The sequence below is a fragment of the Lactuca virosa genome, chromosome 6 (assembly GCF_052849685.1).
Source record: "Lactuca virosa cultivar CGN04683 chromosome 6, Lactuca_virosa_CGN04683_v6, whole genome shotgun sequence".
NCBI classification, from domain to species: Eukaryota; Viridiplantae; Streptophyta; class Magnoliopsida; order Asterales; family Asteraceae; genus Lactuca; species Lactuca virosa.
Window position 1 is genome coordinate 194,269,131 of NC_136431.1, and position 63,731 is coordinate 194,332,861.

The 63,731-nt window shown below is 34.9% G+C and overlaps 4 protein-coding genes and 1 pseudogene across 17 annotated transcripts; 2 read left to right on the forward strand and 3 right to left on the reverse strand.

Annotated features, from left to right (window-relative positions):
* Nucleotides 1–885: 885 nt before the first annotated feature.
* LOC145122196 (uncharacterized) lies at nucleotides 886–1,209 on the reverse strand. The gene has a single exon (XM_079057839.1). It carries the CDS (start codon nucleotides 1,207–1,209, stop codon nucleotides 886–888), a length of 324 nt encoding a protein of 107 aa, XP_078913965.1.
* Nucleotides 1,210–14,555: 13,346 nt separating this feature from the next.
* LOC145120827 (uncharacterized) lies at nucleotides 14,556–23,145 on the forward strand (annotated as a pseudogene). The gene is made up of 18 exons (XR_013714380.1): nucleotides 14,556–14,717; nucleotides 14,791–14,805; nucleotides 15,064–15,144; nucleotides 15,227–15,289; nucleotides 15,395–15,458; nucleotides 15,569–15,616; nucleotides 15,709–15,785; nucleotides 15,867–15,947; nucleotides 16,140–16,295; nucleotides 16,398–16,519; nucleotides 16,732–16,804; nucleotides 16,881–17,191; nucleotides 17,266–17,471; nucleotides 17,568–17,674; nucleotides 17,744–17,888; nucleotides 17,974–18,106; nucleotides 22,127–22,533; nucleotides 22,845–23,145. The product of XR_013714380.1 is annotated as an uncharacterized LOC145120827 (transcript).
* Nucleotides 19,003–21,453, reverse strand: LOC145120829 (uncharacterized). 12 transcript variants are annotated; one of them, XR_013714385.1, is made up of 5 exons: nucleotides 20,982–21,451; nucleotides 20,288–20,900; nucleotides 20,130–20,203; nucleotides 19,980–20,017; nucleotides 19,003–19,527 (listed from the first exon to the last, which is right to left on the reverse strand). XR_013714385.1 is itself a non-coding variant. In XM_079056622.1 (4 exons), the coding sequence occupies exons 1-4, from the start codon at nucleotides 21,015–21,017 to the stop codon at nucleotides 19,512–19,514; spliced, it is 351 nt and encodes a 116-aa protein (XP_078912748.1). In that variant the 5' UTR covers nucleotides 21,018–21,449; the 3' UTR covers nucleotides 19,003–19,511. The 12 variants fall into 12 exon arrangements, 3 of the variants coding, with proteins under 3 accessions (XP_078912748.1, XP_078912746.1, XP_078912747.1); XR_013714386.1 differs by having other exon boundaries at nucleotides 19,003–20,017; nucleotides 20,130–20,900; nucleotides 20,982–21,017; nucleotides 21,113–21,453; XR_013714388.1 differs by having other exon boundaries at nucleotides 19,003–20,017; nucleotides 20,130–20,881; nucleotides 20,954–21,017; nucleotides 21,113–21,453.
* A 950-nt stretch (nucleotides 23,146–24,095) lies between the features above and the next one.
* On the reverse strand, nucleotides 24,096–26,774 carry LOC145120840 (PHD finger protein-like protein). 2 transcript variants are annotated; one of them, XM_079056633.1, is made up of 6 exons: nucleotides 26,555–26,774; nucleotides 26,319–26,472; nucleotides 25,491–25,649; nucleotides 25,134–25,388; nucleotides 24,449–25,027; nucleotides 24,096–24,369 (listed from the first exon to the last, which is right to left on the reverse strand). In XM_079056633.1, the coding sequence occupies exons 2-6, from the start codon at nucleotides 26,397–26,399 to the stop codon at nucleotides 24,283–24,285; spliced, it is 1,161 nt and encodes a 386-aa protein (XP_078912759.1). In that variant the 5' UTR covers nucleotides 26,400–26,472; nucleotides 26,555–26,774; the 3' UTR covers nucleotides 24,096–24,282. The 2 variants fall into 2 exon arrangements, with proteins under 2 accessions (XP_078912759.1, XP_078912758.1); XM_079056632.1 differs by having other exon boundaries at nucleotides 26,319–26,436; nucleotides 26,555–26,773.
* Nucleotides 26,775–43,337: 16,563 nt separating this feature from the next.
* Nucleotides 43,338–45,239, forward strand: LOC145121122 (putative RING-H2 finger protein ATL21A). Its single transcript, XM_079056903.1, has 3 exons — nucleotides 43,338–43,701; nucleotides 43,822–44,233; nucleotides 44,608–45,239. The coding sequence occupies exons 1-3, from the start codon at nucleotides 43,423–43,425 to the stop codon at nucleotides 45,072–45,074; spliced, it is 1,158 nt and encodes a 385-aa protein (XP_078913029.1). The 5' UTR covers nucleotides 43,338–43,422; the 3' UTR covers nucleotides 45,075–45,239.
* The last annotated feature ends 18,492 nt before the right edge of the window (nucleotides 45,240–63,731 follow it).

Consider the following 63,731-nt stretch of genomic DNA (forward strand, 5'->3'; position numbering starts at 1 on the left):
CCAAAGCGCTTATACATAAGGGCGTTGAGGGGGACAAAGTGGACAGTTGCACATGGTCTAATTTTTTTATTATATATTTTTATTTAAAAATAAAAAAATATAATAACGATAAGAGCCCTTTTTTTTCTTGTTCGTCCTGGGCCTTTGAGAAAATTTAACTTCTCAGGACCGGCCCTGCGCTTATAGCCCGACAGTATCAATATGGTGCATCTCAGTGCAAGTGGTTGAGGATTCATGTATTGTCTGTGACAGTGATGTAATTTAAAAGTAATTTAGAGAATGCTTGTGTTGCTATTATAAAAAAAATGTAATGAAAACCGTGTACTATCTGCTTCCATGCGTGTTTTGAAAATAATTATTATGGATTAAAGTATCAAAATCACTTAATCAAGTGTAAAGTTAAAATAGTTAGATAATGTTACAAACTTACAATTATATTAATAATCGGTTTTCTTACATCAATTTTTACCAACTTCTTCAAATCTAATTACTTGAACCTAAATAATCATAAAATCATAATTATAATCACATTTATCACTTTTATCCAAACAATGAAGTTCTAAGAAAGGTAAAAATATAATGATTGTCCAACTAGACCAGTTGAAACTAGAAAACTCACATCAAATAGATAATTAGAATATCCACAAAAAGTATGAAACAAAGAGCAAATATAAGCTACAACACAAAAAATACTATAGATCTAGTTTAGGAAAAGTATGCTAAAAGATCAAGAAAGAAAAACACATTTTCCTTTGAGAGACATACCATTCCAAATGAAAACACATAATTACAAATCTGGGCATGACCCCATCTCAAAGAGAAACCCATGATCTTGAAGAAGATAGAGAAGAAGAGGGTAAAATTGTAACTTTTCCAAGAATCACATCATGATCTATTCATCTCATGATGAACTTCAGGAGTTTCCATGATACTCTCTAAAGAAGGTTTCCATCCTGCAACACTTTTCCCTTCGAGTCTACTCTTCCCAATTGCCCCCAAAACATCTTCCAATCTTTGCCCTTCTTTGTTCTTGAGTTGTAATAACAGCCACTCTAGCTCATCTTTTGTTAATACCAACTTTACCCTCACTCTACCACTTTCCATTCCAGAACTACCCCTTGCATTCCCAGATTCTTGTTTTTCTTGTTCCTGTGGCTTTTCGTCTTCTCTTTGCTCCTTCTGTAAACATGTCTCCATGTAATTCCCCATTACTACAATCAAGAAACTTGTTTTCTGAAACTGCAACACAAATATCTTTCCTTTTTTCTTTCCAAGAAAGTGTGTGTTTATTAATTGAAAAACTCTTTTTTTATTTATGATGATCGAAGAGATTTGGAGAGAAAATTGAGGAGTTGTTAGAGAGTGTCAACTAATGCATGTGAGGTGTGGGGAACATATATTGGTATATGTAGGTGACAAATTTATTGTTGTTTTGAATTAGACCAATGGCCCACTAAAGCAACTTCATTTTAATACCCCACTGATCATGAAGAATTGTGGTTATTATTATAAAAGTTTAAACACATGGCGTGTTTTGATTTGTTACAAAATTGATTAAATTGTGATTTTGATTTTTTTTTTTTTTACTATTTTAATGTTTAACTTTAAAGTAAACGATAATTTTTAGAGTAAGACTTTGGTAAAAATAAGTTAGTTTGTAAAACTAGTTTATTATAATCTGTTGGAACTTATAAACTAACTTTTGATAATAGCTTATTATGATTTTTCAAAAATATTCTAAATATGCTATTAATTATATCTGTTGCTAGTTTTTTGTTATATACATCTAAATGTCATTTATGTCATGTTATATTTGCAATCTAGTTTATCGGTTATTTTTTTATAAAATACTATTATTTCATAAGCTAGTTTATCACCTACCAGTTAGTTTTTTAACTAAAAGCTAGGTTTTCAGCTAATCAACTAAACATGACTTAAACCTAATTTTTTTTATAGTATGATTTTTTTAAGCCATAGTAATCACTTTGTAAGGCGCATCCAAACATCCAGATTTAATTATGTGGCTTTGTGAAATCTTTAGGTTAAAATAATCAGATTTGGAAAAGGCATCAAGGAAACAAAAGAAACAAAATTTCAAATACTTTAATTTTAGTCCAGTTTAGGTATTCTACTTTTATAAATTTACATAGCAATATACTTTAAACTATCGTCATTGATAATGATTCATGTAATTTAATTCATTGTATTAGAATTTGGTTGTTATAACTTAAAGCAACAGCAGTGACTTTGCTTTAGCAAACATGGAAAAAAGTGATTAATTATGTTTCTTATCTTATCTTATATAAATAATAAATTGCTTTAAAGTTAAAATAAACATTAATCCAAATAGGAAGTTATCGTATACATGCATGTAATCTTCGTTTTCTTTGGGCCTAATCTTTTATGTGTATCTTGTGATCTTAGAATCAAAGTGTGCGATTAACTGGCATCATGTAGAACTTGTTTCCCGTGATCTTGACTTTTCTCTTAATTTTGTACTAAAGAAGGTTAATTAAATCCAAAATTGGAAATAAATGCATTCTATTTTACTAGTTAATGGGTGACAAAAAATCAACCAAGTCTCCAATAATGGAGGCAACTCGATCTTAGACTTATAGGACGATTTTAAAGTAATGTAGTTTAATTACAATATTTTGAATTAGTAATCCAAATCCATATATGACAATTTTAATTAGTTTATTTGTAAACATAATTGTTTATCTTATGTTTTATATTAATTTAAGGGATTAAATAAGTAACTTTAAAAAACTTATACGACTTTAAAGTTGCATTAATTAAAAGTTAATATAGTTAGATTATTATCATATTATATCGTTTTTTTTTTTATAATTGTATCTAGCTTATGATTATTATGTAAAAATGATGTGACCCACATATTGTCGCATCTACCAACGGTACAAATAAGTTTGATGCTCTCTTAATCACAACTACCAACTATCTGCTCTACTACGAGTTGTATCAAATCCTCTTTCCTAATCCATGTTTTAATGTTTCTCGTCTTATATAGACAAACTTATTAAATTTTCATGTATACTTAGACAGATATATCACCTTCATAATGTCTAGCCCCAAATCTCTCTAAGTAACAATGTACATAACCTTATTACATGACTTATGAAGTTCATTTGTAATTTGAGTTATTTGTTCTATGAATTTCAATTTAACGGGTTTGAACTTTGAAGTGTTGGTTGATACACAGGCAATCCGATTATGAATAATCTAAACCATTATTTTATAGTAATTTGGTAATCCAAATAACTACCTTGATAACCTAAATAAGAATTCGGATAACCGAGGTCGGGTGGCTTGAAATCCAGTTTGAGTTATATATGGTTCTATTGCAGAAGGAGACAGGGTTAGCAGTGATGATTCCCAATTCAAGCGGAATATCAAAATCGGACAAATTTCAGAAATATTGTAGGGATACAATGTTATTTTCCCTAAAAATAACAATAAGAGCATTGTCGCAGCAATATTTTATTTGTTAAAAAGTATGCCTTTAAAATATCAAATAAAAATTGGGTTGGTTCTAAACAAAAGTATCATACATTTTGATTTATTATAATTTAAAGAAATACACTTAAAACATTATTGTTTAAAATTTTAAATAAAAGAGATGTACAATTCTAGTTTCAATCAAAACCGATTATAAACCAATTTGAAAATATTTGTTGTGGTTTGGTTTGGTTCGATTCTATTCCGCTCATTTGGTTTTGTCACTTATATCATTTTTTTGTACACCACTAATTTAATTTCTAATAATATTTGACCATTTCATATGACTTTCAGTATTCTTTATTGACGTGACATCACGAATATAAATTAACAAGTTTTCGTTTTTCAACGACTATAATATAGTGAAGTAGTAGAGACCTTAATGGTCATCACACCATTTTATATTTTTCCATCATTGTTATGTCAGTGAAGAAAATGGATTTGTATATGATTGTATGAGTGCTAGACTGCTAGAACTATTAAATTGGTGGTATATTGTTGGGCTTCATGGCATGTTAATGTTTAATGGAAAAGTAAGTAGTAAACATGCCAGTTAGCTTATGTGTGTTAAAATGTAGTTTTTTTAAAAAATAGATTCTCCAGTACGAAAACATAATAACTTAATAAGTTATTTTTTAAAGTTTGCATAGTCGATAACTCGGTATATACATGTAATGAGGAAGTAATCTATTAGAAACTATTTATTGAAGTCAATAAGTAAAGAATAATTAAATTATCAAAATTTCATTATTTAAGTGATTTTTTTTTGGAGAGCAGATTTTTATTAAAAAAACTATCAAGGAGCTAGAAAAGAATCGTTACAATAAAATAAAAACTAAAGCAAGGTTACGTTACCAAAAATTTCAACCAAATTTAGCTTTGCTACACCAACTAAAAAAAAGTCTTATCTATCACATCATCAAAAAGAAAATATTTCATAAGGAAGACCGTTCCAAAAAGAATGGAATTACGAAAATTCCACAAACACCAAAAAGTAGTCGAAAACCACAACATCAAAAGCCTTCCGTTGACATCCCTCAACATAACAGTATCAGACCAAGAAACTAAAGATTGCACAAAAATCTGGTCAAGAAGGCGAACATCCCACAAAACAGCAAGACGACTTCATAAGTCAGTCAACTCACTACAACCTGCGAAAAGATGATCTATAGACTGATTTTCCATGCATTAGTAAATGAAACAAAAGATTGTATTCGTTGGAACTCGGGTTAGGTTGAACTAAAAGATTTTTGTTTCAAGTATTGAATGAAAACAACATAAAAGATTGTATTCACTGAAAGATGATTTTCATTTTTGTGATGTCGGGCCAACAGTAGCCTTTTATAGGATTAGTCTTGTCATTTCAACGAATTAATCTGACTTTTTACATGACCGGTCTAGTTATTACCATTGAAATCACCGCTTCAACAACTTGGGCTCATTGCTCAATAACATTGAGCGGATCCATCCAGGTTCTTGGATGACCAATCCGATCACCAACATGACCATTTCGGTTTAACCTTTTCGATCACCCTAACTATTGGGGAATTAGGTTCAAATTTGGTTTCCTCCCATCCTTGCCAAGGTTTTTTATTTAGTAGGAGAAGAATCTTATTAAACTAGCAAAGTGTAAGATATATATATGGAGTCCAATATTCTCTTTCCAAAAATCTCATATGAGGGATAGTGGATATCAACATATAAACACGTAGGGGTGCAAACGAGCCAAGCTACTCGGGATCGGCTCGTTAAAAGCTCGACTCGAAACCGATTTTAAACGAGCCCGAGCCGAGCTCGAGCTTAATATTAAGCTCGTTTATTAAACGAGCTCGAGCTCGAGCCTATGTCACTAAGCTCGATTAGGCTCGCGAGCCTAAACGAGTCTTTATATAATATAATTTATTATTATTTTCAAATATTAAAATAAAAACATATTTGGGAAATTAGGGATTTAGGGTATTAGTAAACGAGCTTCTTAACGAGCTCGAGCCGAGCTTAAGCTTATTTAGGCACGTCAAATGAAAAACGAGCCGAGCCCGAGCCCGAACCGAGCTTGTATAATTATTTACGAGCTCGAGCCGAGCTCAATACAAGAAAGCTCGAATCGAGCCGAGCTCGAGCTCGAGCCTCATATAACTTAAACGAGCCCGAGCCGAGCCTGACCAGGCTCGGGCTCGGCTCGGCTCGTTTTCACCCCTATAAACACGTATAGGACCTTGTGAGATAATATAGTCTTCTTTGATTAGACCCTCAAAAAATCCCCGTGTTTCCAAAATTCCGCATAAAAACTGCTTCAAATCATTTTTTCTGTGCCACGTTGAGAGAAGTCACATTAGGCCAATATATTTTATCTAAAACTGAGTAAGAATAAGAGAAATCTAATTCCCGCCACCGAGCAATAAAGAGCCCAAATTGAAGAAGCTAGGTGATAAACATATGATCGATTGTCTTTAAATGGGAATTAATGAATTATAGATGGGGCATAAGAGACATGGACGAAACTTCATCTTTTATGAAATATTCCATAAAGGCCTATCGTTCAATTTGTTACTTTTTAAGTATGTGTAATATTTAGAAAGTAAGTTTTACATTAAATAAAAACAATAACAATAATATCTTATTTAAAACAGATAAAATGTTATAAGAAAATAAAGGTAGAGAAAATCGGTTCTTTTTGTTTTTTAATAAACTAGTTACGTTTATAGTTATTAAAATAAAGAGTAATTACACGAATCGTCCCTCGTGTCAAAAGACGTATTCAATCTTTATTTTCAAAAATTAATTTGGACCGTCTTTTGTTTGTTTAAAACTTGCATACTTCATCCTTACGGACATAAAAAGACTATTTTGCCCATAATTATATATATATATATATATATATATATATATATATATATATATATATATATATATATGGATGGACAATTATTGTGCGGACGTGTGGACAATACTATTCTATAAGAATTAGTAAGAGAATAAGTTGTTTAGTAATGCGAATACGTTCAACCTTATGAAAATATCGTTATTTTCATTAATTCTCACTAATTCTTATTCATTTTTGTTCTCACACATCGTTTTTCACTTATTTTCATTATGACGGAATACGACTTAATAAACATTCTGATAGAATGAGAATAATAATAATAAAGTCTATAATAACCTTATAGACAATTTAATTAGTGAGAATGTGTGATAATGACAATAGTTATGTAAGGTTCAACGTATTTACATTATCAAAAAACATATTTTCTTTGTCATTCGCACATAATAGCACTATCCACACGTCCACCACCCACACATCCCCCTTCACTTTCCCCAGATTCATTTCCTTATTTCTTACCCACTACCGACAACCACCTAAACAGTTCCTCCTCCTCATTTTTCCGGCGAGACCGACCATAACTCTTATTCTCCTACTTTCTTCTCCGATCGTCGGAGAAAATAATTAGTGGGGACATCGAAATATGACCCAGATCAAGCACCATTGGTTCTATAACCCAATCTCGATCTTCACCATCGGATCTGTTACTGAGTTTGTGAAGAACATCCGAATCTGATTACTTAATCGCTCAGCAAGTTTGATTTATTGGTGAAGCATTGGGCAGAGACGGAATAAGGAGGGTGTGGAGGAGATCGGGACTGGAGACGAATGATGTTGAGGAGATCTACGGTTTTGTACATCCATTTTGAAACATCCCAAAAATACGATCCAAAAATTTCATTTTAAATCATTAAATAAAACCGTAGTTATCAAATCATTTCATCAAAGCATGGTCAAAATATCTCAAAACATTATTATCAGAGTATCAAAACATCAGAGTAAACATCCCATGCTAAAACATCTTGGTGTGTGCAATGCAGTCATCCCAAGCTCTTCTCTCTGCAACTGGAAATACCTGAAACCAAAACTAAAAATCGTAAGCAACGAAGCTTAGTGAGTTCCCCATACTACCACATACTGTACACATAACCACATATACTGGGCACCCGCCCCTACATCGGGCCCCGCCCGGCATCGGACTCGATTCGGCATCGGGCCCCGCCTGGCATCGAGCCTCGCTCGGTATACATATATGTTTCTCTTAGGCCCCACCTGTCTCTGGGCCCCGCTCGCTATACGCATACAACAATATCACATAATCATACTAGTACATAAAGAAACATACTCTAGATGTATTCTTGTCCTAAGGCCTCGCCTATCTTGGGCCCCGCCCCTGTCCTGCTACTGATGAGTCATGGAACTCCGTCCACACTCCTGTTGATAGTGAGATACGGGCCCCCGCCCACACTCACTTCTCTCCTATCACGGGCCCCGCCCCTACTCTGCTATGGATGAGATATGGAACCCCGTCCATACTCAGCTAGTGATGAGATACGGGACCTCGCCCGCACTCACCTCCCTACTAGTCACATACAAGTATCACATAGACAACAAGTATAATCTAACATGCAAACATTCCTCGGGCACCGTCTGGCATCGGACCTTTGTCTGGAATAACATAACATCATACGATGCCTAGGGCTAACCCCCGGGTCTTCCTACCATACATAAACTAAATGGGTCGGCATTGTGGTCGTAGACCCATGCAAACAGTGATGAGACTCACCTTGCACTGCTGAAGTCCTGCAGATAATCCTCTGGCTGCTAACTGGCAATTCCTCGAACTGCTAATCCTTCGGCTCCCCGAGCTATCAATACCAAAATAACACTTAGTCCAAAATGCCTTCAAAAGTCAAACTAGGTCAACCTTGGTCAAAGTCAAAGTTAACCCTGTGTTGACTCAACTCAGCAAGTTTGATTTATTGGTGAAGCATTGGGCAGAGACGGAATAAGGAGGGTGTGGAGGAGATCGGGACTGGAGACGAATGATGTTGAGGAGATCTACGGTTTTGTACATCCATTTTGAAACATCCCAAAAATACGATCCAAAAATTTCATTTTAAATCATTAAATAAAACCGTAGTTATCAAATCATTTCATCAAAGCATGGTCAAAATATCTCAAAACATTATTATCAGAGTATCAAAACATCAGAGTAAACATCCCATGCTAAAACATCTTGGTGTGTGCAATGCAGTCATCCCAAGCTCTTCTCTCTGCAACTGGAAATACCTGAAACCAAAACTAAAAATCGTAAGCAACGAAGCTTAGTGAGTTCCCCATACTACCACATACTGTACACATAACCACATATACTGGGCACCCGCCCCTACATCGGGCCCCGCCCGGCATCGGACTCGATTCGGCATCGGGCCCCGCCTGGCATCGAGCCTCGCTCGGTATACATATATGTTTCTCTTAGGCCCCACCTGTCTCTGGGCCCCGCTCGCTATACGCATACAACAATATCACATAATCATACTAGTACATAAAGAAACATACTCTAGATGTATTCTTGTCCTAAGGCCTCGCCTATCTTGGGCCCCGCCCCTGTCCTGCTACTGATGAGTCATGGAACTCCGTCCACACTCCTGTTGATAGTGAGATACGGGCCCCCGCCCACACTCACTTCTCTCCTATCACGGGCCCCGCCCCTACTCTGCTATGGATGAGATATGGAACCCCGTCCATACTCAGCTAGTGATGAGATACGGGACCTCGCCCGCACTCACCTCCCTACTAGTCACATACAAGTATCACATAGACAACAAGTATAATCTAACATGCAAACATTCCTCGGGCACCGTCTGGCATCGGACCTTTGTCTGGAATAACATAACATCATACGATGCCTAGGGCTAACCCCCGGGTCTTCCTACCATACATAAACTAAATGGGTCGGCATTGTGGTCGTAGACCCATGCAAACAGTGATGAGACTCACCTTGCACTGCTGAAGTCCTGCAGATAATCCTCTGGCTGCTAACTGGCAATTCCTCGAACTGCTAATCCTTCGGCTCCCCGAGCTATCAATACCAAAATAACACTTAGTCCAAAATGCCTTCAAAAGTCAAACTAGGTCAACCTTGGTCAAAGTCAAAGTTAACCCTGTGTTGACTCAACTCGTCGAGTCATCCCCCTGACTCGTCAAGTTCCCATGCTACTCGTAGTCATGACAGAACGTGTCAACTATTCGAGTCCCTACGCAGACTCGTCGAGTTCTACCTTGTACAGAATCGGGACAAATCGCTTCAACTCGTCGAGTCCCTCTCTGTACTCGTCGAGTTCTTTAGTCTGTTTGGGCCTTCTTAATGGATTAAGCCCCTACTCTTCGGATCTAAGCTCCATACTTCTCATATACACTGAAAATGTCCTTTTAAGGTTAAAGCTTCCAGCTTTACCCGTTAATACTCTCACTTAATGGCTATAGCTCAAACCCTAGACTTTTAAGACTTAGATCTTGATCCAAACATCATCAACACTCTAAACCAAGGCATATAAACTAAGATTTGGACTCTAGATACTACGAAACACGTAAAGCTTCAAGCTTTATGTACATGCATGGCCTTTTGGAGCTAAAAAGGCCAAAAAAGAGGCTTAGAGGTTGCATGGGACTTCCATGGCCATAAAGTTGACACCTTTGTGCCATGAGAGTCCCTCTAGACACTAGATCTGAAGTGTTCCTCACTTGGGACGTCCAAATCCCAAGAGTCAAGCTTCTTGGACCAAAACCCACTAGAAAAGGTGATAAGAAGATCTAAGTACTCAATGAGCAAGGTGAAGACTTTCTTACCCAGAAATGATGAGAAAGGCAAGATGTTTCTGGATCTACTAGCTTCTTCTTTGATCCCCAAGCTTCTTCTTCTCCCTCAAGCTCCAAAGCACCCAAGATTCACTCAAAAATGGCTCACAAGCTCTCAAAATGGATTTGGGTTTTGAGATCTAGGGTTTGGACAATGGAGGCTGGAAATGAGGCTGAAAGGTGGGGAATAGGATGCTTAAATAGGGTGCAAGACCCGGATTTAGGGTTTCCCAAACCCAGTCCAACTCGTCGAGTTGGTGTCTAAAAACCCGCGTGTCAAACAGTTCCTACTCGTCGAGTTTTCTTCCCTGGACTCTACGAGTAGACCTTCAAAATGCAAATTATATTTTCCTCCATTAGTACTCCAGATTCCGGGTGTTACACATTTATGGGTTTTGTTCGCCGAAAATAAACATGTTAGCGGCAGTAGTGGCTCTAGGGTTTAATGTAAATGGTAGCGGCGACGGAGATCGATGGTGGCGTACAAGTGAAGACGAAGATTTGAGACCCTAGGTGGCGGCGGTGATGGTGTTCGACAAAGCTAGTGATGGTCGGTGCTCTCGGTGTTCTAGTCAGTTGATGGTGGTCAAAGGTCGACGGGGCAGGAGTTGTGTATGACTAAGGAAAATGATGTACATGTGGGTGTGGAGACTATTCCCGGCAAGGTCGAGGAGATTCAAAGATAGTGTATTAGATGGTGAAGATGGAAGGTGGTGATGATGGTGATTGGTGGATCACGGTTAACCGGTGAGTGGTCGACGGTTGTGGGCGGTGGTCCAATGGTAGTGATGAGTCAAAGAATTTAGGGGGAAAGATGGTTTAGAAGAGAAGGTGTTAGGTGAGTTTTTTTAATCTTTTGTATATTATAAATAATTGAAAGAAAATTAAATAAATCAAAAAAAGAATAAAATGGCAGAATAGTCATTTCATGTATTGCAAGGGATGACATGTGCAAGTTTAAATTAACGAGTGATGACATATACAACATTTAACCAAACAATAGACGGTTCGATTTAATTTTTAAAACAGAGACTGGCCGTGCCTTTTGGTACATATACGATGATTCGTGTAAATTACTTAAAAATTAAAATTGATAAAAGTATCATATAATTTAATATTAGATTAAATATTGGAGGTTAAAATGATACAAAAAATAGTTAAAAAATAATAAATCTTTTAAGATTAATGAAAATAAAATAGTAAAATGTAACATTAAAAAATAAAAGGGTTAATTGTGTAAAACATAAAACTCAAAAAATCATTTGCTAGAATATATGTAGCTTTTATTATTGTCCCCAAAATCAATTCTCTCGGGTAGCAAAATACATTATTTGGGTTGAGTATTTATATTTGACATCTCTAAAAAACTCTCATCAAAAATGCTCTTATAAATGTATTTGAGGCTCGAAACAACATATAGTAAATATCAAGAGTCCCCAACACCAATTTGAAAAAAATTGTTTTTCCTACGAGTGATAAAATTTTAACTTTTCATTTAGAAAGTCTAGCTTTAAATTTATCAATGATCTCTGTCAATACTTCCACCTCCGACATATTATAGCCAACGGGAAGGCTCAAAAACAAAAATTAAAAAAGAGTTGAGTATGAAAACAACCAACCACCCCTACATATGTTGAACCTCAAGCAAATTAACCCCAACACCTAATAATTTGCTATTTACAAGTTAATTTTAAAACAAAAAGTTAGGTCAAATAAATCTAAAATCTTGATGATACTTCTCACATTTTCTTGTTACCACTCCCAAGGATTGTTGCATCACTTCATGGAAGGGGAAAATCATCAACCTATTGTTGCAAAGTTACACAAGACATATTGTGATTAATTTCTTCATGCAAAGCAGCATGAAGGCCTTTGGCATCCATGATGAACAAGAATAAAAAGAAAATGGTCACCCTATTTTGATTGAAAACTCAGGCGTATGAGATCTATTAACTAGGATAGAAGTCATAGATGAGTTCAGGTAAGCCGAGATCTCACTTCTCCATTTAACCCATCTTCTGGAGCACCTTATTTTTTTTTGGAACGACAAATCTAATATACTCCTAAACTACTCATATTCTCACTTATGTCCCAGATGAGACTTGAACCCTTGACCTCAAGGAGTGAAGGCACTTGATACCTAGCTTGTTGGTGATTTTAGTGTCACCATGTCATTTTAAGTAACTGGACTAACATGTGAGTTAAGGGGCTTCATAATTTGTACTCTATTATATGTACGGGGTTGTGTGGAGTGCACGCATGTATAAGATCGAATTAGAAGCCGGTTCGACGACTAGTCGGGGGTCCGGGGGCAGCGCCCCGGGGTCCGAGGTTTCAAAAGGGGCAGCGCCCCTTTGGCGGGGTCTAGGGGCAGCGCCCCTAGCGGGGTCCAAGGGGCAGAGCCCCTGGCTGGGGTCAAACCTCACAGAATTTTACTTATAGGACCGTAGTGGAAAATTCAATTTCTTGAGGGTGTTTATGGTAAAACTAACAAAACTCGTTAGTTTTGGTAACCCTAAATCCTCATTAAATCCGGATTAATATTACTTGCTTCCAAAGCAACTAATTACGGCCCAACCTAATGAAACCCTAATATCGTTTATTATATAAATGGCTCTTCTTTTCAAAAGAGGGTGACGATCTTAAGCTCTCGTATTTCATCACACTTTCACAGAATCCTCTAGCATATTGGCTTACGATTTCTGTGCCTAGAATCGTAAGTGTCCACTTGGATTATCCTAGGCTGAATTTCTTGTAACCCAGACATAGGGTAGAAATATCAGTTCGGAAAGTGATATCACGATCCAAGTCGGTATCCAGATCTCCACTACAAACCCTAATTTTCCCTACATAGCTATGGACTTGAAGCCCTTTGGTGGAGCACCTCATCTAAGTATATTTCAAATCAACTTTAAACACAATTAGACTGAATCCAACCCCTCTATTTTTGGCAAAGTTTTTTAAGATTAACTCTCTTTTGTCTATAAATACGATTGTCGTGCTATTGTTTTTTAGGGTGGAGATTACGTTTAGAGTTATTAGAGAGATCATTGTGATCATTTGATATTTCTGAGTTTAGATTGTTGAATGTTTTATCAAACATCTTGCTTTAATTTTGGGTTTTAGGAAACACTTGCAATCTCTTTTATTTGTAATCGTTCGGGTTTTGATTCTCTATTGGAATAAAATATCTTATCTTCTCATGTGGACGTATATTGTCACCTTGACAGTGGAACCACGATATATTCCCTATTTATGTGTGGTTAGTTTCTTTGGTTAACTGTACACCGAAGTCTGTTGATTATTTATGTTTATCACCTCTATAACTATAATATTAATGACTTATGTGATTTTGACAATGATGGATTTTCAGCTTATTTAATCGACACCGTTCACTTTGTATCATGTGAATACATGTTGGTTTATTGACTTGCAAAGATTGTGTTAATTGGTTTATTTAATACTAAGTTTACAACTTGGAAACCATTCTTTCCTTTGAAATAAGTTTCAACGTGATATTTGGGTTTTCATTGCAAATAAACCATCATTTAAAATAAATATTTGACCAAGTAAAAGGCATTTTACTGTTTTTACTAAAAAAGTGTGCATTAGATATTCTAGTTCTTTTAAAATAGCTGAAAATCTTGTCGGCGAATTAAGTCTAATATTTATTGTTAGTTCTAGATATTAGTGTAATCTATTTTTGATTAATTTAAGAAATATGATATTTATAAAAACTATAAAATGCATAATTGGTGTAAACATGTTGGAGGCCCGTTATTTGGTTATTTACATGTTAATGTCTTAATGATCAAAATATCTTATTTTCAGATCAGTTATTTGGTTATTTACATGTAAATGTAAATGATTAATGTATAATATCATATTGGATCATTAAGAAGCTATTAATTAATAAAAACCATTGGTATTCATTATTCAATGAATGTAAAAACTAAAAACACAGAATTAATTTGGTCATGCTCTAGGATCAGGTTTTGAAGTAGCAAGAAAGGTGACATCACCATGACAGATAAGCTGATGTCTACACTTAACTATAACTAAAATCTATCCTACTCATGATCAATCGCAAATAATTGAATCACTTGACTTTAAGATTTTTTTTTAATATTCAAACATTTATAATTAAAAATATAATTTAAATAAAGTATTTGTTAGTAATAATGAAATTTCGAAGAAAATTTTTTTTTATAGAAACGGACATATCTCTAAATATTATTAAAAGAGAATCTTAAAATCTAAATTGAAGAAATAAAGACCCTTGATTTTAATTCACTCCTATTTCTCCACCATTGGATATTTTTTATGACATCATTGTCGAATATACAAGCGCCTCAAATTGCAACTTACCTCTTACGTTTCATACCCAATTTCATTCCTCAATTTTCTCTGCACACAATCAGCCAAGCATATCTCCTCAGTCTTTCCTTCATCTCTTGATTCTCTGACAGCCGTTTGTTACCATCATCGTCAGTATGCTGTCAATACGACCTACAAGAAGGTAAGTGATCATCCTTTCTGATCTTTGTTTTTGGTTTTCGATCATAGATACACATCGTCATTTTGTTTTTCAGATTCATCATCTCCAGGTGCGATTCCCCTTTATTCAGATTTACGATTCTCACTCCTTTACATCTCTGGTTTTCCCCTTCCAAGAAGATTCAGTTTGATTTTTTCACGTTATCTTATTACAATTCCCGATGGAAATTTAGAGTTTTACTTCCAAATTCTTTTGCTTTGTTTGATTAGCAATCATCAACCGTTTTTTCTTTTGGATTTTAGAATTGATTGCTTCATATATTGTATGTGGAACCTTTTTCATGAATCACTTCAATTTCTTTTTTCAGGATAATTTAAAATGACAGAGCCTTCTAAAGTCATTCACGTTCGGAATGTTGGTCACGAGATTTCGGAGGTTTAATTTCTTTGTAATTCACAACGTGCTTCTTTCGATTATGCATATTAAGGATGGATTCCTTTCCGATTGGGAACTGAAATTAATAATTTCAGATTGATGTTACGCTCTCTGATGGAACATTGGCCAGATCTGCAGTACCAGTGGTGCTTCAACAGGTAGTATACACAAACATACTTTCCTACAAATTATTTTATTACAATCATGGATGTTTTGACTTATAGCTTATAACTGTTTTATCTTTTTCTATTTTGTATTCACAGCTATATATGAAGCCCTAGAATTAAGAGATGGAGGTTCTGACTAGCTAGGAAAGGTGTCTTGAAGGTTGGTAAAACTCTTGTTCCTAAACGCCTGTGTTCTTCATATGATTTTATTCCCTAATAAGTAATAATCCCCACTAAACTAAACTTTACATGTCATTATTGATTGGTCAGGCTGTTGAGAATGTCAACTCAATAATCGGACCTTCCTTAATTGGAAAGGTATGTTCTCTTCATCATTTTGTATTTGCCTCTACAGTCATTTAGTATGTGATTCTATGTCAAAAATCAAAATGCACCACATGACCCTTCAGAGCAAACAAAAATTGACAACTTGATGGTTCAAGAACTTGATGGAACTGTAAATGAATGGGGTTGGTGCAAACAGAAGGTATCACAATTCATTATCCAGTTCAGGTGTTAACCAAAAAAAAAGTTTCAAACTCTTAACATTTTAATCCCTGTCTTCCAGCTTGGATCAAATGCTATACTAGCAGTCTCACTTGTTGTGTGTAAAGCAGGACCTTCAGTCAAAAAAATCCCTCTCTATAAGGTACTACACACCTGATCTCTCTGTCTCTTTAATATGAAGTTGTACAAGTTTTTTGACTTATTTTTGGTCTTAATAAATAACACACACACAACACATTGCAAACCTTGCTGTAAACAAGACCATGGTGCTGCCTGTACCAGCATTCAATGTGATAAATGGAGGTTCACACCTGACAACAAGCTTGCAATGCAGGAGTTCATGATTCTCCCTATTGGAGCTTCTTCTTTCAAGGAAGCCATTAAAATGGGTGTGGAAGTATAACATAACTTAAAGTCTGTCATCAAAAAGAGATATGGTCAGGATGCCACAAACGTTGGTGATGAAGGTGGCTTTGCTCCCAACATCCAGGTCAGCAATTTTACTCTAATAATTATATTTATATATATATATATATATATATATATATATATATATATATAAACTTATGTGTTGTCATTATTTGTTATACAGGAAACGAAGGTATTAAATCATTTGCCTTTGTTACTGTGTCACCATGCCTCTCACACTGTAATTGTCGAATTTGTTAATAATTGTTTTACTGGTGATATACTCTACGCCTGTCTATACTCTTTGTAAGTCTAATTTGTATGTATTTTTATTATTTTTTTATAATATTTTCTCAATAGAACAATGGATTATTTTTAAAAAAGGAAATCTGATTGCTACTCTATGTCATCATTCATCAACCACGATCGATTTGTTTTATCACTAGCTAATTGTAATTTATTTGTTTTTAAAAAAATTTCTAATTGAATTTTGTCCTAATTTTTAATTTCATGATTAGATTAAAGTTAGTGAGAGTGGGTCATCTTGCAAGGTCACTGCCTCAAGTATTAGATAGTGCTCTTGATGCACAGGTATGGAATATAAATTATAAGTATCACCACTAATTTAACAAAAAAAATGTATTTTAAATGATTTTAATTATTGTAGGTGTTACTTTGGGGATAACAGTTCTCTTGCCAATGACATCCGAAAAGAAATGAAGGTATTAAATAGTAAATTGTTGAATGCTAAAGATAAAAACACAAAGAGGGAAATCCATAAAAACTTAGGATTCTTTCAAAAGAAGAAGGCAAAAGGCAACAACTTGTTGTGACAAATGTAATTAAAAATTCATTTGTCGTTCTAGCAACTCTCACAGGTTCATCATCAAGAAAATTAGATGGAATTTCATTTTATTTAGTCATTATTGATGAAGCTGCTCAGGCCTAGAGATTGCTTGTTGGATTGCTCTTTTCAAGGTAACAAAACAAAACCTTTTTTTTAAATTGGCAATATATTGGATGATTGAAGTAAAAGGGATTTTTTTTTTTAGGGTTCAAGGTGCTTACTTTCAGGGGATCATTTACAACTTCCTCCAACAATTCGAAGTGTTGAAGCTGAAAAAAGGGATTAGGAAACACTCTTTTTGAACGCCTTGCAGATTTATATGGAGATGATGTCATGTCTATGCTGACTGTGCAATATAGCATGCATGGACTTATAATGACTTGGTCTTCTAAAGAGCCTTACAACAATAAGGTAATTTAATTCTGACCTTTTTTTTATTAACCTTATTTATCTATTAATTATATTTGTTATAATAATAGTGAGTAATGAATTAATTAATAATGATAGATTAAAGCTCATGCAAGTGCTGCTGGACATACCCTATATGAGCTTGAAGGTGTTGAGAAGTCTTCTTCTTCCACTAAACCTACTCTTCTTCTCATAGACATTGCAGGGTATGCATATTTGATATTTGATCTAACCTTATAAATTTTATGAATTCTAAAAAAAAATTATAGTTTTAGGTGTGATATGGAAGAAAAGAAGGATGAAGAAGAAAGCACATTGAATGAAGGTGAATCTGAGATTGTTATAGCACATGCAAGAAGGTTGATTCAAAGTGGTGTACATGCTTCTGATATTGGAGTCATTACCCCTTACTGAGCACAGGTAAAGTAGAATTACGTTCTGGTTTAATGGAATTAAGGAACGGACTGTAATCGTTGATTCCATTGGAATGGAAATAACTTCTTAGGTTGTGTTGCTAAGAGTGTTGAGAACAAAGGATGACAAGTTAAAAGAATTGGAAATCTCAACTGTGGATGGGCTAAGGGAGGGAAAAATAAGCGATTATTATTTCAATGGTTATGTCAAATTCAAAGAAAGTGGTATTTTTTTTATTATTTTTTTTTATTCTTGTGGTGTTTTATAATTAATTTAAAATTCAATGAAAATGTTGACATTGGTTTTAAAATTCAATTAACTCTTCTGTTTTTGCAAAAATGCCAAAATACCCTTATCATCTCTTTTTAAATAAAAAAATTCAAACATTATTTTTTTTTTTGACAGATTTTGCTTGGTTCAAATTTCAATTCTTTTGACAAATCAAATTCCTTAAAACATTCTACAAACCAAATCCTACATAATAGTTTATCAATAAAAATTAGAGAATTTAAAATCCCTCGTACTTCTTATTCTTACCTATCATTCTACCTTTTTTAGATGATGACAACGACAATAAAAGTTTATTAACTTTTTATTAATTTGTATTATATTTTCATATTTATTGAAATCTTATATGTTTATTATATTTTTTTTCTTATCCGATCGTCACTTTTTGTTTTTGTAAAGTAAAATATACATATAGCAAATTCGCAATCACAGAAGCATATGCCATGAAAACAATATGTATATTTATTAAACTTGCATCATGTTTTGTAATTCAAATTAACTTATTTATCAAAATATTCTCATTTGATTTATCCATGATAAGCCACAAAATTATCAAATAAACTCATATATATAAAAAAATGTTATTTTGACAAAAGATTATTTGAAAAAATAACCAAAAACTGGTACCGGGAACGGAACCAGCACCGACATCGGCGGTCCGATTCCCGGTTCTGGTTCCAAACTGGTTATGTTTATTTTTTACAACCTATGGCAACCACGAGAAAAATATATATAAAAAAATTAAATTATTAATAAGATTATTTTTAAGACTTTGTATTGATATAAAGAAAGAATCATAACCATTTTATGTATAGATATAAAAACCATAAAATTGCTGAAAAAAATCAATTACAATTCAAATACGATTAGGATACATAATTTTAGGAAACTAAAAACTCTATAGAAAACCAAAACCCTAATCTAATATTTAATTTACTATCTCAATCTTCCAGAAAATACGAAACTTAGATTAAATATCACCAATATGATGCTTTGCTGGAAAAACAGCTAACCGGAAAACATAAACCACCGCCAAACTTCAAACCAGAAAACCCTAGCTGACTTTTGTGTCTTTTAAAAACGAATACCCTTTGTGTCTCCAAATAGCAATCTGCTTTGCTGATTGTTGTGTCACGACCAGAGATTGCAGCCGCCGCCCCCAGAGTTGAAAGCGACTATCCGTTCGTCGAACTACAGTTCGTGTCTCAGTCTATCGTACGCCGTCGGAGCTGCTCAATTCTGTGTCTGATTCCGTCGTTATCAGAACAATAATCCGACCAAAAACATCACAGGTGCTGCTCTTTCCTTTTCGTATCTCCTTTTCTCTTTGTCTTTTTCTCACTATAATGATATAAGCCTAACAAAACCAGGGATATAACTTAATAGTTTTGTTTTGTTATTGGTTAAAACTTAAAGTTAAAGGAGTATAAAAACAAAAAATATAACTTTTTAAATTAATAAGTCTGCAACACACCAACACACATAAATGTTATCAATTAGTTTTAGAAACCACTTGTAAGAAAGAAAAATAATAGTGATAATTAAGAATGATAATGAAAAATCAAAAGATTTATTAAATTTTACTAGATTAATAAGATATAAGTTTTTTGTCTAAATTTTTAATTGTTGATAATGATAAAGAAATATAGTATTAAAATTTTAATATGAGCACTAAAATATCATAAAAACAGCATATTAAATATTATAATCCGAAAAAAGAAAGAAGAAAATTGATACTTCCAAGAAACTGGTGTTGCTGTCACAGAACGCAACAACAAATAGGGGCATGTGCAGTAGTTACTATGGTACCTGAGCACACAACCTTTTCCCTTCCCAAATCCCTTGGCCTATCATACATTCAAACAAAATGAGTTTTTAATTTTTCAATATATATATATATATATATATATATATATATATATATATATATATATATATATATATATATATATGTCATACCATTTTTGTTATCAAGTTCCTGAAGACACAACTCTAAATTCTCTAGACTTGAAGCTCTTTTATGGGAAAAATATCTAATAAAAGCATTTCATTAAACTCAACAGAAATAAATTAATTTCTAAAAGAAATAATATTGGAACATCTGTTAACGAAATTACCCTGGAGTTCTTGAAAACAATATGTCAATCACAACCCAATATAAAACCAATGACTTTAAGAAAGAAGTTGAGAATGAACTAATGGACAAGGTCAAAGTTAAACTGGCCTTCACATAAAGATACAATATTCGTTGCTAAAACCAATTTGCTGCAAAAAAAAGAAAAAAAATCTTAAAAGTTTGAATGTGAATTATTATAATAGTAGGAAGGTCAAAGGCATACCTTCTACCAGGAGGAAGGTCAAGATTATAATAATTAGATACTCAGTTGTTTGAGTGTTTGGTAAATTTTGAAAATTTATGTATTTCAATAAACGGATAGATAAAAAAGGACCAAAAAGGACATTCTTATATATTGTTACCTGCAGTTCTTCAGTATCCTCCTCTTCTGGTTGAGATATAACTTCTTCCTGTTGAGTGTTTTCATGGGATCTTCCATTAGAATTTGATGAGGAAACGTCCACCTGTTCTGGCTGAGATGCATCCATGTCCAATAGAGCATATGCAGAACTCGATGATTGATGTTGATCGTCAATGTGCTGAAAGTTTTCGTCTTTATGCGGATCATCCACCACAAAGGGCTCCAAGTTTAGTTCTAAGTCATTAAGATCACGCTGAACAGTCAAAGTATTAACATCATCAATATTATGATAAAATCATAACATACCATGTGTTTGGATATTGAATTCCCTTACATTTGTTATGCTCCTGCCTCCTTGATCCAACTTCATCTACTGATGATGAATTGTACATCATTACCATAACTTGCCCAAATTAAGTGAACTTGTAATTCAAAAGAAGTATCAAAATCGACCAAAAAAACAACCTTAATCAATGATATATTTACTGCTAGCCGCAAGAGTGTTGCGATGGAGAAGCACACCACTGCAATGGTGGGAATGAAGACGGCAGGGTTTGTTCATCATTCGAGAAGAACACTGCCGCAATAGTGTAGGCGACGCCAAAGCAACAGAGTGTTCTTCGTTCGATGGAACAGGAGACCGATTTGGCGATTTAGGGCTCAAAGCCTCAGTGGAAGAGAAATGTGATTTACACACAAAGGGGAATGACGGGACGAAGGGCTTTAAAACAGAAGGGGAAATATTAGAGGAAGGGCAGGGTAAAATTAGATTGGACGAAATCTAAAAAGGAAAGGAGTAACACGTCGTAGACCAAAAAGTGTTTTATTATAATAAGAATAATACATGGTTATATTGGAAAAGTCCAATTATTTTATGAATTTTTTTTTGATAAAGTCTTAAAAGTTTTTTTTTAATAGAAAAGTCTCATTATTTTAGGAAAATCATATAATCTGTAATTTTCTGTTAAAATATAAAAAATGATTTTTTCGTTAATTTGAGCAAAACGTTAAAAAATCAGGACTTTATCATTAAAAAAAAACTTTTAGTACTTTATTAAAAAATTTCCAAAAATAATGGGACTTTTCTGTATAGAACTCAATAATATAATATTAATTCAATTTTTACATTAAGGCGTTCGAGAGTAAATACGAAGAAAATGTGTATTTGCACACAAAAAAAGTCAAGAGGATTTGGTTGAGTCACACGTGTTTAACAATCATTATTTTTTTCACAAGCAGATACATGGCTCAAAGCATAATTGCTAATTCTAGCAACCCTTTAGTCCTCCATCATCTAAATTTCTTTCATAAGTTTGATTTCTAGAATATTGCTAATCTCCAACAAGGACATGAGGTTTATATACGTAACTTTCATTTATAAAATATATATTATGTGAAATACTTTTTGGATTATTTTTATCTTAATCTTTCATTTTACTTTTTTATCATATAATTTAAAGTTACATTAATATATTTCAGGAAAAAACATTGATTGTTGTCGGTACAATTAAGCATGTGTGTTCTGATGCGGAATGGTACTATTTGGCTTGTACTAAATGTCAACAGAAAGCTATAAAAGTCGTTTTAATGCATGAGAATCAACTTCAAGATAAATAAGTTTTTTATTGTTACACTTCAACTTGCATTAACAAAGAGATATGTGTTGTTCCAATGTTTTCAATAGTTCTTTTATATATATTATTATAATGTTCGGTTAAACTTTCTAATTTTATATTACTGAATTTGTTTATATCAATGGTTTTAGTTTCGAAATCACCATTAGGGTACAAGACTTTACCAGTTTGGTGTCACTTACGTTATTTGATAGTGACGCAAAGATACTTCTTGAAAAAGCTGCGCAAGAGTTGTTTCAAAATTTTAATGAGGTTATCGATATTAACTTCATTTACATAAAACTAATTTTAACTTTTTGTCTATCTATTTTTTATAACCGTTCATTTTTAGTAGGGTAATATGGAGATTTATCCATCTGTTTTGAATGTACTTTTGGATAAAAAGTTGGTGTTTAAAATTCAAATTTTGAAGAACAAAGTTGATGGTTATAAAATTTCAAAGTTCACTGCTGTTAATACAATCATTGCTCAATTGAAAAAAAAATTAACCTCAAACAGGTAACATATGAATTTATTTTTACATTAATGATGCTCTTTTTGCTTATTGTTTTTTTGTTTTACAGTTCTCATCATTGGACTCTGAGATGATTATCGAGGATAAAATCAAATGTACTATCTTACCACCACCGAGTCATTTGAGATTGTTACCGCCAACAACTACTTCAGTCAAGCAGCTTATTGATATTGTTACCACCACCGAATCATTTGAATGGTCTTCTTTGAATGGTGTTGCTGCTCCTTCTTTGAAGATCCCAAAAATAGAAAAGTTCGAATAAGTTTAAACCATTCATAATTATTTGATATTTTAGTTTGAAGACTTTTTTTTATTAGTTTTTATTGTTTGCTTATGGATTTGTTTGACAAGTAATTTGTTTTGATTTTGAAGTTTATGTTTGTTTTCATTTGTTTCACATAAATTTTCTTTTTTAACTATTATGCAAAATTTATAGATGTTTTTATGTTTTTTTATGTGTTTCCTCGCGTTTAACGCGGGTTATAATCTAGTTTTGTATATCAAATCAAAGGTATTACTATTATAGTATTATGTAAAATTACATCCTGAAAATACAATGTTTATATTAGGTTATAGGAAAAAAAAAAAACAATGTTTCTAATTTTTATCCTGAAAAAATTTTGAACCCAACTATATATATCTACATATTAACTATTATTACAAGAATTAAACTCATATAAGTAAAGCTGATTATCATTCATTTTATGATAAAACTGACATTTAACAAAATTTAATAAAAATATTTGACAATCACTTGAATGTTTACAATATCTTTAATAAAATTAACATATAAAAACTAATAAACCAAAATCAAATATATCTCTACCAAATTGCAAAAAAGAACAATATATCTTTTGTAATAATAAAATGTAAAGATTCCATCTTTAGAAATTTTCAAATTAATTGTTTTAATAGAAAAAAATATATTGACTATGTTCACAAATTCTACTTTATTCATCAATTTTAACATTAAAAGAGTTGGGAGGAAAAAAAATGTAGTGTCTTAAACCATTAAGCTATGTTTTTTTTTGCCTTATCTCAATAAGTCAATCTGTCAAGAATACATTAAAAAAACCACATTTAAAAGTTGTTTGATATACATGGGTTTGGTAAGAATGCTAGGGTCAGATGACTGTTTGATACAACAATTAGAAGTCTTTGATTCGGCCCTATAACCTCTTATATGCTTCTTACTTAATGATCAGATAAAAGGTTGAGTCTAGCTCAATCAGGTTTTGACTCAATCAACAATTTTGTCCATATTAAGTCCTTAACCCAGTAAACTCAAACAGGTTGAAAGTCATCCAAAGTGCAATTTTAACATGATTAGAAATATTCAAGTCAAGAACAAACACCAACAACCACAACATGTCTAAACAAAGATCTAGTTCTTGATTCTTAACAAAGGAAAAAACTTAAAAAGTTTTTAGTTTCAAAGTGAAGCCATTCTTTCAAAGAAGGCTAACTTAAAGCCTAACTGAATGAACTCAGTCCATTCTTCGGCGTTTCTTAAGGTTATCAAACACTTTGTGGATGTCATCAGATGTGATTGGCTTCGATGCATCAAATGATTGCTGTTACAACAACATTAAAAAAATGAGATCAAACAAAGTAACAAACAACTTTAATTTTTCAGAAAAAGTAACAACATACCAGAAACGAACGGATCTCATCTTTCATATCAGCAATACCCGAAAGTATTTCCATCTTCTCCACATGTCCAAGATTACTCAAAAAATTCATTTCAGCCCCTTCTTGTTGTTGCATCTTTTCATCCCTCTTTTCTTTTGCCATTCTCTCATACTCAGCAATCGAATCCTCCTTATCAACCAAATAACTAATCTTTTTCTTTTCATAAAACCCCAAACATTTCTCACATCCACACAGTGCTTCCCTCCAGTTCTTTGTAAGAAACATCGGCTGACTTTGACTTTGACTTTGACTTTTGTCAGAGGTCAACTCATTGGACAAAAGGTCAACACCAAGAACACATGTCCCGGATTTCTCACCAAGAATCATGTTTTTAGTAAGTTCTGGATTTGTAGAAGGTCCAGAAGATGAAGGTGTGGTTTCTATGGATTTTTGTTTAGATGGGGTTGTGGGGTTTTGTGGATTATCAGATGCAAATATGGTTTGAGGGTAAAGATGTAAAAAGGAACAAATTGGTGAGCAGATGTGGCAGATGAGATCTTCATATAGAGGTTCACCATCTTCGTCTCTTGGGATTTTAACCTAAGAAATGAAAAAGAAAAAAAAAAAAAAAAAAAAAAAACATGAACTTATAACATTCTTTAAATAATAATTAAACTATACTATTAGTCTATTACAAAGTACAAACCTCATTGGTAAGGCCAAGATGTTCCTCATGAAACCAATCTTCACATATGCAACACTGGATCATTTCCACTTGCTCTTCAGCATCTGGATCAGGATAAGGTCGACCACATGTACAGTATTTGCCCTTGAAGTTATGGTTGTAGGAGTTTTCCTCATTTTCAATATCTTTGCTTACTAAAAGTTTGCAAAAGAATTCTCCAAATTTTGAGTTTCCACAATCACACTTGAACTTTCTCTTGGTCCAAAGCTCGATAATCTAAATAAAAGAAAACAAGAAAGAGATATCAAAAGAATCATGTTTAAGTCCAAATAGTGTGTTCATTGTACACCAAATAATTGGAGAAATTAAAAGGGATACCTCATGTCCATCATGGCAAGACAAACTACAAGCTGTGCAAACACCAGCATTTCCATCTGGGGTGCATGTTATGCATGAGAAAATTGCTTGCCTCTTCATATAGCCTTTGCCATAGGTGCACTCTTTTCCTTCATCACCACCCAGAACTAAATCTGCTTCCTTTAATAAGAAAAAAGTACAAAAAGAATGTCAACTATTGTAAATTAGAAAGCAGAAACATAACAACAATGATTGGCTTTATAAGATTGACTCATTGACATAAGCTGCAAGTGAAGCAGATACAGATACAAATGGCATATGCTAACCTATCTGATACAGCAGTTCATTTCTTACTAAAAGCAACAAGTATATGACTTCAAAAGTTTCATCCAATTCTTTTACTTTTCTAATGTTTGCTATCAAAACTATATTATTTCAAACATGAGAAAAAAACACCACTATGGATAGCTGCACTGACTTAAACCAGAACATCCAAAACCCACTAAAATGATGATGTGAAGCGGAGCCTGTGTTGCTTGAGATGTAATTTCGAGAATTTTAGCAAGGAAATGCTTAGGGACTCTTTTAAGCTATGTTGTAAAGTATATGCGACTGAAGATTTGCTAACGTCATTTAGCCCTAACAAATAGTTATGCAGAAAGTTCTATCAGATTCGATCGTATGTAGAAGCAGAAAGTGCGAACAATTTCACCGAAAAACCTAAAATCTCGTCTCGTTACAGTCATTTTACTAGAGAAAAACACAACACAGCGAGCCAATAACACATCAACACTTCAGCAAAGACGGCATATCTAAATAACTGAAATCCTCTGAAATGAAAACACTTACAAGTTCCTGATCTTCAACTTCATCAAGGTACTCGTTCAGTGAAACCGTTTGCTCAGTTTCATCTTCAAATGCGTCAGCCATGTTTGCCCAATGAAACGAAAGGGTTTTTAACTTTTTTCTACAAACGCAAAGATCAAAACAGTTACTTGGAAACCTACAGGCCAATTTAAAATTGAGCACATAAACTGGTGGTTTACGGTATCCGAAGACATGGAAGAAAGCGAAACCCTAGGTACCTGAATACAGCGAAAACCTCCTGATCGGATAAAGGAATCAGCGATGCCTTGTAGATCACCCAACACGTAAGATAGTCGAAAATTTGTACATTGCTAAGGAAGAAGATGTCGTGAATTTGAAGAAAACGAAAGCGTGGGGAGAGAAGAAAGGAAAATTAGGGCTCAAAAATAATTGGGGGTAAGAGTTGAGAGAGTTAACTTTCCCGCCATAAATAAGCCCGATCCAAAATGTCAGATGCAGTCAACTAAAATGTAACGTATAAAGGTTGGATGATATTAATTAGGGAAAATGACCTTTGAGGGTAATAAAGTGTTCCATAAGTACTCATTTGGTCTCTTATCTTTTTTTTTGTCTTTATTATACCATTGAACTTAATAATTCTGCTCATCAAAACCCTCGATATCGGTTATCACCTATTTTGCCGGTTATCTCATTTAATTAGAGATGACATGTCGTATTACGTGGACCTAGAACACGTTGCAAACTCGTTACTCTTTCACCCCCTTTTCTCCTTACAGTTAGGGTTTAATCGAAGAATGCAGTTACGAAATTGAAGAGAAGTGGTGAATGCGAGTGTTACAGTGAAAAAGATGGCCTCCGATTCCAAACTCCGTAAGTATTTGACAGTTTATGTACATTATAGTGGTTTATTCGCACCAAAACCATTAGTGTACTTGAACGATGTTGTTGTTTCAATCTCTGATGTCGATTTTGGTGCAATGGATCTCAAAGAGTTTAAGTTGTTCGTTGCAAAGTTGATTGAAGGCAGTTGCGATAACGTATATTACTGCACTAGAAATGAATCATTGGCAGAGGGTATTAGGAGAATTGGGAATGATGCTGACTACTATGAGTTTATTGAAACGGGTTATAGTGATGAAGCTGGTCTAAGAATGAATGTGTATATAGACCACGAAAATGAAGTTGTACTTGATTGGGCTGATATGGAAGTACTAGAAGATGATGAAGGGCATTACTCTAAGCCAGACGTGGATGATGATAAAGATTTACAACTTTCTGATGATATTCCATATGAGCATGAAGCAGATGGTTACATTCCTTCTCTTGACAAGACTGTTGGTGATGAATTCTTACACCGGGTGTCAGATATTTCTAAGGATAAAAATGATGAGCTTGAAACTGATGAGGTTGATACCAACAATAGGGATGACAAACCAGTGTACCCTGTCCATAATGAGAACCATAAATTGGACAAAATGGTGCCAATTCTAGGTATGAGATTCTCTAACCCTATGGAATTGAAAATTTGTTTGACTAACTATGCAGTGAAGAATGGGTACAATCTTTATTATGAGAAAAATGATAGTCAGAGGTTATTAGTGAGATGATGTAAAGATAGCAAGAACCCCTCTTGTCCATTTAGATTGTGGGCTTCCTGGATGAGTAGTGAAAGGTCTTTCCAGATTAAGTCCTTAGTTGATGACCATAACTGTTCAAGAGTCTTCAAACTTGGTTCCATTGTAACATATAAATTGATTGGAAAGCATTTTAAGAATCAACTTTTGAAGAACCCCAAAATGAGCATAAGGAAAATGAAAGCCAAAGTGAGTACAAAGTTTAACTTGATTGTTAGTGTGACTCAATGTAGAAATGCTAGGAGATATGCTTTGGATGAGATAGAGGGTAGTTTGATAGAACATTATGGTAAAGTATGGAGTTATGGTGAAGAAATAATGAGGAAAAATCCTGGTTCAACGGTAAAGATAGATGTGAATGTCATGCCTGATTCCACCACTTACTTTTCTAAAATGTATGTTTGTTTTAAGGGTGTGAAGGATGGTTGGATTGCAGCATGTAGGAGGGTAATAGGGGTAGATGGTTATTTTTTAAAGGATATATGTAGAGGCCAACTGTTAGCAGCTATGGGCAGGGATGGAAACAACCACATCTTCCCTGTTGCATGGGTTGTGGTGGCAGTAGAAAATAAGGAAACATGGAAGTGGTTTCTTGACCTCCTACTGGATGACATTGAAATGGGAATTGGTCATGGATTGACCCTCATATCAGACCAACACAAGGTATATTTTCTTTTATGTTTTGTTTGAGTTCAATGTTTTTTGTTATGTCATCCATTTCTTGTTTCTTTCGGGGATCGGTAGAGGCTGTCAAAGAAAGAGTTCAGCAGCAGAGCATAGACAGTGTGCTAGGCACATCTATGCTAACTTCAAGAAAAGATTCAAAGGTGAACAATATAGGAAGTTGTTTTGGGCAGCTGCTGCTAGTACTACTCAACCTAAATTTGAGGCAGAAATGAATTCCATAAAAAAAAATTGACCCTTTAGCTTATGAACACCTCATGGAAAGGGACCCTAAAAGTTGGTGTAGGGCATTCTTTGAAGTGGACAGGGCTTGTGATGCTTATGAGAATGACATATCAAAAAGTTTCAACTCTGTTATTGATCTTGCTAGGAAGAGACCACTCCTCACTATGTTGGAAGAGATTCAGATTTATGCAATGGAGAGGATGTATAGAATGCTGCTAGAGGGACAAAGTTGGGGTAATTTAAAAATATGCCCATCTATAAGATTAAAGATATCAAAGTTAAAGAAACAACAAAGGTATGATATAACTTGTATTTTATAAGTATTATTATGTCATCTAGTAGATTAATAGAACTTGTTATTTTTGTGGACAGATTTTGGGGAGTTATACCTTCCGGGGTACAAAAATATGAGGTTAGGATTGGAAATGATGGATATGTTGTGGACCTTACCAACAACACATGTGGATGTAGATCTTGGCAAGTATCAGGTATCCCATGTGTGCATGCAGTGGCAACCATTTCATACCTCAACAAGAATGCAAAGGATTATGTTGCACCATGGTTCCGTACAGCCATGTTCTTGACTTGTTACAACCATACCATTAATCCACTTAATGGTAGTTCCATGTGGCCTGAAGCTTCCTACATGAAGCCATTGCCTCCTCAAAAAAAAGGTTACCAGGAAGGCCAATCCTTAAAAGGAAAATGGATCAATCTGAGAGGGAAAGCAAGGGGAAAACAAGGCATACTATCTCAAAAGCAGGTGCAGTTAATAGATGCACTATTTGTAGAGACATGGGCCTCAATAGATCAACATGTCCTACTAGACCAGCAGATGTAGCATCCACTTCAAGGCCAAAAAACAAGAAACCTAAAAAATGTAAAAAAGAGAAAGGTATGCTATTAAAACAATATAATTAAATTGCAACAGCTAACTCATTAACTACATCTTTGTATAGCAGGTAAAGTGGAACCATTTCAAGTAGATCCAGTGGATCCAGTTCAAGTAAATCCAGCTCCACATGTTGAACCAGTTCAATTAGATGATCCACATCCAAATGTTGATGCCCAAGTAGATGATCCTGTTAATGATGTCCCTGCTCAACCAGTTGCAACTAGGCAGAGGATACGAAAATACTCAGAAAGAACTACCAAGATAGGGTTGAGGAGGAAGGTTTTGAAGAAAGAAGGAAGCACTGATCACCACCCAATGGTGTTGGAATGATTTTATGTTTAAATATTTTTGGAAAGACAAACTTTTAGTCTTTTAATTATGTAATTGGAAAAACTTTAAGAATCATGGCACATGGCACATCTTTTGACATATTTGGACAACTGTGGGCACAGCTTTTGTAATGGTGCACATGCTGATGGAATATTACAACTTTGTCTTTTATCTATATGCTTTGGTGTTTGGTTATTTGCATATAAATTGTTTAATCTTATATTATCTATCATTAATCAAGTAGATTTAGTATTAATACATTAATATATCAAGACATTAACGATTGATTGCTGCCAAACTTAATGTGGACCATTTTACCCCTGCATCATGTCCAATTCACTAACCTGTTAAACACATTAATACTTCTTTGAAACCACTCAAAACATCAAACTATCATTAATCAGAAAGATTTAGTCTTAATACATTAAGAAATGTTTGATGTATCCAGTGTGGTTAATGTGGACCATTTTACCCTTGGATCACATCAAGACATTAACAATTGATTACTGCCAAACTTAATGTGGACCATTTTACCCCTGCATCATGTCCAATTCACTAACCTGTTAAACACATTAATACTTATTTGAAACCACTCAAAACATCAAACTATCATTAATCAAAAAGATTTAGTCTTAATACATTAAGAAATGTTTGATGTATCCAATGTTGTTAATGTGGACCATTTTACCCTTGGATCACATCAAGACATTAACAATTGATTACTGCCAAATTTAATATGGACCATTTTACCCCTGCATCATGTCCAATTCACTAACCTGTTAAACACATTAATACTTCTTTGAAACCACTCAAAACATCAAACTATCATTAATCAAAAAGATTTAGTCTTAATACATCAAACAAATTACAACATTAAGGGTTACATTTAGTCTTTAAATACAGCTAAACTAACTACTTCTTAAACACAAACAACAAAAACAACACAATCATCACAACTTTATGAGTAAATAGATTCCATTTGATTTTTTCAAACTCTTGTCTAACAACCAAATTTTCTTGTTCCATCTTCATCTTACATATGATGATCTCGTTTTCCAATATAGAAACTTTGAGGGTTAAATTGCACAGTTCTTTTTTGTCCTTCCTAGAACTGACTTCATTTTCAGGGGTTTCAGGCTCCAACCATTCCCAGAACTTGCATTTTGGTCCTTCATTCTTTAAAAAAGTAACAAATTGCTTAAAGAAAGAAGATTAAATGAAAAGTAAAAAACATTTGATTTACCATGGAGTTAGGGCACAATCTGAATTTTTTTTCCTGGATTGTCTTTAGTTCGTGAAATTCGTACACGAGATGGTAACCCACAGTAACAAGGATTTTCAGGTTGAAATTCAGCATTTCGTTTGGAAGAAATAGAAGAAGAAGAAGAAAAAGCATCCATGTCGATCTAGGGCAAAAATGATGCAGTACTGCAGCTTTGCAATTAATAAGCCCAGTTTACGCCACATAATGCCACGTAATATCCACATAAGCAGTAACCTACAACAACCGGTATCGAGGGTTTTGGTGAGCAGGATTATTAAGTTCAATGGTATAATAAAGACAAAAAAAAAATAAGAGACCAAATGAGTACTTATCGAACACTTTATTACCCTCAAAGGTCATTTTCCCTATTAATAATCAAGAATTATAATAATTACTTTTAAACAATTTTCTTTCTCTAGGAACCTCTTAAGTTACAAAATGATTCCACAAAATAATTCAACGTTATGAAGATAAACCAAGGAAAACTAGAAATGACTATTTATATTTATAGTGGTGTAACCTCATGAGTCATAACTCATGATAAATGATATTTTCAAAGGCTTTATGTATTATGTCTAACATTTTTATGTTTTCATAATGTCCTTCTATTACAATCGGCTAGCCAAAGAGAATTTAAGTGTTAGCCGATGGCTGAATCTTGTTGTGACAATACGTTGTATCGCACAATTTGACTCACGTGCTTATTTGTTGAATTAATTTTCAGACACTTTGTAGATTATTTTTTTTCTCATGTTGACTCGCAAACATTAGATCGCAGGGTGTGGGTGAGAAGTCTCCTTCACATTTTCCTTGCCACGCCATCAATTTTTTTTTGAACCGGCAAATATAATATATAATCTACTCCTAAACTAACACCTAAATTCACATATGTCCACGACGAGACTTGAACCCTCGACCTCAAGGAAGGAATGCACCACCTTCTACCATTTGCTACCCCATTTGCTTGAAAATGTACATCGTGCGACATTCCAAGGTAGATATCGTTGAATACGGCGGGTTTTTTGGTTTAGATCGTGCACATGATGTTTCGTCTAGTCGGTTTTGAAAGTATGCAACCGTTTTCGCTATGACGGAACCGATAAGTTAGCCTCCTCTTGAGCTGTCGAATCGGATGATGAAGATGATGACATTTTGATTAATATTTTTTGGAGAGAGTAAGAAGGTATGAGTTAAAAAAATGTTGGGTGTTGTGGTATTTATAGTGGGGGAATAGGAAAAAAAAATTATATATATATATATATATATATATATATATATATATATATATAACCGTTAGAACCCAAAAAAAAAAAAAAAAAAAATTGAACAGCCAATCAGATGTGGAGTGAGAATGCGGCAACCCCTCCCCCCACCTCCTCCCCGCACCCCCGGTGCGGTGTTCATCGGAGCGGGAAACGCCCCATCCCTCCTTCCCGCACCGGCTCCGTCCACCCTTAGAAGAACTGATCCCACGTGTTAGTTGCAATGAGTACACACATGCACACGCGAAAATGGTGCTTAAAGTCTTGTTGAACCCAAATGATGCTTCATATGAGTTGTGTAGTTGATACGGTTTATTAAAATTGCTTGTAGTTCACGCCCTTGAAATTAATTTTCTTTTGGTCTATGCACATGCGCTTGAACATACATCGGTATAATTTTGATGTAAATCGGTTGGTCCCATAATAACCCATGTGAACATGAAGGGCAGGAAATATGTGTTTCTTCTAATGCTTTTGTAGTTTTTTTTGTCTATGTAAACCCATGAACCTTTTTCATTCGATAAATTGCATTAGTACAATTTTGTTTTCTATCTCCCTTTTTTGTATTATCTGAGTATTATATTTATCTTTATTTGGATTTACTTTATTATTGTTTTGACAACTCTTCTTTTTGTCCTTTATTGTAATGTATGTAAACCAAGCAAGGTAATTACGACCATACTTTATCCTTTTTATTTGAAAATCAGACAATGCCATGTACGAATTAGGAATCTCACCGTGTGACCATTCAAGAGAAAATCAAAACAAAATGTTTGAATTGTCCTTGCGTATTAGATATCAACCAAATAATGTCCTTTTTAGGTAATCATTACAATTACATATTGGATGCATGCAATATTTCATTCACAATTTTTTTCATTACATGTTAGTTGCATAACTTAGGGTCGTTTGTAAGATCAAAATAATAACCATACTCTTTAATCACGAATCCTTTCTTCTACCTTAAAAAATAAACTACATCTCAAATTTTTATTGCTCTCTGTTGAATAATGTGAAAACCCTTAATTAAGGTTACGTGTATTAAAACAATATATATATATATATATATATATATATATATATATATATATATATATATATATATATATATATATATGATACAAGTTACACAATGGGTCCCTAAACTATACAACGAATAAAATATAGCTAAACTATTTAACACACCCCCGTAGTTTGAACTGTGGAATCTCTAATGTTTAAACTATTTCTAATATCAAGAGATAATTGAGTAGGTGGACCATTTGTGAAGATATATGCATACTGATAAGTGGAAGGGACATGTAAAACAAGCACATGACCAAACATAAGTCAATTTCCACATGTTTGGTTCTTTGATGATGAATTGGGTTAGACGCTAGATAAGTGGCACTAACATTATCACAAAAGACAATTGTGACACATGAGAGAAGACAATATAACTCAAGGAGAAGATTACGAAGCCATGCAGTTTCAGCAACCACATTTGCTACCCCCCCCCCCCGGTACTCGGCTTCGGCGCTAGAACGCGAGACAACATGTTGTCGTTTAGAGAACCAAGAGACGAGGTTATCTCCGAGATAAACACAAAAACCCGAGGTGGACCAACGCGTGGTAGGGCAGCCAACCTAGTCAGGATCAGAATAAGAGATCAACCCATCAACATTTGACAGACAGATAAGAAGACCATGCGTCAACGTACCTTGAAGGCGCCACATAATACGTTTTGAGAACATGAAAGTATGGGACACGCGGATCATGCATGAAAAGACAGACCTGTTGCACAACATACACAATATCAGGACGAGTGAAAGTCAAGTATTGCAAAGCTCAAGCAAGACTACGATAGAGGGTAGGATCAGGTACCAGATCATCACCATCAACAAGTTTGCTTTTGGTGTCAGCAGGGGTACTAAAGTGATTGCACGTGGTCATATTGGTACGAGCAATGATCTCCTTATCAAAGGACGATTGAGAAAGAAAGATGACAGAAGAGTTACGAGTGGCAGAAACACTAAGAAAGAACGAACTAGGACCAAGATCAGACATTGGGAACCCAGAGGAAAGCTGAGAAATAACCTGGGAAATGAGAGTAGGAGAGGAGGCGGAAAGAATAATGTCGTCAACATATAGAAGGATGTAGATATTAGCGGGGCCGCGATGATAGGTGAAGAGAGAGCAATCAGATTTGCTACTGATAAATCCAAGCGTGGAAAAATAGATAGCAAAACGCTGATACCAAGCACAAGGAGCTTGCTTTAGCCCATAAAGATCTTTACGTAAACGACAGACATGATCTGGAAATTGACTGTTGACATAGCCAGGAGGCTGACCCATGTAAACAATCTCAGTTAAATCACAGCAAATGAAAGCATTTTTTACATCAAGATGATGGATGGGCCAATTACTAGAAATGAAGATGCTGAGAACAGTGCGGATGGTGGTTGGTTTGACAACATGACTGAACGTGTCATCAAAATCTAGGCCCGCCTGCTGAGAAAAACCTTGAGCAACTAGGCGACCTTTGTATGATCCAAACGACCATGGTTGTCAAAATTGTGACAATACAACCATCGACAACCCACAATATTGGTAGAAGGGTGTTTTGGAACAAGTTCCCAAGTGTTGTTGGAGAGAAGAGCAGACATATTGGAGTACATAGTTGCACGCCAATGTGGATCACACAGAGCCAGAGCCATGGAGTGAGGAATAGGAGATATATCAGAGGTGGCAGATAGGTTGAAGGGATCTTCTACGAGATATGGTGACCATAGGGTGCCCAAAAGGAGGAGGAGGACTGGAGATGGTTACGTGTTAGATGGAGAAGGTGAGATAGGAGTTGAGGACCAGTAGGAGAGGAAGAGTCTGATGGAGCAGAAGTAGCCGACGATGAAGTAGTCCGATGAAGCAGAAGTGGCCAGCGATGGAGTTAGAAACGTAGATAATGGAGAGATGAAGTCATCAGAATCAAAGGAAGCATAGTCAGGAGGAGGATAATGATGAAAATCATAATAAGGGAAGTGAGATCCATCAAAGATTACATGACGGGATAAGATAACTTTTGAGTTATGAGATCAAGACAATGATATCCACGGTGGTCACTGCATGGACCAAGGTAAACACATGCAGAAGAGCTAGGAGCAAGTTTATGAGGAGTTGTCGAAGATGTATTGGGGTGACAAAGACAACCAAAAACTATAAGATGAGAGTAGGTGTGAGAGAAGCCAAAAAGAAATTCAAAAGGGGTTTTAAAGTTTATGGTAGAAGTAGGAAAAAGATTGAACGTATGAGTGGACGATAGAAGGGATTCAACCCAAAACTTAGGGGGAATGGATGCTTGAAACAACGATGTACGAACCATACTATTGATGGTTCGAATGGTGTGTTCAAATTTTCCATTTTGTTGTGAGGTATATGGACAAGAAAGACAAATTTTTATACCATGATTTGTAAAGATATCCAAAAGGGGCTGACTATTAAATTCACGCCCATTGTCACATTTGAAAAGTTGTATGTCAGTTTTGAATTGATTAAGCACATAAGATCGAAAGTTTTTAAAAACATATCAGATTTATACGAAATGGAAAACCCCAAAGGAAATGCGATAAATCATCCAGTAAAAGATCATAATATTTAAAACCACTAATACTTGAGATTGGAGAAGTCCAAAGATCAGAATGTATAAGTTCAAACACACAAGACGTGTGTCACACCCCAAAACCGAGAACGGCGGAATACGTTATGGGGTGGAGGACGTCATGTACAGTATCATAACAATGCATAATAGTAAAGACAAGTAACAACATCCATTGCATTAATATAATAATTGTAATACAAGCGTGTTCTGTACAGTTTGTTAGACACCAAAAGTATAATCAAAATAAAGAGGAGTCTTGTATGTGCTCCATCTTCTCAAAAGCTGCATCTGTACCTGTCTACTGATGACCTGAGAATACAAGTTATTTTGAAAGCGAGTATCAGCATAAAGCTGGTGAGTTCATGAGTATTTAGTGTCATTGCTTATATAAAAATGATTACAACCATGTAGTATAATAATTGATCTCAATGTTGGAAAATAGTATGCTCCCTCGGAAAACCCTATGTTTTCCAGTAAAAGTGGTCTTCTACCAAGACCCGGTTGTATGTATGTTTGATCCTTTGAAAATGTAAAAGTTCTCCCAGAGAAACTATTAGTAGGAAAATATAGTTTTAGACTTCATTCATGTAAAGTAATTGGGAAAATAGTGTTTTACCCCAGCAGTATCACTGCCAGCTAATGAAATGAAAATGCAGACTCCAGGTAGTATTAAATGTACAATACACCTCGGGGAGTCTGTTTTGCCTTTAATTCTTAATGTATTAATTAAAGGTCGAAATGTGAACTTGTATGTAACCATGCTGATTGACGATCGAATCCCTGATGACCCTCCGAGTCATCTATGGAAATGTGAAATTTTGTCACCCCTGGGCCTAGTCGGCTCGGACTGTAGCTAGCAGTCGGGATGTGGGAGTGTCTGTCCCGTATAGATCTATACACATAATGCCCGCTCTCCCTCCAGGAGACTCTGGTTACACGGTGATAGCACAGTGAAGTGTCGTATCGAGAGATAGTATGTCCCATTCTGTTGTAGTATGTTCTCTTTGTATAATGTATAATGTACTTTCTGGTATAGTGTATAGAGTGTTCTCTTGTATAGTATATATTATTCTCTTTTTATAGTGTTTAACATGTATTGACTCATAACTGTTCGGACTCTGGTAGGTACCATTGTAATAGTATACACGTGTAGTAATCCTTAACTATACCTATTATAGTTAAATAGTAAGGTTGGTTGCATGCCTTTGATACACAAAGGTATTGAACTGAAGTGAAGACTTTAATATTCAACACGAATATATATAATATATAACTAAGAATTCAACGACAGTCGGACAGATAACAATATACCCTAAGTCCACAATCAAACAAGAACAAGAAGTAAGGTGAGCTATCAGTCCTAAGTCCTTCAAGTCTTACTTATATAAATATATTGGTGTAGATATGGTTTGGGAACAGAAGGAGTTTAAAAGAGTTTAGAATAGTTTTATAACAATTTAACATAAAAATGAATTTGATAATCATTTGAAACAGTTTGGTTGACAAAGCAGTTAAAAATATAGAAAATCCTTTTTGGTTGCAAGTTATAAATCACATGTGATTGATACTATAACTTATTTGATTCAACTTGTATTCCCCCCCATAAAAGCGTTTAAAAACATTTAAAAGGTTAATTAAGGGGTATGAACTCACCTGCAATGAGTGAAGTGGATGGAAGTGTCGGGTAGGATGCTAGGTGTCAAGTGAGGACTTGAACACACACACGGATCCTATGTAACATGTTGTGATACATAAATGTATCTAATTAGTTATTTAATCACTAATTAGGTAAGTAAAGACACTCTAATGCATGAAGACACTTTGTTTTCAAGTGCAAGGAGTGCTAAAGGTTGCATCTAAGGAGTGTATGGCCTCACTATGGAGTTTACACTTCAATTGGTTACACTTAAGTGTGTTTACGGTTTCTGGACCATTGTCCCCATGAGTTTACGGCCGTAAACTCATGGTAATGGTGCCATTGGGTGTTCAAAGGTCTTAAACTACTCAAGGAATTATGCTAGACTCGAATCCATGGCTTAGGAAGTGATTGGGGCTAGAAATGGACACTTCTTGGAGTTTACGGTCCTTGGACCACTCCCTTAGGAGTTTACGGCCGTAAACACATGAGTTTACGGTCGTAAACTCATGTTGGTTCATTTATCTTGTGTTTTGGTGGTTCTAGGCTATGCATGCAAGGTTCTAGTCACTTACACAAGCATAGGAAGGTTTTTAAGGCACTTAAACATTCTTAGAAGGTATTTACGGTTTTGGGAGGCCTCCCCAAACCGTAAACTCATGTTTGTCTCATCCTTACACGTTTTTGGGGTTCCTAGTTCATGCATGTAAGTCCTTAGTGCATTATTCAAGCATTGGAAGGAGTTTGGGGCTTCAAAACCCTTCTTTGGGGTGTTTACGGTTTTGGAATGTTCCAAAACCGTAAACCCATGTTCTTGGGGTTTTTGGGTGTTTAATCCATGAATACTAAGCCAATAACTAGTTAGATGAAGTATACTTACTTATAGGAAGCTTGTAGAGGTGATTTAGGACTCAAAAACGCAAATGTGTTCTTGGTGTTCTTGAAGATTTGAAGATTCTTTGAAGATTTAAGTGAAAATCGGAATCCTTTGGATGAGAAGGTGTAGAAACACTAGATTAAGTGTTGTTTAAAAGGATCTAGGAGGAAAACTTACATTTTTGGGCGGATTTGGAAGAAGAAGATGATGATACTTGAGAGAAAAACTTGTGTTCTTGAGTGGAAGGTGGTAAAAAGTGAGGACAAGGGGTAAACTCATGTTGTATGCATGAGTTCTTGGAGAGAAGGGTGTTTACGGCCCAAACACCCCATGTTTGGCCGTGAACACCTAGTTAAGGTGTCAGGTTGTCCGGTTTATTACACGCCACTAATTACGTCACTTCCAATTAATAAATTGTTTGATGAAAAATAAAATAAAACACCAAACGGGTTTTAATCCGGCCAAAATGCATTTGAAATGTTTTTGAATATTATTATTTGACGTATTTAATCGTGGAAATTATACAAAGAAATTTCGGGTTGTCACAACGTGGTAGTATGTGACGATGTAAAAGGTAAACAACAATGTTTTCCTAACTGACAAACATGACATAATGTAGAGTCTTTGTTGGGACACGAAATAAAATTACGCGAGTGAAGAAACTGAAAAATAGATGAGCTAGGGTGACCAATCCGTCTATGTCATGTGTCAAACTAAACAACAACATTAGCATAGTCAGAGATGGACGCAACTGACGATGGAAGAACTGGATACATCTTGTGGTGATCATGGTTGCATCGTTGCAGAGATATACCTTTTTTAAGATCCTTCACAGTAAAACCAAAATGATCAAACTCGACAGAAACAGAGTTATCGGTAGTGAAGCAACGAACATAAATAATATTTTTAACAATTTTATTTGAAACAAGAACATTATTTAAAGAAAAATGAGTATTTGAGAAGGGAAAGACAGTTTGTCCAATAAATTGAACGGAAAGGACAACATCATTACCAACCATAATGAATTTTGAAGTATATGGAGTTAGGGAGTGCATTATACCTTGGTTAAAAGTCATGCGCGAGCTTGCCCAGAGTCCATATAGTAATTGTTGTCGGGTGGTTGTTGAACGAACATAACTTGAAACACCGAGGCAAAATCCGCAAGTTGAGGTTACTCGTATTAAGAGACATGAACACCAAAGGACGTTTGAGATGGTTGTTGAGATGCCGAAAAATGTTGTCCATAGGCTTGCGAGAGTTGACCCGAGAATGGTGGAGTATGTTGTCCAAACAAATTATGCTGAGGGGGCTGTTGTAAGAAGTCGGGAGATGGTTTTTTTTTTTTTTTGCAGTTGTGTGTATGTAGGATTGATTGTGGACCAATCATTTTAGTTATTTTAAGAAAGTAATTAATGCATATTAAATGTTGAAGATTTAATTAATATTCACTATATCTTCAACATGTAATATGCATTAATTACTTTCTTAAAATAACTAAAATGATTGGTCCACAATCAATACTACATTTACACAATAGATAATTAGAACATAATAACATAACCATATATATATATATATATATATATATATATATATATATATATATATATATATATATATATGATGCAAATTACACAAGGGTCCTTAAACTATACATTATAGCTAAACTATTTAACATTCTCTTTGTGAACAAACAGTACCAAAAATTCATAATCTTCCACAACACTAACGGATGTTTTTAGGGGCCAGGGGTGGCCATGGCCCCCTGGTTTTGAGGTTCTTAATGCCTGCATATGTATATTTTAGTTATGAAATAATCAAAAAACGACTAATTTGCCTCCTTTTTTTTTGCTTCCTGTGTCTAATATAATATAACTTTTAAAATTTAGTAATGAGATAAAAAATCAACTAAACTTCCGAAAATCACTGGAAAAAAAATCAAAACATATCTTGTTTTATTAGACACACAAATAAACCAGAAAACGCGTTAACTCAATAAAGAAACTAAAAATCTAATCCAATTTACAATTTACAATTTAGTTTCGAGTTGAAAAAACCATAACCCTCTAAATCTTATTCCCTTCAAATCTCAAAGCCGATTGTCTAAAAGTCGCTGCCTAAAAAATCTCAAAACTAACCAGACAAATAACGCTGCCGCCGGAGTGTTCGCCTCCCCTCTCCTCTCCTCCTGTCGTGACCTCGTCGGATTACTCCGCCGTGCACACTTTTCGGTTGCCGATCTCCATCTCCGGTCTCCTCTCTGTCGGATGGAGTATACTGTAAGTACTCTTTATCGTTCTTTATTTCTTTCTCTTTATTTTTGTCATTATTAATAACAAAAATAGGCAATCGACTTTGTGAAGATAAATTGACAGCAGTTTTACTCTAAAAATTGTGCCGGATATAATGATATTTTACTGAATAAAAAAGTTATTTTACTTATTGGTGTTTTTTATCTTCTTACTTTAGTTATTAGTGAAATGCCAAAGAAACTTAGAAACACAAAAAAAACCCAAATTACAAAAATAGCCATCAAAATCGCAGATTGACTCAGTCTATCTGCGATTTTACTTGTCCATCTGTAATTTTGCGTCCATCTGTGATTTCCCATTTTCAGGGGTATAAAAACGTAATTTTTTTCTTCTTTCATTTTTCAAACTTTTTTTTAGAAACTCTCTCTCTCTAGAGGCACTATGGACGATTTCATTTTTCAAATAATTTTCAAAGTTTTTGTTGGAGAATTCATTTTATTAGAGATGTTTTAAACAAATGTTCCAAAGAAATAAGAACTAAATTTATAATTTTTTGCAAAACTTTATATATAATAAAGTTGTTTCGTAGTTAAACCCTATCAATTTTGTATTCAAAATTAAGAAAAAAAATTGAAAAAAAAAACGCAAAATCACAGGTGGGATGAGAGGAAATCGCAGATGAACTTCAATCAAAGATTGGGGTATTTATACGAAAAAAAAAAACAAAAAAAAAACGACCTGCGAACGTACAAGTCGCTAAAGCACGACTGTGCTTTAGCGACTTGTACGTTCGCAGATGGAATGCTAAAATCGTAGATGAGCTTAATCCATCTGTGATTTTCATGGCTATATTTGTAATTTGGGTTTTCTTTGGCTATTTTTCCACAAAGTAATTAAGGAATTTGGTTAAATTTGCAATTTTCTCTTAAAATAAAAACAAGAACATGTAAAAGTGTAAAATAGGTAATCAATATAAAAAAATTATACAGTGAAAATTATATTTATCAGTTAAGTTTTTACTTATCTTATTAGTATAAACTGTATATTTTGTAAAAAAAAAATGTTTTTGTTAGTATTTATTAATTATTATTTTACTTTTTTATTTGTTAATTTTAATTAATTAGTTATGTAGTGTATATCGACATGAAAAGACGATCTAATCTTGATTGGTTTGTTAAAAGAAAGCTTATACAAGTTATTGATCCTAAAAGATCACTAGAAATTGTTTTCGATGACAAAAGTTATTAGAGATTGTTTTGGATGAAAATATCCCCACTTTTAATATAAAATTTTGATATATCATAATAATGAACCAATTATACTTGTTTATATGGTTATGTTATGAAGTTTTGATTTCGGCCCCCTCCTTCTAAGACTCGTGTTCTGCCCCTGTTCCACAAGATGGTATAATTATGTATTTATGTGTATATATGTGTTTCGATATATAGTATTCAGCAAGTGAGTAAAAGATAACCAGAAAAAATGTTTGGAAAATATACATTTGAACCATCTTCACTTCTGGAATACTTTTTTCAAAAAATTCTAAGTTTTGTAATGTCTGCAAAATTGTTGTTTCTTAACTTTTACGTACTTTAATGTTGAAGTTTTTTGGTTCCATATTGAGAAATGATCACTAACTTTGTTGGACTTATCTTACTGGAACATTTGTACTTAGAAAAGTTTAAGCATCTTCAAATTTGACTTTTGGACGATTCTTTTGAATTGTTGTTCTCTTGAAATTGGTGGATCACCGTTTTTCCATATAAATTCGACATTGACCTTGGATTTAGTGATCTAATATGGTTTAAGTGTAGATTCAAGTGGTTCGAAATCCACAATATTGGTCACTTTTAGTTCATAATGATGAAGATGATGTTAATCTACCCGAATTATGGATTAGTCTTTTATCAATGATGTTGTTGGGATGTGAATTATGTTTAAACAAAGTTTTAACTTTATTGGTCCACCTAAGTTATTGGTAATAAAGTTAGGAAGTGTTGGATTGGAGTAAGCATGTTTTAAGGGTGATATAATGCAAAATTAGCAATTTTGGGCATAATTAGGCATCACTCGATCGTGTATTTGGCATGACCAAACTTCATGTGTAATTAGTTATCATTTTTGTAAAAAAAAATTAAAAAAAAATAATAATAAAAAATAAAAAAATAAAAAAAGGCCACTCAAGTTTAAAATATTAACATTAGAAAATTCGATATTAAATAAAACCATCAAATTTTTATAAACTTTAGGATTTTAGATTTTTGTGTCATTTTCAATAAAATCATGGGTCTAAAATCAAATACAATCATTAACTTTGATTTAAATTGATTTAGAGTTTAATATTCGCTCTAAATTCAAGAACAAAGTTGAAAAAGCGTCCATGGTCGCCACCATTACACTACTACAGTACAGATTCTTTCTTTCTTTTAACAATGGTGGCCAAAGCCAACAACCCTATGGAGAAGAAAAAAACCCTAGCGTTTTTCCTCTTCTTCCTTTTCAAATCTATATTCGCTGACGATGACTGCCGCCCGGCTTCCTGCGGCCCCACCGAACCTCAGGTCCGGTTCCCTTTCCGTCTCCGGGATCGACAACCATCTCGGTGTGGATTCCCCGGTTTTGATCTATCCTGTAACAAGAAAAATCGAACACAGCTGAAGCTTACATCGTCTCAATCATTCATCGTGAAACGAATTTCGTACACTGCACAGGTTTTAATCTTTTTATAGCCTTTCGATTTCATTTTGTTTCGGGGATACAAGTGGTTGTTTATGAGTTAAATCCGAATTGAAACTTGAATCGGAAATATAAGATCGAATAACGCTTCACAGGTCATCAGCATCGATCCTGACTTCTGCCGACTGGAGAGAATCGCCGATACCGAACTAACCGACACACCTTTCGATTTCAGTCCCGTGGAGAGCTACACTTTTTTCAACTGTACATCTCAGAATTTAGGATTCACGTTCCAGACTGTTCCGATGCTTCCTTTTCCCTGCTTAGGAAGCTTGAATCATTCGGTGTTCGCCGTTCGGACTGGATGGATCCCTCTCGGAGACATTCCGGCGAGCTGTAAACATATGTCGACGATCTCAATCCCGATTAGGCGATACGGCAATATCAGGAACGAATTGACGTTGATGTGGTTTAGACCGTATTGCAAATCTTGTGAGCTGGATGGTAGAACTTGTGGATTGCAGAGTGACGATGGAGAAACTGCTTGCTTCGGTTCTTCTTCCCATGGTGAGTTCCTTACTTCCTTTCACTGTACATCTTCTTATGCACAAGGTACTACTCCGAAACCTAGATTGCTTCTTGTTGAACATACCTTTACCTTTTTCAACTTGATTTCTGACCATACAACCATCCCAACAACCATCAAATTGAAGCAGGCAACTCGTAGATGATCTTACACCTAAAAACACTCTACCTGCTCAATTTACACATAAACATGTTTACGAAATTTGAATATACAATCAAAATTTAATAGTAATGAATCTCATATATTCGCATTCCAATATATGATCTATGATTTATATGTCCCACTTGTTACATATGTCAGTATTTTTATACTGTATTTGACATACTGATACTGATATACTGATATTTTCTTATAGCTATTCCAAGGGGTGCAATATACGGACTAAGTTTAGGCATCGGTATACCCGCATTAATATGCATCATTGGGCTCGCATTCTACACTTTTAGCAAAATGAGAAGCTACACCCACCGCCACCGAATCGACCTATTCTCAATCGCAATCACCCCACAACCACCATCAACCACCGGCCTAGACCGCCCCACGATCGAGTCCTACCCAAAAATCCTATGGGGAGAAAATTGTAATTTACCAAATAATGATCCCACTTGTGCCATATGCCTTTCCGATTACGAACCTAAAGAGGCAATCAGAACAATCCCGGAATGTAATCACTATTTCCATGCCGATTGTGTCGATGAATGGCTTAAGTTAAATGCCACCTGTCCTGTGTGCCGGAATTCTCCGGAAAGTTCTTCGGTTATGACACCGTGTTTTTCGGTGTCTTCGGATTCTTCGAATTCGTCACGTGGAATTGCTCGATGAAGGAATTTTGGTATGTTGTATGTGTATATTGTAATGTATAAGAAAAGAGATTTTATGTTGTAGGGTGTAGAAAATTTCCCTTTGTGGGATTTAATAGCCTTTTGGAATTTGGATGTTGTATTACTTGTATTAATAATTTACACGGAAAAAAACATTATCGAGTAACCTATACTCCTTTAGGAATTTTGTTATTATGTTAAACAAGGGTTTTAAGCCTATAGACCATTTTGTAATTTTATCTATTTCCTGTAAAGGGACAATTCTGTAATTTTGTCTTAAACCGGGATAATTTTAGTAATTTTTTTTTTGTCAAACACGGACCATTTCTGTCCTTTTTATCTAGTCAATTTGTTATTAGATTTTTTACCTATAACGGATTTGACTCCAGCAACCAAGTATTGCATTGCCATTTAAAAAAGGTAGCTCTATTAAAAGCATATAAATATAAATTTCTATTTATAAGATTACATTCTTCTTTACTCTCTTAACATTTTTTCCGACTAACACAAAATCTTTTTCTCTACGACTTGGCCACCTCAAAAAAATCTAATTCTCAGAGTTTCTAGAAAACTTATAACTGTTTGTGGGATTCGAAACAAGGACATATAATAAATGTTCGAGACTACCTAAAGTCGATTTCAAAAGGATAATCTAACTTCGTACCAATAAAATCTTGACTTTATAGTTTGATCGTATCGATAGCTTCTTTCTGCCATTCTATACGAGACATGACATGTTAGAGCCAATTTGATACCCTTAGATATGTGAAAGGAGCTTGAATAGTAGAGCACCCAACATTCCAACAATCCCACCATGTGCTCAACTTCATTCGACTCACCTCAACACCCAATAAATTGCTTTTTTTTTTTGCAAGTTGGGTTTCAACCATAAAGGAGATAAAAGCATCGTAAAATCCAAACAATGTTAAATTCGAGCACTCCCCAAGGATAATCGCATCATCTACATAGAAAATAAATGAGAAACCGTCATTCATTCATGACCAATGTCTGCACTGTCAAGATGTTAGTTAGTTGTTAGTCAAGTAGTTAGTCAAGTATGTGTTAGTTACAGATTCTGTTAGAGAGTTAATCTGTTGACTTTATTGTTGGCTCTCTTTCTATGTATATATATTGGTCAGGGTCTGTAACCATTAGTTCATAATAATGAGAACACATTTTGACATTTCTCTCTCTTTTACTTTCTCAATCGTTTTATGGTATCTCTGTTTCTCCTTTCTATCTTCCCTAAATTGATTGAAAGCTCAATAGATTTCTTTCTTCAGTTAGGTCAAACAAAATCCCCAATTTCTAGGTTTGAATCGTTGTGATATTTTTTTTTGAAATGACAACAAATATCACACAATTTCCTGTTTCAAACATCACGAATTTCGTTTCTACTCAATTAGATGGAGAGAATTATCTAGTGTGGCGACATCAATTCAAAACTATACTTCAAACCATGGATCTGGAGAAATACATCGATTCAGATACTTCTCCACCTGCATCTACGTCACCAGATTTCATTACATGGAAAAAGATGGATGGATACGTTCAAGCATGTATTAACGCCACTCTTCATGTCTTTGTTGCTCCCATGGCGATTGGAATCAAAACCGCAGCAGAAATTTGGAAATTACTTGAAACTTCATACTTACAGCAGGCTTTTGCAAAGAAATCTCAATTGAGAAGTGAGTTACAGAGTATATCTCAAGGTGAACTTTCTATCAGCTCATATTGTGATAAAATAAAAATTCTTCATGAGCAACTCAAATCAGTAGGTGATTTAGTATCTGAATCAGATCTCGTTCTTCATTGTCTCCACGGTCTTAATGCTGCATTTGATAATTTTGTTATGATGATTGAAAACAATGATACACCACCTTGCTTTGCTACATTACGATCAAAACTACTCATACATGAACAAAGAATAGCTAGACAATCCAAAATAATTTCTGATTCTCCTAATTTCAAGTCAACTTCAGTCACCTAGTGTTACGAATGTCACGGTTTCAAATCAACCTCCTCATGTTGAAAAATCAACTGTGATATGTCAAATTTGTCATAAAACTGGACATGATGCAAGTGTATGCTTTCATTATCGTGGTTTTCCACAAAGTCGAGGAGGAAGAAGAGGTGGAAGAAATAATTTTCGTGGAAGAGGAAGGTCTAACAGAGGAAATTATGGAAACTTTAATGGAGGAAGTAGAGGTGATTTTAATGGTAATTTTGCTGGAAATATTGCTGGATTCACCAATTATGGAGATTCTCCACTGAACCACAGTAGTGCTGAAAGGTGGAATTGGGGAGAGAATGCTAATGTTGGTATTCCATCATCACAACAACATCCACCTTATGATCCAAATCAACCTAGTTTTGGTCCACATCCTTATAATCAACACACAAACAACTCTGTTCAGCATGGTAATGTTACTGGTTATTCAGCATTTGGACCTGAGCATTTTTCAACATGGGCTTCAGCAAATCAATATTGGTCTGGTTATGTTCAACAATCAGGAAATCTTGAAAATAAAAATTTTGCTGCAAATATAGGGTTATCAACTGATTGTTCCTTCTCAGAAACTTGTCAAATGGTTGAGTCATGGATACCAGATTCAGGAGCAACTGCTCATATGACTCCCAATGCCAATCTTGTTCATGGAGCCGTTCCTTACAAGGGTTTTGGAAAAGTAATCATTGGAAATGGTAAATCTCTAACTATTTCTCATGTTGGTCATGCTTTTTTAAACTTATCTAAATGCACATTAAAACTATCTCGGGTTTTTCTTTTGCCATTGTTGACCAAAAATCTTCTGTCAATTGCTGATCTCGTAAAAGACAATCCTTGTCTTGTTGAGTTCTCATATCTTGGTTTTTCTATCAAGAATTGAGCAGGCCAGATACTCCACCACATTCCGCATAGCAGCAGTAATCTTTACTCCTTTGTTGCTGACAATGCTTTGGATGGCTCTTCAAATAGACTCTGGCACTTTAGACTTGGACATCCATCTTCATATGTTTTTTCAAAACTTTCTTTTTTGAATAAGTCCAGTGATAATAAACCATGTAATGATTGTAGTATTGCCAAGAAAACTCGGTTGTCTTTTTCTCCAAGATTATCATATAGCAAAGTACCTTTAGAGGTTATACATTCAGATATTTGGGGTCCAACACCTACTGTATCTCGTTCTGGTTACCGTTACTTTATCTCTTTCATTGATGAGTATAGTAGGTTTACATGGCTTTATCCTTTATCTCATCGTTCCAATGCTTTTTTATCATTTCGCCATTTCAAGAATCATGTAGAAAATCTTTTTTCTACAAAGATTAAATATTTTCAGTGTGATGGGGCTCTTGAACTTACACAAGGACAGATGGCACAATTTATGAGTGAATCTGGAATTACTTACAAAATTTCATGTCCTCACACCCCACAACAGAACGGTATAGCTGAAAGAAAGAACAGACATTTATCTGAAGTTGCACGTGCTTTGTTATTTCATGCAAATTTATCAAAGAAATTCTGGTTTGATGCTTATGCTACTGCTGCATATCTTATCAATCGAATTCCATCACAAGTTCTTGATCATACTTCACCATATGAGATATTGTATCGATCCAAACCAGATTATACATCACTTCGCACATTTGGTTGTCTTTGTTACCCATTTCTTGGAGATATTCGTGATGATAAACTTTCGCCAAAGTCAGTCCCATGTGTTTTTGTTGGATATGCTCCAAATCACAAAGGATACCTTTGTTATGATCCACATTCACTAAAATCATATACCTCTCGCCATGTTACATTTCATGAATCTACTTTTTCTATTCCATCACCCATGTTTTCAAAAACAATACCTACTACATCTTCAGTAACAATTCCATCTATGCCATTCTCTCATTTGTCTCAACCTTCATCTTCATTATCCAATTCAAATCCAAGTATTTTATCTTCCAATACAACCTCAATTCAAATCCAAGTAATTTATCTTCCAATACAACCTCTTTACATCCAATGACAACCAGAACTCGTGACAACACTCGACGAGTTACTCCTCGCAATGATCAATTTGTTTATGAATCTCAAGTTTGTCCAACTATTGAACCATCAACTTTTCATCAAGCTCAAAAGTGGCAAGTATGGTGGGATGCCATGAAAGTTGAAATTAAAGCTCTTAATGCTAATCGTACATGGGTGCTAGTTCCAAGACCTTTGAATAAAAATATAGTGGGTTGTAAATGGGTATACAAGATTAAGCATAATCCAGATGGTTCGGTTAGTAGATACAAAGCTCGGCTTGTTGCCAAAGGATTTTCTCAAACTGAAGGTGTAGATTATACAGAGACTTTCAGTCCAGTCATTAAACCTTCAACAATTCGACTTGTACTTTCTATAGCATTTTCACGGGGTTGGACAATAAGACAAGTTGATGTAAACAATGCCTTTTTACATGGTGAGCTCACAGAAACTGTATACATGGATCAACCTTCTGGTTTTGTTGACCCAACACTTCCAAATCATGTGTGTCTTCTCAAGAAGTCGTTGTACAGTTTGAAACAAGCTCCAAGAGCGTGGTTTGCAAAGTTATCCAAAGTATTGATTTCTCTTGGTTTTGTTCAATGTCTATCAGATACATCTCTTTTTGTGAGTCATACTTCCACTCATCTTACATATGTGCTTATATATGTTGATGACATAATTGTCACTGGAAGCTCATCTGATCATGTTAGTACATTAATACAACTACTGAATTCTCAGTTTGCATTAAAAGACATGGGCCAACTCAGTTATTTTCTTGGAATTCAAGCGACTTTTAGTGATGATTGTCTTATTCTTTCACAACAACGTTATATTCTTGACTTGTTACAAAGAACTGGTATGAGTCACTGTAAACCTCTTGATTCTCCTGTTTGTTCTGGACAACAATTGTCTTGATTTTCTGGAACACCTTTGGATGATGTCTTCACTTATAGAAGTACTGTTGGTGCTTTACAATATGTTGTGATCACTCGTCCAGAAACTGCATATGCTGTGAGCAAGGTATCTCAGTTTCTTCAACAACCCACTGATAAACATTGGACTGCTCTCAAACGAATATTAAGATATCTTCAAGGCACTATTAATAATGGTCTTGTAATACGAAAAACATTATCCATGTCATTACATGCTTACTCTGATGCAGATTGGGCCGGGTGCCCAGATGATAGGAGGTCCACGAGTGGTTTTTGTGTTTTTCGTGGTTGCAATCTTATCAGTTGGAGCTCAAAGAAACAACATACAGTGGCTAGATCCAGTACAGAGGTCGAGTATCGAGCTCTTGCTCATACAGCTGCAGAAATCCGGTGGCTTATGTCTTTAATTCAAGAATTAAAATTGTCTGTTTGTTCTCCGCCTATACTTTGGTGTGATAATCTTGGAGCCACATATCTTGCTGCTAATCCCGTTTTTCATCATAGATCAAAACATATCGAGATAGATATTCATTTTGTTTGGGATATGGTGTTGTCTCAGAGTTTACGAATATGTTATGTTCCTACTGTTTCACAAATTGCAGATATTCTAACAAAGGGACTATCTGCTTCAAGATTCAAACATCTTCGATCCAAGCTTCACATCCTACCTAATGTTTTGCTTGAGGGGGGATGTCAATATGTTAGTTAGTTGTTAGTCAAGTAGTTAGTCAAGTATGTGTTAGTTACAGATTCTGTTAGAGAGTTAATCTGTTGACTTTATTGTTGACTCTCTTTCTATGTATATATATTGGTCAGGGTCTGTAACCATTAGTTCATAATAATGAGAACACATTTTTACATTTCTCTCTCTTTTACTTTCTCAATCGTTTCATGCACCAGAGAAAATCTTATGGTTAATTGCTTATTTTTAGATACATGTAATCTCTCCACAACTATATAAACAAAAAGAACGAGAATCTTGTCACAATCCCTTTTTGATTGTGAAACTCATATAGAGTTGCATTCACTAAGATCGAAGCCATAGACAAAGATTGACTTATCAATAGATGCACTACTTAAATTGTCACCTCTAAGATGCATTGTAGTTATGTGTACAAAAAATACTATTAGATTAGAATAAAAACGTGCACAGAATTTGATTTTGTTTGTGTAAATATAAATTAGAAAATCAACTTTATTCATTTTATTGGAAGTAATTGTCTGATTTTATTTTTTAACTTTCACTAATTACTTTCAAGATGTATATTCAAATACGTATTCACACATCGTCAGCATTGTAGAAACCTACAACGGCTACATCAATTATGGAGGTAATGAATTTTATCATATGTTTTAGGTTAATGATTATCTAAAATTGTGTTTTTATAAATATGGATGGCATGATGTACGACAAAAAAACTTGACCCATGGTCTTTATTCAACATCATAAGTCCATCTTCTAGGTCATTAAGTATGAAAGGACATGCAGACAACTCTATCTTATCATGATCTCCTTCCACACCATTGTTGGTGCACTCTAACAAAGAGATAAAGAGAAACTATTGTTTGTGGTCTTTCATGGTATACACTGTTAATGTACTTATTTATTTATTTATCTATTTTAGTGTTGGTTTGGTAGCATAGGGGTTCTTTGTGTATTTTATATATTGTACTTTGTATATATACTGATGAGAATACAATGAAAACCCTAAGGGGATTAATTCCACAAACATGGTATCAAGCTATCACGATGTACGACGCATGAAAGTCTAGCAATCACGATTTTTTTCCTGCTCCTCAGGCCTTCATCTGCGAAAACACGATCGATCAACCCCCTTGTCATCGATTACATGTTGTTGTTGCCTTCGTGCATCTTTTGACTTCGAGCTTCTCACAATCGATTCACACTCCTTCCGCTGCCTCATCAATAATCACATCAGTGTGGTGCGTACAAGTAGTTCTACTACAATTTCTTCTCTCACGATTAGTTTTTCTGTTTATTAGTATGTCTTTTTAGTTTTGTTTATTAATTGATTTCCCGGTTCATCATGACCTTGTCAAGTTACTCCAGTAGCACCATAGATGCCACTGTCCAACAACTTGTTTATGTAGTCACAAATGTTTATAACCAATTCAGTTTTAAACTCACCTCTGATGGATCCAAATACAAGTTGTGGTGTCGTATCTTCAAATATATTTGTATATGTGCTAAAGTTCTTGGCCATATAATTGGAAAATCCAAGTCAATCGGTGAAGATGATGAAGACTAGGCATCTATTGACTCTAGGGTGAAATCATGGTTCTAGTCCACTTGTGACCCCTTTGTATTACAAGTCATTACAATTGATTCCTGCACCGCCAAAGACATGTAGGCAAATCTGCACGAGTAATTTTTTAATAACAAGATGCCTCGGATGCTACAACTATAAGAACAATTTTGCAATACAAAAAGGATGCATCTTCCATTCATGAGTATTGCCATACACTCAAACACTTTGCATACACCCTTCATGATGTTGACTCTGAAAATTATGAATTGGAACTTGTGATGCAAATACTTCGTGGTCTCCCATACTCCTACCAAAACATTGTTGATCTGATAACGAATACAAAACCTTTCATGTATTTTTTAGAGGCCAAAAACATGTTGTTAGTTCATGAAAATCGATAAGAACATCACGATCCTATGCAAGACCCAACAAACACCACAACCACCTCTCTTTATTTGGTTTCCAACCAAACCGGGAAATCAAAAAATAAATGGAATAAAATTCGAAATAATAATCGGGTCACTACCAAGGGGGGGGGTAATTCTAGTTTTTCTGCTTCTACTAACCATCTTGCAGACACAAATTCAAGTCAAAATACTTAATTTGCAGGAATTATGGGACCACCACCAAGTCAAAATGCTCAAAATTATCAATTACAATTTTTTTATGGTCAAAGTCCAGCAACTAGTCACTTTTCTGCTCCTTGGAATTAGCAAAATCCGGAACTGGGATCTCTCAATAGCCCCATGTTGCTGGCGTCTTTTTTTCTGCTCATTAGGCCCAATCGCCCCATCTGCTTCAGCATCATCCGACCTATTTGTTCCATCATCAGCCTAATGCTGGTCCAACTACATCTCACCAGCAAGTTGTGTTTTTTGGGTATCATATTTCGCTACCACCTACGCCTACTTCACCGGCTTTTCTTCAACAGCCAATGAGACAACTTACAACACAAGGATCTATTTTTTATGCTCCACAACAACAACCTACATATTTATCATCTATTTTTGAAGCCATGTCCATTCAACCACTGCTCGACAATCAACATTACATGGACACAAGAGCTAGCTCACACATGAACTTTAATCAGGGTAATATGCTTTCTCTTACACTATGTGCTTCTAAATCTATAATGGTTCGTAACGGTGCAATTATTCTGATATCTCACATTGGTCAAATTTTTCTTCCATTTTCTCAAAATAAATTTTCTCTTAAAAATGTTGTAGCATCGAATCCTTGAGGTACTTAAATTATTGAATTCTTGTATTTTGGTAGGAGGTCACACAATGTGAGCCATAGTGGTCCTGATGTGAGTGACCATTGACCATTTGACCCGTATTCTTGAATCTCACGAGGTGAGCATAAGGCCTCACGACGTGAGCAAGACCTGATGACCCAAAACCCTAATTTTTGAGTATTTAATGGAATGGGAGAGCTAGGGTTGCCCATCCTCAGCCTCTATCACTCTCTAGCCTCCTGAAAACCCTAATTTCAACATCCTTGAGACCTTTGGCCATTGTTGATGACCTTGAAGAGCTTATTTGGTGGTTTTTGGTCCATTGAAGGGGAAGAGGACTCTTGTGATGCTGCATTTTGGCAATCTAGCTTCTACCTCTTGGTATCGCTGAGCTTTTGGACATCTGTAAGTCATAAAGCTCTTACCTTTTTCCTCTTGCATGCTAGATCTATGTCTTGAGAGCTTTCTTTGCATGCTTGGGTTGTGTAGCATGCACGGGATCCATAAAGTTGGGAACTTTATGGATCATTGAGACATCTCATGTATATGAGGCTTTGGATCTGAGTTTTGGTGTTGGTTTTAGACTCCAAGCATGAGTCTTGATCTTATTACCTTTCTTTTGACCTAGTTAGTATCTAAGTCATACACTGGACACGAATGACTGAAAAGCTATGATTTTAATAGTCCTTAGGGTCGAGGAAGGTCCTCTGGAAGGTCCCAATGAATGTCTTAAAGGATTAAGAGCTTAATGCTCAAAGTTGGTCATAATAGATCTCACGACGTGAGAAATGAGATTTGTCCCCGATCTAAGGAATATGGTTGGATGAGTTGTGACTGATTTGACTCGTTGAGTGGGGACGGGTTGAGTACATTCTCACGAAGTGACCAGAGATCAGGTCACGATGTGAGGGTGAACTGATGGGAATGTTGACCGTTGACCTTAGGCATTGACTTTTGATCAAATTTGACTTTTGGTCAACTATTGGTTTTGAAGGATAGGCTAAAGGTTTGCCTTGTATGATTATCTAGGTGTGGTGTAGCACCGACGTAGTCGACCGTGAGAGTAACAGTAGTTGATTATCGATCGAGAGGTGAGTTTCCTCCACTGTATATGTGGGTCGAAGGCACCAATGCCAGCCCACTAGATTATGTTGTAGGATGATGATTGTCTTCGTGAAAATTACTTGTTATGCTTGTATATACTTGTTGTCTCTGTGATTCCTGTTGTTATGATTATATGCTAGCTGTAGGGGTTGAAATACCCGATATTGGTTGAAAGATACCAAAGAGGGTGAAATAGACCCACTACCGGTTGAAAAATACCGAAGTGGGTGAAATAGACTCAGTACCGGTTGAAAGATACCGAAGGGGGGTGAAATAGACCCAGTACCAGCTGAAAGATACCAAAGGGGGTGAAATATACCCATTATGTTTTTGGCTGTTATGTATGTATGTTATGAGGTATTTTGGGGGAGCTCATTAAGCTTTGTGCTTACAGTTTTCAGTTTATGTTTCAGGTACTTGCAGCTCAAAAGGGAAGGAGCCGACTTGATCGCACCGTATCCGCCCATGTTTTCCGCGCTATGTGATTTTGGGATTTTTAATATGATATTATTATTATTCACTCTGATACACTTTCGGTTGTTTTGATATGATTATTGGATGTTTGAAATGATTTAAAAGAAAATTTTTTGCTTGAAACTTTTGGGATGTTACAAACGTTCTTGTGTCAAATCAAATAATTAAAAATCTTGTTTGTGTTCATCGTTTTACTACTGACAATCGGGTTTCTGTTTCTTTTGATCCGTTTGGTTTTTCTATAAAGGATCTTGACACCGATGCGCTTCTTCAACGGTGTGGCAATATTGGTGATTTGTACCCATGTACTCCGTCTACCGTTACTCCTGTCCATGATAGAGCTTTTAGTGAGATATCTATTCCAACTTGGCGTCGTCACTTAGGTCATCCGGGATCTTCCGTTCTCAATTTCTTACAACCGCGTCATTTTATTTTTAGTAGTACTAATAAAGTTCCACTTTTTCATGTTTGTCAACTTGGAAAACATTGTCGTTTATCTTTTTCTTCATCTTTGTCTAAAACTACTCGTGTGTTTGAACTTATTCATTAGGATTTATGGATATCTCCTGTTCCCAATTTAAGTGGTTTTAAATATTATATATTGTTTCTTCATGATTTTTCTCATTGCTTATGGGTTTTTCCATTATGTGCCAAATCTAAAGTTTTCACTGTTTGTTTGTTTTTTTTTGTTTTTGTTTTTTTTTTTTTTTTTTGTCAAAAACCAATTTCAAACTGGTATCCAAACCTTTTATTGTGACAATGTAAGAGAATTTAATAACCATTTGTTACACACTTATCCTCAATCAAATGGTATCTCACTTAGATTCTCATGTCCATACACATCTCAACAAAATAGAAACGTTGGATGCTCCATTCCTACCATAAACAACTTCATACGCGCATTCCTTTTTCAAGCTTCTCTTACCCTTAGATTTTGGACCAAAGCCCTTCTCACGGCTGTTCACGCTATGAATCTCCTGTTGGATAAGGTGTCTAAGTCCATAACAATATTTGAGATGTACTTGACCCGACCCGGCATGGTCCATTTGGGTTGCACTTCACCCGAACAAGTTGTTTGGATAATCTTTTGAGAATAGTATGTTCATGCTTTATTAATATATTATAAGTTATAATATATTAATATTAAATCATATTATTTAATTAGTATTGGTCATAATTAATTTAGAATTAATTTGGTGATCAAAAAGGTGACTAATTAAATATGGGCTCTTGTATTTTATGTAGTGTGGGCTAATACTCATTTGGAATGGGCTTGGCATGCATGGGAATTCATGGATAGTCCATGGAGCTTTTAACCCATGGATCCTTGGAAAGGAAGAGTCATGGGTATTAGGGTTTACATGGATGTAACCCTAATCCTCCACACTATATAAAGGAGCTTATGATGCTTGAAATGACACTAGTTGTGTGTGAACAAGAGTGGTGGCCTAATTTCTAGAGCACATATATTATTCTCTCAAGGTTCCAAGGTTTGTGGTGATTTGTGATTCCACTTGAGGCATTCACATTATTGGTGCTAGGCTCTCAAACTCCAAGCAATCAATCACTATCAAAAGGTATGTCATTCTTCTAGTGTTTTATGATTCTAGTTCTTCATGCCATGCTAGTTAGGATGTAAACCTTGGAAATTATTATTTGCATGTATTTTAGAGAAAACATAGATCCAAGGTTTATTAGGGTTGCATGTACACTTAGGAGTGTTAGAATGCTCAAAACCCAACAGTGGTATCAGAGCCTAGGCTTGTTTTCTTGAATACTTGATGCAAATAGCTGAAAAATGTCGAAAAACTGCATTCTGCACAGCTGACTCGCCGAGTCCCTCATGGAACTCGCCGAGTTCATGCATATATTCAACCAACTCGCCGAGTCAGTTCATGCACTCGACGAGTTGGCAGGCCTGAGTGCAGATTTTCGAGATTTTGTGATGGAATTGGTCTAGAATCATTACCTTAAACTGTTTTGGACTTATAAAACCTGTTTTGATGTGGTAATGATTGTGGTAAACCAATTTCAAGGCTAATATCAAAATTCCAAGTTTTTATATGTGTTCATATGATTCTTGAAATTGTTGATGTGGATGTTCATGTTCATATGAGTTTTGTTAGATCATAGGAATTATTTGAAAATTGTTTGTTAGTTAATTCTTGATCTTAATGTGTTTTAATGGAATTCATAATTTGTCCTCAAGTTATGGAATTCCAAAAGTTTTTCTTTTAAATGTTTTTTAAGAAGTCATAAGTTACATTTTCTTGAAGAGTTTTCTAATAAATGCTTTTATGGACTCCATAACTTGTCCTCAAGTTATGGATATCCAAGAGTCTCTTCATTAAAAGTTTTAAAACACTTAATTAAAACTCATAAGTTATGAATATCCAAGAGTTTTTGAATTGTTCAAAACTTGCCCTCAAGTTTTGGAATTTGTAAAGTCGCACACGAACTTTAATTCCATACCCTAGAGTTTTAAAAGTTAAAATTCAACACTTGTACTATTTATAACATTAATGGTTAATTATTATATATATGTATAAGATCAAGTCGTTTTACCGTTAGTAGGCCTCATTCACGAAGCCGGTCTATAAGGGAGTATAAGGTTGTTGCCTATAAAATGGCAACTTAATGGGTGTCCACTCTCACCCACCGCTTCCTTGATCGGTGGAGGGTCGTTAGCCGAACGGGTAAGACACTGACTTTAATTCTCATTAAAAGTATAATGATTATAAAGTAACTAAATATTTTTATAAATTCCCAATCTTAGTTACTTTAGGAAAATGTGAATTTGGTGCTAACCCATGAAATTCACACTTTGTACCTTACCAAGTCGTTGGTGGAGCGTGTGTGGTTAACCGGCACACTAACTTGGACTAGTAAGGATCACGAAGGGTGACTTAATGTTTATCATAGATCGGTGGAGCGTGTGTGGTTAACCGGCACATCGATTAGGTGATAATATTAAGGGTACCAAGTGAGTTTGCATGGTTATTCACACCTTGTTTTGTGATCCTCGACATCCCAGTCACAAAACTCGAGAGGGCACAATCGAGATTGAAACATGCCATTGAAAAGTTCAATGAATCTCAAAAGATCTAGGAGTTTCAAATCCAATAAAAACCTAATAAATTATTTCGTTTTTCATGGTGGAAATTGGTGAATCGTTATTTGCCTACCTTCAAATATTTTATAGCTTGGATTATGGCATCCCTCTTCCAAGTTATAAAATATTGTGTTGGGTCCTAGCCTTAATATTCCATAATTGGGTGTTATATTAAGGACTTGAATCAACTAACTTGATTTTCTCCCATTGTAGATGTCTGGTTCAGACAACTATGATCTTCCCAAATCTCTTGGAACAAACTTTCTTCTTGAAGATGATGTCCCTCAACATCATGCTTCACTTCCTCCACCTCCTCCATTTATTCTCCCTGACCTACAAGCCCGAAGACTTGAAAGGTTCAAGATCACTCAAGCTCTACTCGAAATGAAACATAAAGATGGAAGACCTGTGTGCACTCATGTCTTAGGAATGAAGTCACACATTGACAGGCTGAGAATGTTGGGTGCTGTTATTTCAAGGAAGTTCGATGTTGACTGGGTTCTTCAGTCACTTCCTGAGTCGTATAGTGAGTTTATTAAAGACTACCATATGACAGATCCTGACATAACCCTAATAGATCTTTCTTATTTGCTTGTTGCTGCTGAGTCAGCAATGATTTGGCGCAATGGTCAAGCAAATATTGATGGAAGGTCTAATTCTCAAAGTTCCATGGACATGGACAATGGTAACATTGGAAGTCCAGAAAAGCTTTCTCTTCCTAATGGAAAGGGATCGGCCTTGGTCAACCCGGTTGACCAAAAGGTAAAGGGAAAGGCTAAGTCTGTGATTGTCTCGTGTACCATTCCCAAAGAGTGTATATGTTTTTATTGTCATGAGAAGGGACATTGGAAGCGAAGCTGCCATGAATACCTGAAATATTTGAAAGCAAGTAGAGACAAAATGTTTGACTCGGCTTCAGGTAAGTCCACTATCTAACTTTGTTAAAGTTCCTAATTGTTGATTCTTATTACATGATGTGACTAGGTTGCATCTTGATGTTTAGCAGGATCGAGCAAAAGGAAGGTTAAAAGAAGAGTGTGCTGAATCTGATCACGAAGATGGATTTCTATCGCATGGTTCGAGGATCGGATTCTTGAGCTACTACTTAGAAGTTATGATAGATTGCTAGGAATATGTAATAGCATAGTTTTCATTTAAAGTTGCATTGTAAGGAAAAGTTTTTCCGCATTTTATGAATAAATAAAATTTTGTTTTACTTTATTTTATATCTCCTTGAAATGGCATTTATGGAAAATTGATGTTTGTATGTTTCTAGCAATAATGGAAATATGAGTTTGATTCTCTCATTTGTGGTTGTGTCTGTATTTACTAAATGAGGAAAGGTTCTCATCACCCAAGCTTCAATTGGACAGAAACTTGGAATCATACAAGCTGTATTGTATGATGAATGAGAATTTTCATCTTTGTAAAATTGAGACTAATTCATTGATCACATGCATATGTGAGTCAATTGAAGGACTAAGGAATTAGATACACTGGGTGTGTGTTGCTCAAGGTCCACCACAAAGATCGATAAGACTATTCGTCATGATTTACTAAAGTTTAAGTAAATATGGTTGTACCTACAAGTTGTAGTACAATTCTGAAACATTGGAAAAGTTTCAATGTATGGCAGGACGAAGGGGAAGAATCAAATTGGGCATAAAGATAAAAGGTTTCTCAAATCTGAAAAGATGGGAGAGTACTTTAGTATCTTGTTTTATGATCATCTCAATGATTAAGAAACCATGTCACAATTCATCCTCTAAGGACATCTTAGTGCATTTTATGGCTAAGAAGAGGATTCATGAATTGTTGGAATGATTAAAATCAAAAAGATGAATCATACTTCGTTCCAAAACAACTCTTAGAGTCATACTCCAAGATTGTAACATTGAGTGACATAAAGTAAGGTTTAAAACACTTATCAAATGTAGTGTAAAATGTTTTCTACTCCTGTACATTTGAAATTGGTAAGTTGTGATGTATTGGATAAGACAAAGACCAACTAAGACCAATTGTGTGAAGTGTTTATCTTGATAAGAATCCGCACTATCCCTTGAACATTTGTTTTGTAAAGGAATGGTCCTTGACTAGGGAAACTTATATGTCAAGAGGACAGTGGGAGTCTTAAAGATCCTGAAAGGATTTCAAGATTTAACAAGAGTACAACCCGAGTTTTATCACTAGCACACGACTTAAGGTTTGCAACCTATTAAGTTGACATGATTCTTGTTTATGTGTCTGTTCCTATTAAGTTGACTATGCATATGAGTTCTGTTAGTTCTAAACTATGTGCATAACAGCTTGGAAGCATTGGTGGGCCTTGTGCTACCAGGTGACAAGAAATTAAGATTGAACAAGTTCAATCCATGTAAGGCTGAATTTGTCACTAACCTTGTCTTGTGATTATGGTTTTGACAAATTCACATGGATAGAAACTCATACACTATAAAATCTAAGTGTCATAAGGTTTTTCTCCGATTCATGAAAATGATGGTGAGGAAACGCTTTCACTAAGTAGATTTTAAGTAGATAGCAATTGTGATGTTTGCATTCTCAAAGTCGTTAGTGGAGCGTGTGTGGTTAACCGACACATTAACATGGACTTGTGAGAAATGGCAAACAGGTCTAAACATTATGATTACGGCATCCCTCTTCATAATTGGTTAGACACACATGTGAGCTATCTAAGGAAAGATGTATGAGTCTGAGAAGCTTAGATAAAGTTTTGTCGAAGCATCTCGTGTCAGAAGTCTGAACTTTGGTGATGAAAGTCAATAAAATATTGATTTCTAGAAGTCGATTTCAGAGTACATGTCAAAGCTAGTGGGAGCATAATTGTTGTGCTAAATAATTATTATGCTAGTGGGAGCATAATCAATTATGATGAGTATTGTTAATTATAGAAAACAAGAGTTTCACTTGGAAAATGTTGTTTTGCTATAATTAAGGGAGCAGAGATTATACTTCATTTCAACCTTAAAAAGTTTAGATTGAGATTTCAATCATCTTTAGTCAAGGATATATATATGGATTTTATGTTGGAATGGTTCAACATAAGAAGATTCTATATATATTGCGTTCTCAAATTCGATTATGATTACGACATCCCTCTTTATAGTCGATTTTTGAAAACATGGCAAATAAAAAATATTGTAGCAAAAGACTGATCTAGTATCAGGTCTTTATGTGAGACATCATGAATCGTGTCCCATATGCTTCGGATATAGGATCGGTCACATGTGCTATAATATTTATCCGTTCTAAATTTTTCAAAATGCTTAGAGCATTAAGAGGGAAAAAGGAATAGAACCGGATATGACTAAAATGATTAAGCAATTGTCGAGGACAATCTAAGGTTCACCAAAGATTGGTTGCTAAGGGACAGTTGGAAGTATAGTGTTAAATTTTGGAAGGACCATATGAATATATTCTTAAAAGAGGTAGCTCTTGTTCAGATATGATAATCAAAATGGGAATATGGAAATTTTCCATATTGGGAGTTGGATATTAAGAATCTATGAGAAAGTTAGAAACTTTTATGCAAGAAGGATGTTCAAAGCAATGTACTTTGAATATGAGACTTCGTTTCCATGGAATTGATCTCCTTTGGAATCCTCTGTAATGACTGATCACAAGGTTTTGGTGACCTTGTGTATAATCATTACGAGAGGATCAGTGCATATAAGTTTAAAAATCTAACATATTTATGGTAAATGGTAGGAATTAGGAATTCTCACATTTACAATAAGGATTTGGGATTGTGAAATGAGCATCATTGGAATCATGTTCAATTGATCTATTTCACAAAGTAAAGATCATAGACAAACATAGTGTGCATACTTGGAGTATGTCATAACTATTGTTTAGAAAAACAAAGTGTACATGCTAGGAGCATGGGACAACTGTTGTTTTTATTCAAGTATTAAGTTGATTATTTGAAACATTATACAATGAATAATGTGTAATCAATATGGTGATAAATAAAAGGTGGTTTTATTTATATTCAAAAGGGTTCTGAGACCATATTGGATTCGATTATTATTGTGTTTCACTTTGCATGTTTTGACTTCCATAATAACTAGGTTATTCTTTCCGAATGATTAAGTTATTCAAACCATCCACAGTCGGTCATATGTTGGAAGTAGATATGAATCAATACTATCATGAGTTGGTTGTAGAGGTCTAAGATGTTGGACATGGCTACAACACTCATGAGTGCTCATAAGTTATGAGTATTGGATTCAACCCACGCTCACTTGCATCACTTCATGGAATTTATCTCGAGTGATCGTGAGACGGTAATATCATATAAGTCTTCAAACCTAGAGATATGAGTTGTTGCCTATGAGTTGGTTGTGCATTGATTGCACGTAAACGCATCAGTAACTTGATGTTATAAAACGTGCCTTTGTGTGCAATTCAATAAGTAGTAGAACAAGCATATGAGTCGAAGTTTATCTGTTCCTTCTAGAAATAGAAGCGATATCTGGGCCCCTCGATGATTTTGTTTTGACCTATGTACCGGGCCCGGTCAGAACTAAATTGATGTGTTCGATTAAGTTCTTTGTCAAACAAATCGGAAATTGGGAAACAAACTGCTGGACAATAAGTAAAACATTGTTCCATGTATTTGTCCGACTGATATCATGAGAGGAGAGGATTATATGATCACTAATCTAAAATGGCGCTTCATAGTTCAACAGGGTTTGAGAGCTACGATTGTCGGTTGGTTCCTGAAGTCATATATGCAAATATGTTATTAGACTCATCCAAGTGGGAGACTGTTGGATAAGGTGTCTAAGTCCATAACAATATTTGAGATGTACTTGACCCGACCCGACATGGTCCATTTGGGTTGCACTTCACCCGAACAATTTGTTTGGATAATCTTTTGAGAATAGTATGTTCATGCTTTATTAATATATTACAAGTTATAATATATTAATATTAAATCATATTATTTAATTAGTATTGGTCATAAATTAATTTAGAATTAATTTAGTGATAAAAAAGGTGACTAATTAAATATGGGCTCTTGTATTTTATGTAGTGTGGGCTAATACTCATTTGGAATGGGCTTGGCATGCATGAGAATCCATGGATAGTCCATGGAGCTTTTAACCCATGGATCCTTGGAAAGGAAGAGTCATGGGTATTAGGGTTTACATGGATGTAACCACAATCATCCACACTATATAAAGGAGCTTATGATGCTTGAAATGACACTAGTTGTGTGTGAACAAGAGTGGTGGCCTAATTTCTAGAGCACATATATTATTCTCTCAAGGTTCCAAGGTTTGTGGTGTTTGTGATTCCACTTGAGGCATTCACATTATTGGTGCTAGGCTCTCAAACTCCAAGCAATCAATCACTATCAAAAGGTATGTCATTCTTCTAGTGTTTTATGATTCTAGTTCTTCATGCCATGCTAGTTAGGATGTAAACCTTGGAAATTATTATTTGCATGTATTTTAGAGAAAACATAGATCCAAGGTTTATTAGGGT

Excerpts from the sequence above, each read along its gene's own strand:
- LOC145122196 (XM_079057839.1), bottom strand. The coding sequence starts at position 1,209 with ATGGGGAATTACATGGAGACATGTTTACAGAAGGAGCAAAGAGAAGAC.
- LOC145120829 (XM_079056620.1), bottom strand. The coding sequence starts at position 21,017 with ATGAAGTTGGATCAAGGAGGCAGGAGCATAACAAATGTAAGGGAATTC. Across the intron at positions 20,882-20,953 it reads ATTCAATATCCAAACACATG|AACTAAACTTGGAGCCCTTT; the intron begins GTATGTTATGAT and ends TTAATGACTTAG. Across the intron at positions 20,018-20,648 it reads AGGATACTGAAGAACTGCAG|GCCAAGGGATTTGGGAAGGG; the intron begins GTAACAATATAT and ends AATGTATGATAG.
- LOC145120840 (XM_079056633.1), bottom strand. The coding sequence starts at position 26,399 with ATGGCTGACGCATTTGAAGATGAAACTGAGCAAACGGTTTCACTGAAC. Across the intron at positions 25,650-26,318 it reads AAGTTGAAGATCAGGAACTT|GAAGCAGATTTAGTTCTGGG; the intron begins GTAAGTGTTTTC and ends TTCTTATTAAAG. Across the intron at positions 24,370-24,448 it reads ATGAGATCCGTTCGTTTCTG|CAATCATTTGATGCATCGAA; the intron begins GTATGTTGTTAC and ends TTGTTGTAACAG.
- LOC145121122 (XM_079056903.1), top strand. The coding sequence starts at position 43,423 with ATGGTGGCCAAAGCCAACAACCCTATGGAGAAGAAAAAAACCCTAGCG. Across the intron at positions 43,702-43,821 it reads GAATTTCGTACACTGCACAG|GTCATCAGCATCGATCCTGA; the intron begins GTTTTAATCTTT and ends AACGCTTCACAG. Across the intron at positions 44,234-44,607 it reads CTTCGGTTCTTCTTCCCATG|CTATTCCAAGGGGTGCAATA; the intron begins GTGAGTTCCTTA and ends ATTTTCTTATAG.